This window comes from Episyrphus balteatus, chromosome 2 (genome assembly GCF_945859705.1).
Source record: "Episyrphus balteatus chromosome 2, idEpiBalt1.1, whole genome shotgun sequence".
NCBI lineage: Eukaryota > Metazoa > Arthropoda > Insecta > Diptera > Syrphidae > Episyrphus > Episyrphus balteatus.
In genome coordinates, this window is record NC_079135.1 from 123,047,421 (window position 1) to 123,119,509 (window position 72,089).

At 29.1% G+C, this 72,089-nt stretch overlaps 5 protein-coding genes across 13 annotated transcripts in view; 2 read left to right on the plus strand and 3 right to left on the minus strand.

Annotated features, from left to right (window-relative positions):
* Nucleotides 1–7,858: 7,858 nt before the first annotated feature.
* On the plus strand, nucleotides 7,859–40,154 carry LOC129911876 (uncharacterized). Its single transcript, XM_055989858.1, has 8 exons — nucleotides 7,859–8,151; nucleotides 8,941–9,184; nucleotides 30,250–30,348; nucleotides 34,435–34,752; nucleotides 36,567–36,832; nucleotides 36,899–36,989; nucleotides 38,445–38,654; nucleotides 38,724–40,154. The coding sequence occupies exons 2-8, from the start codon at nucleotides 9,062–9,064 to the stop codon at nucleotides 38,787–38,789; spliced, it is 1,173 nt and encodes a 390-aa protein (XP_055845833.1). The 5' UTR covers nucleotides 7,859–8,151; nucleotides 8,941–9,061; the 3' UTR covers nucleotides 38,790–40,154.
* Nucleotides 40,155–45,092: 4,938 nt separating this feature from the next.
* Nucleotides 45,093–51,223, minus strand: LOC129911877 (mitochondrial amidoxime reducing component 2-like). The gene is made up of 5 exons (XM_055989860.1): nucleotides 50,966–51,223; nucleotides 46,156–46,405; nucleotides 45,743–46,094; nucleotides 45,474–45,679; nucleotides 45,093–45,406 (listed from the first exon to the last, which is right to left on the minus strand). The coding sequence occupies exons 1-5, from the start codon at nucleotides 50,970–50,972 to the stop codon at nucleotides 45,223–45,225; spliced, it is 999 nt and encodes a 332-aa protein (XP_055845835.1). The 5' UTR covers nucleotides 50,973–51,223; the 3' UTR covers nucleotides 45,093–45,222.
* An 8,782-nt stretch (nucleotides 51,224–60,005) lies between these two features.
* LOC129911878 (mitochondrial amidoxime reducing component 2-like) lies at nucleotides 60,006–61,445 on the minus strand. The gene is made up of 3 exons (XM_055989861.1): nucleotides 60,855–61,445; nucleotides 60,493–60,767; nucleotides 60,006–60,360 (listed from the first exon to the last, which is right to left on the minus strand). Exons 1-3 carry the CDS (start codon nucleotides 61,410–61,412, stop codon nucleotides 60,255–60,257), a joined length of 939 nt encoding a protein of 312 aa, XP_055845836.1. The 5' UTR covers nucleotides 61,413–61,445; the 3' UTR covers nucleotides 60,006–60,254.
* A 1,438-nt stretch (nucleotides 61,446–62,883) lies between these two features.
* LOC129911879 (mitochondrial amidoxime reducing component 2-like) lies at nucleotides 62,884–68,428 on the plus strand. Of its 6 annotated transcripts, none has more exons than XM_055989864.1 (5): nucleotides 62,884–62,957; nucleotides 67,118–67,204; nucleotides 67,264–67,856; nucleotides 67,929–68,212; nucleotides 68,275–68,428. In XM_055989864.1, exons 2-5 carry the CDS (start codon nucleotides 67,198–67,200, stop codon nucleotides 68,393–68,395), a joined length of 1,005 nt encoding a protein of 334 aa, XP_055845839.1. In that variant the 5' UTR covers nucleotides 62,884–62,957; nucleotides 67,118–67,197; the 3' UTR covers nucleotides 68,396–68,428. The 6 variants fall into 6 exon arrangements, with proteins under 6 accessions (XP_055845839.1, XP_055845840.1, XP_055845842.1 ...); XM_055989865.1 differs by having other exon boundaries at nucleotides 62,902–62,957; nucleotides 67,135–67,204; XM_055989867.1 differs by having other exon boundaries at nucleotides 62,908–62,957; nucleotides 67,156–67,204.
* A 2,424-nt stretch (nucleotides 68,429–70,852) lies between these two features.
* LOC129911881 (mitochondrial amidoxime-reducing component 1-like) overlaps nucleotides 70,853–72,089 on the minus strand; it is a 3,026-nt gene continuing 1,789 nt past the window's right edge. For 3 of the 4 annotated variants that reach the window (XM_055989870.1, XM_055989872.1, XM_055989871.1), the window contains exons 3-5: nucleotides 71,454–71,755; nucleotides 71,115–71,398; nucleotides 70,853–71,046 (exon numbers count right to left, since the gene is read on the minus strand). In XM_055989870.1, coding sequence (XP_055845845.1) covers nucleotides 70,929–71,046; nucleotides 71,115–71,398; nucleotides 71,454–71,755 — 704 coding nt within the window. In that variant the 3' untranslated portion in view covers nucleotides 70,853–70,928. The remainder of the gene's footprint in view (nucleotides 71,047–71,114; nucleotides 71,399–71,453; nucleotides 71,756–72,089) is intronic. The other variant, XM_055989868.1, reaches the window with a different exon arrangement.

Sequence of the window (72,089 nt, forward strand, 5' to 3'; positions counted from 1 at the left end):
TCTTAAAGGGACACAAAATAATGAAGAAATTGGTTTTGTTTTTCTGTGAATTCTTTTTATATTACAGAAAGAATTTGCAGGCAAAGTCAAAATAGAAACTTATAGGCCTCACTGAAAAAACACCCTGGCAGCTTTAATGTAGTACATTATAAAATTCCTGTTAAGAAGTTCGAGTTTATTTGTTTTATTTCACCAAATACAAAATACAAATATTTTTTCAAGTGTAAAAATCATACTTTTTTTTTCTAATTAACCCTGATAATTCCAAAAACATTACATCCCTTTTTTTCGTTAGACTTACAATTTTTATACAGAAAAAAAAAACAAATTTTGATTTTTAAAAGGTTGGTTATTCGAAAAAAAGTGTTTTTGTCATAATTTTTTAACTAAAGGTGGCCGAACGAAAATATGTGATGGAATTTGTTGGAATAACTATGGTTTGTTAGCTTAGAAGGTTTAAAAAGTACTATTCGTGTATTGAAAAAGAAATCATCTCACACACAATTTTTTTTGTGAATTTTGAAAAAAGTTTGGATCAGGGCTACCTTTGTGCCTCAAAAGAGGCGTTTTTCCTCTTTTTTCACCCAATTCACTTTCCCTCCACTTTTTAAAATTTGTCAAAAAATCCCTCTTTCTGATATTTTGGTTCCTCTTTTTCCTATTTTTTAAATTTATGTACGTTTGATTAAAAAATTGACATTTTTTTTTAAATCAAAGAAAATGTGACTGATATCACTTTTAATAATAACGACTCAATTGTAAAAAAAAATATACGCGCTGATTTGATTTTTATAAGGTTATTTTTGATAAATTTTGTGTTGTTTCTTGAAGAAATTATACACAGGTAATGTTTTAATATTATTCTTATTACATTCATACAATTTTAATTTTAAGAAATTGTGTTAAAAGGTTTGTGGTGCGGTTCGGGAAAGGCGCAAATGAAGTATTTCGTGTGACTGTAGTACTTAACTTATTCTATTTTCAAATTTTTTTATTGGTGCCTCTTTTTTTATCAAAATCCTCTTTTTTGGACTTTTTTTGAAAATCTACTAAGGTAGCTCTGGTTTGGATAGATTATAATAATATGACTATATGGCTAATATGACAAACCAAACAAAATAAATGATTTTTACACTTGAAAAAATATTTGTACCTATTTTGTGGTTTTTAAGTTGAAATAAAACAAATCAACTTAAGCTTCTTAACAGGAATATTATATTGAGAACATTCAATCAAGTAAGAATTCTAAGTCATATATGTAAGTAACATTTGAGGCGCAGTGTCCCCACCAATGGATTTACTTTTTCTAAATTACAATGGTCTCTGTGGTGTATGCGTACTATTTTTTCCAGGCGAATAAAAAATAATATTTACCTGTATAATTTTTAAACAAAAGGGTAGGATAGCGGATAAAATTGGGCTATCCTGGGCTTATGTTGGGCAAATAAATCACCGTTTTCGGTTTCTGATATGAAAAAAAAAGTTTTTTATTGTATCTTTTGAAAAAAATGGAAGAATAAAGAAAAAAAAAATTGGGATATCCTGGACTAAATTTGGGCAACCAGGCAGGCTTGAAAAAAATTAACATTTGGGATTGCAAACTTCACATAACCACCTTTTTATCGATTGCAAAGAGGACTTAGGTGACGAAATTGTATTTTCCGGGGATGTCTCAACTAAATGCAATGGGAGCGTATAGAAATCCCGAAAAAAAAGATTCAAAATCCCGTCTTCTAAAATACCGATTTTTTAAATCCCGTCTTCTGAAATCCCGCTTCTTTAAAATCCCGATCAATTATAATCCTGCATTTCAAAATCCCGTCAAATCCCGAAAATCCAGTTTTTTTTTTTACAAAATACATGCTTAATTCATAAATTTAAAAAAATCATGAGAAATAAAACAACTTGTTTTGATTGCAAAAAAGGGATTATAAAAATCGGGATAGTAAGAAACGGGACTAAAAAAACCGGGATTTTAAAATGCGGGATTATAAAAAGTGGGATTATGAAAAACGGGATTTTAGAAGCGGGATTTTAAAAAACGGGAATATAAAAGGCGGGATATCGAACCCAACCCAAATGCAACCTATAGCTAAATAAAATATGTTTGGAAATGGGTTTTCTAGAATTTATGCCATGACGTTTTATAAAAATTACTGTGCCAACTTATTCAACGAATTAAGGTTTCATGCACATAGTATAACCGCTATCGCTGCACGAGTTACACTCTCATGCCTATACGCATTAAGACCTTTCCAGTGATATAGGTCACTATGTGATACAACGGGACGAAATTCATTTCATTCAATTCTCCTTTGTCAAAGGAATCCAAAGCTCATCGATTATAATGATGAATTTCAAGCTTAGCTCTATGGGTAAGTTTTGTAATTCGATAAAAATATTGACAACATTAATCTCCCAATCGACATTATTTCTATAGTCTTAATCTTAGTTAATTACACTGGTCAACAAAATTAAACTTTTTTTTTGTTACAGAAACCAAGGTATACTTTTCTATAGGATTTTGGTGTGCTGAGCTCAAATCCGAAGTCAAAAAAATTCTATCACATCACGTTTTTGAGATAATCCCGTTAAAAAATCGAAAATGCCGCTTTTTACCAGTTTTCGAGATTATTTCTTAGCTTTTGGTTATTTGTTTTAAATAAATTTGTTACGGTTTCTAATAGAACTAAATGTTGTCTTTCTAAATCCGTTTAAATCTTTTAAAAATCTCTTATCTTTTTTGAGAAATCTGAAATTGAAATCAACGTGTTTGGTATATCTCATGTTTATTTACATTTAATAGCGAATCTCGAAAAGTTCTTTGCCAATCGCTTTCAAATTTTGACACAACGTTCCATTTAGAATCTTGCAAGTTTTTATATTTGCGAAGGTGGTGAATCGCAGTGAGATACATCAAAGCGTGACCGTGTCAGATACTTATACTAAATAATTACTAGTGAGAAAAATATAATTTTTTTTCTTGTTAAAAACAAGATAAGAACTTACTGGAATGTAAATGAAACGTTGTGTCAAAATTTGAAAGCGATTGGCAAAGAACATTTCGAGATTTACTATTAAAAGCAAATAAATATGAGATATACCAAACACGTTGATTTCAATTTCAGATTTCTCAAAGAAGATAAGAGATTTTTAAAAGATTTAAACGGATTTAGAAAGACAACATTTAGTTCTATTAGAAACCGTAACAAATTTATTTAAAACAAATAACCAAAAGCTAAGAAATAATCTCGAAAACTGGTAAAAAAGCGGCAGTTTCGATTTTCTAACGGGATTATCTCAAAAACGTGATGTGGTAGAATTGTTCTGACTTCGGATTCGAGCTCAGCACCCAAAAAACCTATAGAAAAGTATATCTTGGTGTCTGTAACAAAAACCTTGTTGACCAGTGTTATTAATTGACAGTCATTAAAAGAGACAACAAACGCCTTTAGCTAATTGTGTTTCAAGTTTGTAAACAAGCGTATAGACATATCATAATATGTTATTAAATTATTTAATTCACGGTTGCGATGATTTTTCATGTCACATTCCATCAAAATAAGTCATGGTGCTGTAAATATACTCTACTCATATATATAAGCCGACTTGCTACATTGTATACCATAAAACACATCACAACAAACTAGTATTTAATCCAAACGCAATCTAATTATGCAATATATAAAATATTTTATTGCGGTAAAAGATTGAATAATCTTTAACATCATAAGTACCTTTCACTTTTCTTCTTCAACATTAAGCATTTTGTTAATTATTACACTATTTTCGTCTTCTAGAATGACAAACAATATTAAATATGAGAAAGAACATAAAAATATAATATTTGAAAGTGTTAAAAAAATATGAATTCATGTTCAGATAAAACTCAATCCTTGACAACTTTTCATAAATATAAACTAGAACGGATGGCGGACGCGATGGCAGGTTACAGCCTTGATGTCTCACTATCATAGTGGATTTGTTTAACCTTTTGATTGTGTACCAGGCCATAATAATTACAATTGTGGAATTAGGTATTAAAAACAAAAAACCGGCGCCAACAAATTCATAAAAATTTGCCTGCTCTTAAACATAATTAAGGGTAATCAACGTTTGTCTACAATTAACAGGAATTATTGTGTGTGTCTTAATAACGAAAAAAAATCTGCAACAGGTTCTATTGGTGTAAAGTTATTTTCCTCAATTATTGTTTTTGTTGTTCATTTTCTATCAATAAAAGTATGCACACAAATTAAACCGGATAACTTAAATTTTTTTTTTTTATTTTAGAAGGGTAGTTGATATTCAGGTTGGTAATTTCGAAAATTTTTATCGAGTGTTATTTTTTAGGAATAACGTTTATTTTATTAACAATAATTGAAAACAAAATATTTATGAAAAAATTTTATTGGAGCACTGAAAGAATAAGCTTAAACTTTTTTATTTTTATTCAAATAAGAAATAACATAAAACACAGAAAGAACTATTTTATTTATCTGTAAGCTTCTTGCGTAAATAGCAATGAAAACAAAATTGGTATATTTTATTTTTAATTTTTGGAAGAATTCTGAATTTTATAAAGCAGAATTTTGAAAGTAAAATTTTTAATATTGAAGTAAAATTTTTAACTCGACAGAATTTTTACATCGACCCAAGAATTAATTTGAACGCTTTATTTTTCAGCTTTCCCATTCCCGTTAAAGTTTTTTCTTTTTAATAACTTTTAACGTCCACGCGTTGTTTTGGAATCAATTTTATCTATTTGCAATTTGACAAATGACAGCAGTTGTTGACATTATCTAAATAATCATTAACATTATCGACATTGTTGACATAATTTACACTGGTGACCAATTATTAACGTTAAAATATATAGACAATAAAAGCCGACACATAGAGAAACAACACTGGTGCTAGCTATTCGTAGAGCTTCGTTTAAACAAAAGAGTTCAACAGCGAACTTTTTTTTAAGACTTCCTTTATGTGTGTGATTTGTCTAAACTCCTATATTAGTCCAGTCAATGGGGAACATAATTACCTAACCAAAAAAGGAACTAGCATCAAATATTTTTATTTTTAAAATTTGTCATTAGCAAGTTTTATCTGAAAATAAGTGCCATGAAAAAGACCAAGTGAAATCAGAGCAACTTTTAATAATTGGCCCAATTTTTTTTTTTCTTTTTTTTTTTCAAAATAAAACAAAAACTAGTTTTCAACAATTGGCTTTAATTCACTTTCAGGAAGTGAAATAATCTATTTATTTTGAAAAAAAGCCTAACTGGGCCTTATTTCTCTTTATTAAAGCGAAATAAGACCAATACAAGATGTTTATATCCTTCAATATTTATAAAGAATAAACTGCATTAAAGAAAGAATTTTTGAGATGAGAAATAAAAATTCAGTCAAATTATTACTCTTAAACTTTAAGATCCAATTTATTAAAGTACGAAAACCCTGCGCATATCTTTTTTGGTTATAAGCTTTTGCTAAGAAAAATGGAGCATTTTTGTATTTTTAAGGACTAGCTATGTCCTTGAAAGTTATTGCCTAAGAAAGGTCGTTATATTTCCAATTATTCTTTTTACTTTTAAATAATATAAGGCTATGAGATATGTATGTTATTATACTTTTTATGTTGACTTTTTATTTCAGTGAAGGACATGTCTGTACCAAGTTGTGAATTTTGTTAACACTAAAAAAAAAAGAAAAACTGTATGTAGTGATATTTGAGAGGCTGTATATAACATATAAGTACAAAATACTATTTGGAATTCAAAATTATAACTTGTTATCTCTCATATTCGAGTTATCTTACCTTTCTAAGAAATTGCTTGAAACCGAAAATTTATAAATATTTAAATGTTTTTTTTTTATCTTGTTTTTGAAAAATGTTTGAAAATTTTTGTGTATAAAAAATTAGTTAAAAAAAAACGACTCTAACGTTTTTTTTTCCAAAATTTGTTTGGTAAATAAGAAATCAAATGGCGTATTTTATATGCAAATTTATGTTTTTGTTTTATATTATTTTACAGACTAAATTTAAAAATTGTTCCCATTTTTTATTTTCATTTTTATTTTTCATCATATTAAAACTATAGAGTGTGAGGACTTAACCATCAGGCTTTCGTACTTTTGAAAACAAGAAGTATAACTAATTGCAACTAAATCTGAAGTCTGATAAAAATTTAACATTTTGTTTTAGTTGTTTCAATTACCTAACATCAAGAAAATCTTTTAATATTAAGAAGTATGCACATAGAATTAAGATAGAATCATTTAATTCTTAGATTTGAAGGTGAACATTCTTAACAAAATGAAATTAAGTGCACTTAAAATTGCTTTAAGAAGAAAATCTTATTATTTTAAGAAGATGAGATTTAAAGTGGGCATCTTTTTATTTTAAGGTGCCTTTTTTCCTTCTGATCCTGCAAATTTCGAACACTCAATTTTTCAAACAAATCAACTTAATTTTCGCGAATAATGTTGAAATTTGTTTTAAGTATTTTATTAAAGTTAAATTCTATGATTGGCCAGTTCACGATTTTCCATAATCTGAGATAATAAATAAACGATTCCACTATAAAATTTAAATTTTTGACTAAGGACAGTACATTTTAGATATACATATGTACTGAACAAATGTACATTGATATAGTATACATTTCTCGATGGAATCAAACGTCCATTGTTCAAAGTAAAAAGCTATAATATGTGATAAAGCTAATTATTTTACGTTACCAAGCATTTAATTTAATAAAAATACATTGTTTTCACTCAAATAACTTAAATTTGATAAAATAGTACGCATACACCACAGTGCACCAGGAAATATATTTTGTCTTCGTCAATAAATTAACTTCTTAAGGATTATGCCCAAAATATACATAATTTGTGGTTAAAATTGCATGACTTCTGGCCAATAAAATATAGCATTACAGTCAAAGCCAAGGGACGGACATTTGAATCGCGGTTTCAGTAAACTATGACCCCAAACAAATTTTCTAAAAATACTAAACGCCCCAAAATATGCATTTGGCACTTAATATGTTTTCCGTTAAAAATCTTTGAATATGACAAAAAAAAAACCCACAAAATATTATATAAATCATTTTAATATTTATTCAATTCAAATTTGCTACCATTAACCCTAATGAACTTCTCTTCAAAACACATTTGCTTGTTTGCATGTCACAAAATTATGCATTTTTTTTTTTTCATTTTGTATTTTATATTACTCTCAAATGATCGTCGCATAATAACGTAACACAATTATACAGTCAGTCAAACTAAACCAGTTTGCAATGTGTGCAACAATATCATACACACAAATCTAGCACGGAAAATTAACAGTAGTACACAGCCTTTTGGCTTACTTTTGCTCAAGAGTCCTCTATATTTTTTTTGTTGGATTTGTATTGAATTCGATCCGATTTCAGATCGCACATTGATCCTATGCCTCAATTATAAACCCTCTCTTTCTCTTTGCTAAAACCTGATCAAAGCCCAACTTAATACTGGTGTGATTAACTAACACAATCCAAAGCTAAGCTTTCGGTCTCACTCTCAGACTTACTTTCGATTTCATTTGTGTGAGGTTTTTGTTGCATTCAAAAGATCGAGAAAAAAGCTTTCAATTTCAATGAGCACAACTCACAACCATCAGCTGCTTCCGTTCTCTCTTGAACCAAAAAGATCAAGAAAAAAAAACTCAGCTCAACTACAACTTTTTTCTCAAGCCATACAACAATACCTACACCGAACACCTCGATTACACCACCCATTTAAGCCAAGGCGTAAAGCAAAGCCAGAGAACACAGGTAAAGTTTCCAACGAACCTCTGCCGTCTGGTGTGAACATTCCCAGTTGAAGTGTCGAACAAGGTAGACAAAACGTTCAAACACACAATCAAACTTAAAACCCAAGTCTTGGCGCCGTATTTTCAAAAAAAAAAAAAACAAAAGTTCCAACTCTCAAAACCTTACACCAACCATAATTTTGTTTTCTTCTATTTTTGTGAACGTTGTGTGATAAAATATCACTAGTAATCAGTAGTTGGCCGAAGCGTACGGATTATAGCTGTTGTTCCCTCCACATCTCTCGATACCTGTAACACCTTTTCATCGAAGCCAATAGTTGACGACAGATATTGTACGTTTATTCTTTTGTTTGTTTTGTCATCTTCAAGTGTCAAATTTATGATTGCACTTGAATTACGATATAACTCTTCTCGTTATTTATCGATTGTTTTTGTTTGTTTTTTTCGATTTATTATACTAATTTTACTATCGGAGTAGTTACTAGCAAAGCAAGTGTGATTTTTTGTTTACATTTCACTTACGAAAGTCTTTCACTCAAACGAATCGGTGAATTAATAATTTTATTGAAGATTTTTCTAAAGTAAATTTTTTGTTTTATATTTATTTGGACAAATAAATCTAAAGTCCAAGTAAATAGGGTTGCTTGATAGTATACGATTTCTTATAAAACTTAGTGCGGGAAAAACCGTGAAATCATTCGATTCGAAGAGAGAAGTGATGTGCCAATGTTTGCATAATTCAATACCTCACTCGATTGCTAATCAAGTAATCACCCAAAAAGATACCCAAATTTGACTGAAGACGATTTTTTTTTTGTAAATTTTTTATAGTGTGCAGTAAAAATTCGATATCAATTTAACTTTTATATAATTCAATTTTTTATTGTAAAGAGTGAAAAGAGTTTATAATTTCTTGACCAAGGCCATTTTTTTTTTTTTTGGTTAATCAAGGTCGTAGAACATTTTAGGCTATAAAAGCCGGTATTTAAGAATTCCTTTTACCAAGTTTGTGCATTATTTTTCTGGAATTTTTTTAATTGAATTCAACTTTTTTTTTTAATAAACAAAACTTGTCACGAATATTTTTTTAATTAATAGAATATTTTTTTTTTTCTTTATAGAGTGGCAATTAGTTTTCTAAGAGAAGAAAATTATTTAAGTACCAAACGGATATTTAAAAAAACATAAAAATATTTTTTTGAACTATCAAAAAACAACAAAACACACAAAATATCAAACAAAATGAGACATCACACAGTTTTACTTGCCTGCCTATGCAGTACTATTGCCATAGTATCAGCCGTTCCTCTACCTGCCAATAATCAAGAATTGGATGTGCTGCAGATTCCACTACAAAATGGAAAGGTAAGTGCTTATTTTCACTTAAAATAAATATAAGAACTAAAGAGTGAAAACACAGTCAAAAGCTACAAAATTCAGAAGTGGAAACAAATCATGTTAAATCAAACAGTTTTTCATATTGCATAGTTTTAGGCTTTAACTTGTATCAGTTTAATATTTGTACACTTTGATTTTTGATATTATTTTGTGTAGTTCAAGGACAAAACTAACCGAAACGGAAAATTTAATGTAGACCACAAAAGCAGATATCAATTTTTACCTTGCTTTATTCTTTTATCCATAGCAACTTTTTTAGTGTACAACTTTTGGAATTTTAATTTGACTTCTTCAGCCAACAATTGAAAGAAGCTAAAAACCTCAAAACCTTGAAATCAATATAACTTGTATAACGGAAGCTATTCTTGTACCAGATAAACAAGATTTTGAACTATTGGATTATTGTAAAAAGACTTGTTATATTAGCCCGGTTTATTAAATTCAAAATTTTAATATAATCAAACGCTTACTCATGTTGTCAACGATAAATTTTGTTCGTTTAATTTCGATTTTTTTTTATTTTAACATAATTTATTCGTACTTTTGAAAATTGAGTCACCAGCAGCGGTTAATATATTAACATTAACAACTTTTCCTTTCCTGACAGCATTTCAGTTAATTTCTTCAGAAAAACAGTTCTAGTAGAAAAGAACTATTAGATAATTCAAATTATACCAACTTATTGAAAGGCGTTGAATAATATTAGTGCAAAATAGCTGAAACAACTTGACTGTTCGGTAAATGTAGAGCTTACAAGTCACACAAAAAAAAGTATAATTTCGTTAAACAATTCTTCTTAATTCATTCTTTATTAAGTCTTTAATTGGTATAAAATTTATAGTCTTTATATCTTCTGTATAAGGTATTCTTTCTTTATTTCACTTCATTCTTAATTTCATGTATCGGACCTGTCCTTTTATGTATTTAATATAAACTCAAATTGTGGATTCATGCACCAAGATACGTTTTTTTCTCAGTATGAACTTGATCTCAAAAATACTTTTTTTCTCTATTCCTCAAAGGTCATGTCTGATTTGTGCAAATTTATCAAATGTTGGAATGTGCAGATTCTTCCCAAACTTTATATGTGTTTTTATCTATGAAGTCTTGACCAAATTTTAATTTCTTCAAGTTTGTCAAAAATAACACAGCCACACAAAAAAAATAAAAGTCCTGACCTGGGGTTGCGACTATGTTTTTCATATAGTTTTTGGGTCGTTGAAACCGAATCCGAAGTCCGTTTTCCCCCATCACGTCAGGTTTTCGAGATAACCTCAAAAAATGTCACGAAAAAAAATTTGTTTTTGTCTGATCTGGATGTGCGAATATGTTAATCATATAGTTTTTCGATCGCTGAATCCAGATATTCGAAGTCAATTTTGTCCTATCACGTCAGGTTTCTGAGATATTCTCAAAAAAATGTCAAAACCAAAAAAACAAAAGTTCTTATCTGGAGTTGCGACTAGGTTTTTATCTGGAGTTGCGACTAGGTTTTTGGGTTGCTAAAACCGAATCTGAAGTCTATTTTGCCGTTTCACCTCAGGTTTTTAAGATATCCTCAAAAAATGTCAGATAAGAACTTTTTTTTTGAGTTTAGACATTTTCTGAGGATATTTCAAAAACCTGACTTGATAAGGCAAAATAAACTTTGGATTCGGTTTTAGCAACCCAAAAACTATATGAAAAACTTAGTCGCAACTCCAGATAAGAACTTTTGTCTTTTTGGTTTTGACATTTTTTTGAGGATATCTCAGAAACCTGACGTGATAGGGCAAAATTGACTCCGAATCTGGATTCAGAGATCCAAAAACTATATTATTAACATATTTGCACATCCAGATCAGAGAAAAAATTTTGTTGTTTTCGTGACATTTTTTGGGGTTTTGGATTCGGTTTCAGCGACCCAAAAACTATATGAAAAACCTAGTCGCAACCCCAGGTCAGAACTTTTATATTTTTTTGTGTGGCTGTGTAATTGATCTCGGTTTAAATATAGAAATGGCTTTCTATTAAAACCTTATTGTTTATTTCATTGGAGAACTTGAAAATGTTAACGCCGAAATAAGAAGAATTTGTTTTAAAAATGTCCTTTTTCAACTTTATACATTTCTTTTTCTAGACAATTGAACACTTTTCTTAATGTTTGAATGCTTTTGAATGAGGTAACAAACTTAAAAACAAAAATACAAACAAATTGAGAACCGCCGCTTATTTCAATTTTATTAAGTGCTTTAGTGCAAAACAAAAATAAGAGAAAAAAAATTTGGACACTTTAGTACATCTTTTTTAATCTTTTTAAACCCCCGATGTCTTCAAAAAATAACCATTACTATCCGATATACATAATATGCTCACTTAAGTCCAGTTTCTTCATACCCCTATAAATTTATAGGTAGTCCCAATTTAAAAAGGGAAATTTTAAAATTTGTATGCTATTGCGGAGAGTGTTTCTTTGATTTTCTTCAAAATATTTTAAGACAAAAGACAAAACACAATACATATTTTTTTTTGACATGACAACGTCTTATAAATATCAAAGTGTTTTTTTTTTTCATATTCTTCAAAAAACCAGAAAATTTAATTTTAAAACCTATGCTAACCAACCAACAAACCAATTTAACAAATTTATCTAACATTTATTGACATTGTAAATCAGTTTTTTTTTTAATCCCACCCACCCAGAAACAATTATCTAATACAAAACATCTCTTTTTTCAATAAATCTAATTAAACTTTTAATTTATTTCCATGCAATTTCTATCTAAATAAAAATTTTCAAAGTTCAAATGTGTATATCTTTTGCACTAAGCCACCAATCTAACCCTCTTTTGATATTATATGTATATCTTCAACCACAAAATGCAATACAAACGATTATAACTTATTTTATTTAAACTCATCATCAACACGCAACATAAATACATAGATACAAATAGATATACTATAAACTTATTGAATTTGTCTACCACACACACGGGTGTGAAGGAATGTTTGGCGGCGCAATCGATTTGATTTTTAATTAGATACAACTCGTCTACGAGTTTATAGATATTTCGTAAAATTAAAAACAAAACCTTCACCTGTTTTAATTGTTATAATTGCTAACGTTAGAGAATTGTAAAGGTATTCAAATTTAATGAAAAACAAAAAATGCACGTCCTTACTTTAGATCAGTTTTGATAAAAAAAATAAAACTTTTCACAAAAACTTGTATTTTTTTTTTCAAATCAAAACAACCTTAACCCTAATTTTATCTTAATATTGAAAATAAAGTGGGTTAATCAGATCAATTGCAATTTAAAGGACTTTTTCCTCACCTTTGATTGGCATTTTTTGTTGTTATTCTCCATAAAGCTTCCTAAAAAGGCTCTCTAATGTGCTAGTAGTGTCTTGTTATTTAAACCAGAAAAATGTAAAAACCTGACCGAAAAATGTGATTTAGATAGATAAAAACTTGTTTGGAAATAGTTGGCATAAACTGGAAGCAAATAAATAAAAAAATTTGACTTGAAATTTATCTCTTCATACGAAATTTGTAATGAAATTTACACGCACATTGCCGTTAACTCAAATACGAACGATATGGTAGACATACGCCATATACGTTAGTTTGAATTTATTGCGTATTCAGTGACGGATCTATCAAATAAAAGAGTCTGGCCAAAGTGCTTGGGCTAAAGAAATGTTAATTTTCAAATTAACCTTTCAATAGTTAACAGTTCCATATGGAAAAAGAAGTAAAAAAGAAATAAATGGTGTCCCTCAAGGTTCCACTTTCAGCCCTTTACTTTTTATTTTTATCAGAAAATGATTTTTCTCCTGAAATATGAATCCTTTTCAACTTATTACTTGCAAACTTTCAAGTTCGGGTATTTTTTTGTTTGAACAAAATTACCAAACCCCGTCAAACAGCGCCCTCTACACAGATATTTGGTATAAACCATAGTCACTTACACCGCTCGTTGCTTCGTATTTTAATTTTCGATATTTTTATGTCAGACTTTCACTTGTGGCCGGCGTGTTGCTATGTTTATAAAACAGCAGCAGCAAAAAAAGATGGAAAAAAAAAACACTCAGTTGTGCAATTTCGTAACGTGTGCCGTCACTCCACCTGGTGGGGTGGTATGGTGAATAAAAAAAAAATGCAGCAGAATGGGAGGCAGTTTTTTCAGGGGTATGTCCACAAACTAAAAAAAAAAAACATGGCGCAGGGATGTATGTCTTTCCGTTCATTTATATTTGCTGTAGGTAACCATATCCGGTTTGTATTATAACTTGTCTTTTTGAAATCACTTAAACTAGTAAACCTATAAAAGTGACACAAACACAAACAGAAAAAGTGGTAAGTTTTTCGACATTTTTTTTGTTTTTGTTTTAAATTTGAAACCAGTTAGTACAAATCGGATATTGGTCTAAATACACACCAAACTACTAAAAAAGCCTCGCCAAAATTAACAAAAAAAAAAAAAAAAACATTGCAGCTGACCGTTATGTAATCGACGACTAGACCTGATGGTTACAGTGAGTGTGAATCATACAAACATGTATAGAGAGAGGAGGGTTTTTTTGTGTAATGAGTTTTTTTTTTTTCTTCAACTTGTTTGTTGTTGTTTTTTTGTGGTTTTTTCCGTTTATTGGTTTATTGTTTTTAGGTAAAAGGTGTTATGGTCCAGGTGACCTAGAAGATGTGATTATAACACAGTTTTTTTTGTGAGAAAAGAGTTTAATGCCCGAGTTAAGACCTGTTAAGATGATGAGTTGTAAGAGACATCATCCAATTTACCATAATCCATTGAAGACAGGTTAACATGATAATTTTGTATGGTGATGGTGAAGATGATGTAAAAGGAAGATAGACTTTTGAAATCAAAACCATGTTAAATAAAATTATAACAGGATTATAGCTTATCCATATACTTTTGATTTTAGTCTAAAAAATGTAAAAAAAATAGACACTCTTTTAAGTATGAAAGTGAGTCAGTTGAAATAAAATATAAAGCCTTGAACTTAATCTCAGAGACTTAACAGAAAGGTAGCAAATCCATTCTCCTTTTTTAAAACAAAGAATATATACATATTATTCATGCTTCCATTTTATTTGCTAATTAAATTTTATTTATTTTTTATTTACAAGTGGATTTTACTTTTCAATAAAAATAAAAAAAAAAAAACTGACTTGTTTGTAACCTTGGATAATGGAAGAGTTGTAAAATGCTCATTTTTATGAATAATATACCTGCACACGCATTCACTCTTTTAAAAATCCTTGATGGGTCAAAATCACGTCAGAATTAAGGTTGTTGACTGTCCAAGTCCATTCAGATTTTTAAGTGCAGATACGTGGTTTATTTTTTATTTGTGACTTTGAAGTCAAAAGTGAGTTGTTAATGCAGTTTTATATCAAAAATACTTAAAACGAATTAATTGCACGGATAAAGTCACATCTCATATTAATTGTTAACCTGTTTATGGTTATTACTTTTCTGTTAAAATGTCAAAATTTTGACAAATTTTGATGAACTGTGTTGTTCGATGGATTATCACGTACTGAGTGCTGGTATCAATTGCAATCCATGGCACAAGTGCAATAACTTATTATCTCATCTCAATGTACCCTTTCGAGCACGGCACAAAATTGTACGCGGCTAACAAACTTAAAAGGGTTCAGATAGCAAGGCCAGTTATTTGCGCAACTTTTGTTTTTTTTTAGAAAACTGGACACTTTAATTTTTATTTCAAGTTTTTTTTTATTTTGTTAAAGTTTATCAAAAGAATTTAAAATGAAATACATAAATAGATAAAATTTTCAAAAAAAAAAAAAAATAAATAAATCGAAATAGTTTTTCTATTCATAGATCTGAACAAAGTCAACAAAATATACAATGACTATTATAGCTTTGTTTTCTACAATAGCAGTTAAGTTTTTTTCACTATATCTCAGTAAAAGATTCACCCAAAAAATTCTGTTTTAAAATTTTTAAAACTCTTGGAAAAAAATTGTTTTAATAAAAAAATTGAATAGGAACCGTTTTTACTTTAAACAAAACGTTTTGTTAATGATATACTTGCTCTTATGGTAAATGTTACTCTAACGTTAAAGTTTTTCATTGAACAAAATAAGGGAAAATTTGATATTTTCACGGAATTTCGTTAGTGGTACAAAAAAAAAATAAAATCTGTTTTTATAAATAATTAAATACCGTTTTAAATGATCTTTTACAAAAAACTAAGTATGCCATTTTTTTTCTAGTATAAAAAGGAATTTTTAGAAAAAAATTTTCGAAAATCGTTAGAGCCGTTTTTTAAAAAAATTATTTTTTATATATAAAAATTTTCTATTTTTTATATATTTGATATGCAATTTTGAATAAATAATTAATTTACACATAAAAACAAAATTTCAAAATTTTTCACCAACTCGTTTCCAAAAAATTGATTTTTCAAAAAAAAATTTTGAAATATTTTTTAGAAATCCAGAAATTTGTTTTTTGAAAAATTTTAAATTTTTTTAAATAATGATTGTTTAAACATTTCTGTATTAAAAATTTAGTCGAAATTTGTTTTGTCGTTTATGAGAAATTCATAAATCCAAAAAACCGTTCTATGACAGGTACCGTTTATAACGGTACAAAAAATATTTTTTTATTATCAAAGGAGGCTCTTATCTGTAACAGTAAGCAGAAAAATTTTAATCAAAATCGTTAGAGACGTTTTTGAAATAAATCAACTTTTCTGTTTCCGTTATATGACAGGTACCGTTAGTTTCAAAATCTTCAATTTGTCCTCTAGGGAATCACCCAAAACTGTTAACTACAAAGTTTGAAGAAAATCGCTTCAGTAGTTTAGGCTGTAGCTCGAGGTTCTTACAGACAGACAGAATTGCCGGACCCACTTTTTTGGCATTCTCCATCATCGTAATGTCACGTAAAATTGATATCTCGAGTTCGATTTTTTTTACGAATCCTATAAACTTGCCCTATAGTACCTATATCGCAAGTAAAAACCAACAAAATTAGTTTTCTGCATTTTTCTTAAACTTAAAATTTTTGAGGTTATGCATGAACAAAAAAAATGATTCAAATGAAAGTTGTAGATCTTCAAATAATGACAATTTTATCTATCTGAAAACTTCCTATCTATGAAAGTGGTATAGTTCTTTAAATAATCTACAAAGTTCAAAACTTTTTCGATAGGAGGGGTACTTTTTCAGAAATCATTAAAAATACCAAATTTTCACCCCTTCTCTTTTTTTCCCGAACCCACTTTCTCCGATCTATACTGCGATCCAATCGGTTACACTGGTCAACAAAATTTAACTTTTCTTGCCACAAGAACCAAAGTATACTTTTCTAGTAGTTTTTGGGGTGCTGAATCCGAATCTGAAGTCAGAAAAATTCTATTAGCATCTGTTCTTGAAATATAACCGTTTTAAAAAAAAAACCTTTTTTCTGCATTTTATAACGGTAATATTTACAGAACAAAGGCTAATAGAATTTTTCTGACTGCGGATTCGAATTCAGCAACCAAAAAAACTTTAGAAAAGTATATTTTGGTTTTTGTGACAAAAAAAAGTTTAGTTTGGTTGGCTAGTGCTGTTTCTGAGTCAAAGACCGCAATTTAAATTTTAAATATCTCGGGCAGCAAAAGAGATATCGGAAAGATTTAAACATTTTTTGAAAGAATAAGATCAGTTCTTATAGGCACCGTTACAAATTTATTCATAATGAATTACTCCACATAAAAACATAACCTCGAAAACAGACAAAATGACGTTTTTTGGCATTTTCTAACGGTAATATTTCAAAAACGGCGGAAACTACTAGAAAAGTATATTTTGGTTCTTGTGGGAAAAACCTTGTTCACCAGAGTTATCAATGCAATCACTCCTAAATTTCCTCATCGCTCATTTTCTGCTTCTATTTTTTTTTTTTTTAGCTTTTGGCCTCCGAAAACCTATTATATCTGCACCTATTGACCGTTATTGTAACGTTTTTTTTCTTCACTTTTTCTATTTTAATATTAAAATGAATAGTCTTTCAATTTTACTAAACGGATATCCCACTGACGTCATTTCATTTTAAAGAGTTGAATGACTTTATTGCAAAAAAAAACTCCCTCTTTGATCTTTTTATATATAAGAATAAATCACAAAAATTGAATTGTCACTTCTGACCACCTAGTATAACAATTTTTTACTTTAAATTCATTAAGGCATTCCACTAGCTTGTATATACGCACTATTCTACTTGTCTACACTCGTACAAAGGAACCTATTCGGGTATAATGATAATTATAGTTGAAGCGCCAATTACGCTTGACTTCTTAGACATTACGTAATTGAATTTAATTTAGACGTGAAATCCAGTATGCTCAGTTCAATAGGACAGACAAATGAAAACCAATTTGATATTGTATAACTTGCGTAGATTTTGTCTCTCTCTCTCTCTCTTGTTTCTTGTTAAAGTTAAACCAGCCATCAGTAATCAGTTAATAAACATTCAATACAACAAACACTGAAAAAAAAGGCCACAATTTGGCCACAGTCGCAGTTCGCAGAAGGTGACTTATGTTTTATTACTTATAGACGTGCCTTTTGCTTTTAAACCTTAAAGATACTATGCATCTTGGGAAAATAAAAATTTGAAACACTTTGACAAGACTAAGCAATAAATTAAGAAAAAAGGGGTTTCTTTTGACAAACATGGCCGAAACAATGAGACTAATGATTGATTTATCACTAAAAATTGTTTGTAAGTCGATAGTGACAATTTTTTGTAACTTGTTGAGGGCACCTCAAATATTAACCTTATACTGAATTAGCCTTTCCAGTTCTCTGTAATTATCAAGGAATGTTAAATCCGCCCTCAACAATATTGAAAAAAATCATTATTGTCATCAGTTTTTATTGTCATAACTTTTTCAGCTGTTACAAATAAACATTATATTCACACTGCATTACTTTGTCTGTCGAAACATATTTCTTGAACTTCACAAAAGAAAAGTTGAAAATAAACATTTAACATATACGAATGCCTTTTTACTACCGCAAAAAAAATGTTTGCAAAAATAATTAACATCAATTCGCTTACGTTTGCAGATTAAATATTAAAGTACATTTTATCGCTAAAAAAACCAAGTAAAATTATATAAAAAAAAAAGAAAACAATTAAAAAAAAAAAACTACCATGTTACGTCACGAAACAAGCTATCAATTAAATATCACTTGTTTAAGCTTTGTTAAATTAACCCATTTAATAGTTATATTTAGTAACTAAGGAAGGGAAAAATCATAAATGACATCACAAAAGTTGTTGACAGTAATTATATTGCACGAATAATCTTATTTAATTGTAATGTAGAGTTACATTGTACCTACATACAAAGAAGAAAATTACATTTATTAGAGAATGTTTAATGGTTGTTCAAACTTCAAGACTACTACAATACAACTACACTACACAAGGGATTATTTAAATAGATACAACAAGATAAAAACAACATAATTTCGAAATTACAAAATGCTAAATTATCTAGAAATAATTTTAGGTCAATATACTTACTTTTACGGTTAAGTTGCTCAAAATGTTGCCTTAAGATTTATATGTAAAATACATAAAGATAAAACTCCCTACGAAATAAAACCTCTAAGCCCCTTATTTTTAGTTATAATAGATAGATAACAGGCCCTCACGACCACTTAGGACTTTATAGCAATCTCAGGTAAGGAATAAGACCCGCCCTGGTTGTTTGTTTTAACTCAGAAGCTCTTCTTTTTTAACTTCGCTTTCACCCCAAATCCAATAACACTGGTCTACAAGGAAATCTTCCTTTAAATAAAACTATACTTTTCTAAAGGATTTTTGTATGCTGATTCCGAATCCGAAGTCAGAATTGACCTAGCACGTCACGTTTATATTCCTGTTAGAAAATCTCAAAAACCCATTTTTTTGCTGTTTTCGAAGAAATATTTTGGCATAATGTAATCTTTTTCAATTGAAATTGATACAGTTTATGAAAGAACTTATTTTTTTTTCTTTCAAATTCAATTTCAATTTTCTCAATATCTCTTTTCTTCTCCGATATATCTTAATTTAAGTATAAGTTTAGAAGGTTTGACATATCTTACCATAAAGAAACTGATCTCTAAAAATTAATATATCTTTCTCACTAGAACAAAAGTATACTTTTCTAATGGAATTTAGTGATTTAGCTGATTTTGAATCCGACCTCAAAAAATTTCGGCCAGCTCTGGTTTTTGAGATATAGTTGTTTTTTTGAGATTTTCTAAAAAAAAACTTGATTTTGTGATACTTTAATGCGAATATCTTAAAATCCTGACGTGATAGAATTTTATTGACTTCGGATTCTAACTCAGCATATCAAAAACTATAAGAAAAGTGTACTATTGTTTCTAGGAGAAACAAATCTGAAGCTTTACAAGGCAGTTTATCGAATAGTTTATTAAAAATAAGATATTTCTAAATAGAAAAATGGTATATAAAATTACAAAACACGTAAAAATTTTTTCAATGTTCTTTATTTTGGTTTTCTTTACATATTTGACTTTTTAAATATAATGGGCATTGATATTTTACATTTTCCTTAATTAAAGTGCTTTTGTTCATGTAGGATTTACTAAAAAGTGAAAAATTTCGAAATGTCTGCGTTTATTGTCAATCAGTATTTTAAAAAATGAGTAAATATGAATGTAAAAGAACATAATTTGGTGTATATACAATTCAAATGAATCTAAAAGAGGGATTTTTTTAGAAACTACTCACATTTTTCAAAAATCATTTTTACAAAAATGGTACCTGATAGAATTTTTCTGATACCAGATTTAGATTCAGGAAAGTCTAATCTTTCATAATATCAAAAAATTATTTGAAGGAGAAAAAAAAAGTTAAATTTTGCAGACCAGTGTAATCAGCCCAAGAATGGGATTACAGAGGGTACAGAGGAAAGCATCCCTGAGTCACCTTTTATGAGAAGATGATTAATTTTTAGTACAGGCAATAGAGAAAAATCTGAAATAGTTGAGACGGCACAGCCAAATTAGGATGCAAGGTCGCCATTTTGAAAAATGCTTAAATGTCAATATTTAAAGAACAAGTTGTCGCACAGAAAATTAAAAAAAAGTCTCTGAGGAAAAACACAAGCTATCTATCATTTCTTGGAGAAGTTCTAGTTTCAGAGTTAGATGGCCCTAAAGTATATAATTTTCATTTTTTCCCACATAAATATTACAGCTGCCTAACAGTTTTAAACACATATGGGACGAAATTATGGAAGTGGTATTTTTTGTATACATTAATAAAAGTTGTGCCAAGAAATATGACGCTTTGTACAAAAATTTCTTAAATTGTCAACATTTTAACCATCTAACGTACAAATGATACCTACTGCAAGCTGTTTTTAAAGTTGAAATTCCAGTTAGTTTTAGTTTCATTTATAAGTGTGTCGTACATCAATTAACCGTCATTTCGGGAACCGTCATAAAAAAAAAAATATTTCTTTATACTTTGTGACATAAAAAACAAAAAATCAATTATAACCAAAACGTCATTTCCGGGAACGTATTTTCCAGGCACGGTTTTAGAATCTCAATTAATAATGTATTAGAAACCTATGGCTTAATATACCTAAACTTTTCTCAAAAAAAGCTGCCAAAAAAATTTCTTATGGTTTAGGTATTTCGGCTTCTTTGGCTTCTTTTTTTTTATAGAGTTTGGTCTCTAAACAAAAAAATAAAGTAATAAATTGATTTATTTAAGATCTCCTATATTATAACAATAAGACCTCCTTAATAAGAACGCATCATTTACATTGATACTTTTTCTAGACCCCTACAGCCGTTTTGAAGCTATCACCACAATTTCGGGGAACGTTTTTTAGTAGGTACTAATTTTGTGGTTTGGTGGATAAATTGAGGAATACACAATTTTGTGCTCTGCCCCTTTATGAAGCTACAAATTATAGCTATAGCGAACATTTGAGCATGAAATTTTTTATCATAAAAATAAGTTGATTTTTTAAAAATTCGGTCCTCGAAATTTCTCACCTCCATACCTCTTATAGGGGAAAGTGGCCTAAAATGGCACCCCAAGGTAAAATGGCCCCCTGGCTAGAAATTGTAGAATCGAAAATAATTAGAAAGTTTTATGAACGCGATTCTTTAGTTTATCTTACAAAACCAACATATACGAAATTTCAGCAACTTCAAGCCATTATTTGAAATTTGACAGGTCAAACTGTCTCTATCCACCTCAAAAAGTACACTCGTTATAATTTTGTGAAATTTTTTTTGCAAAAAAAAAGTATAAAAAATATTGTATTTTGGAAAAAGAAGTTAATGTATGTACGCATGAAGTATTTCTTATTATTTTACTGAAATAAGTTGGTTTAAAACGATTTTAAATTTTTTGGTGTAAAAATTAAATTGAAAAAACTCAAAATGGGCAAAATGGCCTACTTAGTGCTCGGGTAAAATGGCATACCTATTTCACATGCCATTTTAAATTTTTTTCACATTTTCATTTTTTAAAGTGAAAATAGTTGCTATTTATGAAGGATGTACAGAGAGGAAGTCCTGGACTGAGGAAAGCCCTTGATTCCGTCAAAAAACCTGGAAAAAAGCATCCAAAACATTCAAAGTTGCAAAAACTACAAAAACGAGACGAGCAACCAACATGAACTGGGTTTTAAATGACTGGATGAAAGATCTGGGGGGATTAAGCACCACTTGTTCCAAGAAAATGGAAAAGGAGCCCATTGACTCAATTTCGCATTTAAAATAACGTATGTTTGGACAGTGTGCCATTTTACCCTGGTAAATTTGATCAGTGAAATTTGTAGACGTCTTGAAAATTAAAAAAATTAAATACTTTTTGGAACTTTTTTAACTCGCTAATGAAAAAAATGTGAGAGTAATATATTAAACTTTGAAAAGTATATAGCATTTAAGTTTGAATGCTACTGTTTTTCGAGATACAGGACATTTTCCTTAGGGGGGGCATTTTAGGCCACCTTCCCCTACGTCTAACTAAGTTTTCGTTCAGAAAATAACGTTGACTAAATATCGGGTCCCTCAACGTGCCTATTTTTATAAGGAAAGAGCTACGAGGTGACGACTCTCATTCCGTAAAGCATGAAATTTACCGAACTATTAATGAGATAAGATATGATTAAAAAACAAATTTCAAATTTTTCCTTACTTCAAACAAATTCAAATGGTAATAATTTTATATGAAAAATAGTGACAATCAAATCATACTGCATTAACCTTAAAACCAATTCTAAGAAATTCCAAATTTTATAAAATAAAAATATTCAAAATTTTGACAGAATCCAGTTTAAAATTATAAATATTCAAAATTTATAACGTAATCTGGTTTGGTTATATTATATCTATCAACAATGATCAATCAACAAAGAATTATTTATTAATATAAAACAGTCATTCAACTTGAGTTTGCGTATATGTAGGTATTTCAGTTTCAGGGCCTCTGTCATAAAAATAACAAGACACATCAAGAGTTTTGTCACTGATCTTGTACCACTTTTCTAAAGTTATTTCCCCATTCCGGCTACAAAAACACCTTTTATACACTCACACTTCCATTCAATTCCATTCAGATTCACGGCCATGGTAAAGTGGCTTTTGATGGTTCCTCAAGAGGCAATTCAGACCCCGGAAGAATTGCACTATAGCGTGTCTTCAATCACGTTGTCTAAGTAAAACGCGTACCCACACTCTCTCAGTCATGCAACTGAAAAAGTGAAGGCAAAATTTCTCCTCATTACCACCATCATCAGACAAGTCGTTTTGTTTGATAAATTTTACTGCACATTATCAATAGGAAAAAATTCATACAACATGTGGCATCAATTTTTGCAGCAGGTTTTTTTTTAACATCGATAACTTAATGATCTAACAATTATTGATTGTTATATTCATCGATATTTATTTTTTTGAATGAATTTTAAACTAAACCTGCGGTTAAACTTCTTTTTTCTTATTGGCTTAGGTATGTAGGTTTTGTGTTTTAAATTTTATAAATAGCTGTCCAATAGTTGTCCACAAAAAAGAAAAAAACTAATTTTTTCATAAGATTATGAAACTTAAGTCGGTTAAGGTCGAACATTTTAATAAACTCGATGCCGCGATGATAGACCGCTTAATTTATTTTATCGATGTGTTTTTTTTTATTTATTTTTTATTTGTGATTTCATTCACAGCAACAAAAGTGATTGTGATGTGATTTTAGAGTGTGAATTAATTTTCTATCCAAATTATTCGTCAAATATTTTAACTTAGTAGTTGTTGTTGGTTTAAGTGGAATGTGATGTTCACGATACTCTTGCACATCATACTTGTTAGCATTATTGATCGTTTGAGTTGGTTTGAAGCTTTTTGAAAGTTGTTAAGCTTGTCTGATCTATGTATTTGATTATTACACTTCAGTAATTATTACAGATAAATATTTTTGATCATTATGATTAACATATATTTTGATGAAAATGAATATGAATTGACAAATAAGGACATTTAATAATGACCCATCAATTAGATACTTTTTGGAGGGCACCTTTAAGTAAGAAGATATCCAGCTTTAATCCCACCCTCTTAAAACAATACGATTTCCGCTTAAAATAAGTGGAATCCGCTTAAATTCTGTTAAAATTAAGTCGAACTTAATTTCATTTCATTTTATTTTATGAATTTTATCTTAAAAAACAGACAAAAAATACAAATTTAAAAATTATCGTCAGATTTCAACTTTAGTTAAAATGTTTCCATGTAAAAATATGATGATTTTTCAGTTTAATTAAGTAGATTTTTTTTTATTTAACGGACGGAAGTCATCTTGGCAAAAAACCATACAGAAATCCACTTGTTTTTAGGTGATCTTTTTTATCCATGAACTGACGTTGACGTGTAAATGTACCATTGTTCCATGAATAATTTTATAGAAGTCACATGGCTGTCTATTTAATTTTGAAGAGCTTTTTTGACATCAAAGAATGAGGACATTAAATAAAATAGAGTATGGTTGGATGAAAATCCGAAAAAAGTAACATTAACTTATGTAGGTGCGCGACTCATTCCCTTAGATGTTTTCATACCTACTCAGCGTAGAAGTCGATTTTCCTCCTATTTATCATTTTGTTCCTTTTTCTCCTTTTCCTCATTTTCCTCTTCCTTTTTCTTCTTTTCCTCATTTGCCTCCTTTTTATCCTTTTGTTAATTTTCCTCCTCTTCTTCTTTTTTCTTTTCCTCCTGTTCCATCTTTTCATCCTTTTCCTAATTTTCCTCCTTTTCTTTCTTTTCATTCTTTTTTCCTCTTTTTCCTCAATTTTCTCATTTTCCTTTTTCTCCTCATTTTGATCTTATCCTCTTCTTTCTTTTCCTTCTTTTCCTCTTTTTCCTCCTTTTCCTTCTCTTTCCTAATTTTCCTCCTTTTCCTCATTTTCCTCCTCTTCTTCTTCTTTTCCTCATTTTCCTCCTTTTTATCCTTTTGTTCCTTTTCCTCCTATTTTTCCTTTTCCTACTGTTCCTCCCTTTTCTCCATTTTCTATTTTTCCTCATTTTCCGCCTCTTCCTCATTTGCCTCCATTTCATCTTCTTCTTCCTATCTCATTTCTTCCACTTCTTTTTCTTCTCGCCCCTCTTCTATTTCTTCTTCATTTTCATCAATTTTCAAAAGTCGAACATATTCAAATAAATTTAACTGAAAATAGTTCTGTTAAAATCGAACCTTGTGATGACTTTTCACATGATGAGTTGTCCATAATGAGTTGTCCTGCACATTTGAATATTAGAAAGTTCTCTATAATTTTTAGAATGTTTTACACGTAGTAAGTCATTTTTGTAGATACTTGAAGGAAAAACCAGGAATCAGCAATTTAGTCTAAATAGTTCAATTCATGTCTTTACTATTTAAATACTTATTTTTAAGTTCCCAACAAACACTTATCTCACTTCACGTCGGTTAAAAGATCAATTTCGTGCCTTTAAAATATGCGAAGCTGAAATGCTCATTATTAAATTTTGTATGAATTTTAGCATAAATTCACATGAAGCTTACTTCGTATAATTACATTATTCTGTTGTTTAACATAAAACAAAATCTAGTAATAAAAATATTTAATTAGATGTGATTAATTTATTGCGTGTGTAACATTTTCAATTACCATTCACATATTTTGTTATTTTTACCACAAACGCTCATCAAATGGTTACAAAGTTGCATGAATACACAAATCAGTTAATATCTTTATTAAACATTTAGGCTTAAGAGGCTGGAAGGTATTTCCTATAGCAACTTTTTGAACATATTATTAACTCCGTTACTTATTTTCTGAGTTGTTCTAGAATCTAGATAGCTATTCAATTTTTGGAAGATTCCTATAAAACTAAAAAAAAACAGTCTCTACAGAGATTGGTTTTCTTTCAATTCAGCAATAAAAAAAAACCACAAACCTTTTGTTTGCCTTTTTGCCAATATAAGGTCAGTGAGCCTTTCAATGAATATTTCAGCCCCAGCTCATTCCGGTTTCCTTTCTCCAAAATGTAAATAAGCTGCACTTTATTCAACTAAAATTGTAGACATACCTTGCTGACATAACCGCCTACCTTTTGACCGACTAAAAAATAAGATAAACTGATGTAATACCCATACCTTACCAGCTCCAGAGCAGAACCAACTATAACTCAAATGACTTACAATTACTTAACTTTTCAGCACACAGTAACAGTAACAGTAACAACAACATAATAATAATAATCAACAAAACAGTAAAGAAACGAAAAAAAAAAAGAAAAAGTGTAACAGAGCCCAAAATACAAATGAAGCAACAAAACTAGACTCGTTCCGTCAACACACAACTTATACTTAGTGTTTCTCTTCTTTCATTTCCCATTTGAATGTTTTTTTTCTGTTGCTGTTGCTGCGCTATCTTTAGGACAGATGACTGATCACGCATCCAAGCTGCAAGTGTGGCAAAGTTGCATATACCACCACCATCGTCTAGCTCAGCTAGACCGAAGTCAAAAGATCTCTAACGAAGCCATAAAACTGTGAGCCAGTGACAGCAGATCACCATCAGCAGCAGGCACTATCTTCTCTATGTAAACTTAAGGCTTCCGAAGGCTTGAGTGAAGCTCTAAAACTTTAACAGCTTAACCATGATTACACAATTATTAAGTACGCTCCATCTGAGCTCTGATGGTAATAATGATAATGAATGCGATAATGCAGACAATATGATGTGATGATGATGATGATTCGCAGAGATACTCGCACAGACAAAGTAAATGAATGAATCATTTTGAGTGTAGTTAGCCACGTGCCTTATGGTTTAATGATGGATGGAAAAGACTGGACAGACTAAAAGACTTTCACTCTGTTTTGGTTTGTTTTTTTAGCCTTTTATGACTTTAAGTAAAAAAGTCTTAGTAAAGGGAAAACTAAGCTGATGATCTTTATGAACTTTGAAGCTTAAAGAGCTCGAAAAAAGATAATCACTGATCTAAGGTATATTATAAAACATTTCTTATCCTCGTACAATAGTTGTATTTATTTACAAACGTTTTCGAAAAGTTAACTTTTCATCTTCAGGTGATAGCAAAAATATAATTTTTAAAACATTTTTTGATAAGTTTACAAATTAATCAAAAATATTTTTATATAAATTGAAATTTTAATAATTTTGTTAAGTAATTGAAATTTAAAGTTATTTTAATAATGTCTAATACTGATAATTTTATAATAACAAGAAGAAAAGGGAAGTGAATAAATGCGTTTAAAATTTTTTCTCAAATATGTCCTTAGATGATAATGGTTTTAAAAATGTATGCAAAGAAGACCGTTCAAAAGTTTTGTTTTTATTCATGTTTTTTGTACGATTTATGAACATTTCTTCAGGTATCGTCAACATATCTGACCCATAATAATGGAAAGTCAGGGTAGTTTTCTTTAGCTTTTGTTTCGAATTCAGCCATAAAACAATTTGCTGCTTTTGAACGATCTTCTTTGCATAAATTTTTAAAACCATTATCATCTAAGGACATATTTGAGAAAAAATTTTAAACGCATTTATTCACTTCCCTTTTCTTCTTGTTATTATAAAATTATCAGTATTAGACATTATTAAAATAACTTTAAATTTCAATTACTTAACAAAATTATTAAAATTTCAATTTATATAAAAATATTTTTGATTAATTTGTAAACTTATCAAAAATTTTTTTAAAAAGTTAACTTTTCGAAAACGTTTGTAAATAAATACAACTATTGTGCGAGGATAAGAAGTGTTTTATTATATAGGTACCTAATTATAAAACTCGTGCAGAAATTCCAAATATAATTCAATACGAATTAATAGATAATAGAATTGATACTAAAAGCTAACAAATAAGTTCAATTTGACATGGAGAACTAATGCACCTGGATGCCAGAGCCTTTGATAGAGATAAATATTAAGCCTTCGGAATAAATTTTAAAGTTTTAATACAAAAGGGTCCGCTTCCGCTGCCGCCAAGTTCTGCCATATAACGCTGATAATGAAGGACTGTATAAACTGATTCGCTAAGTACCGCACCCTCTGAATTTTACATTTTTGTTTCTGGATTCACATCATGTATGTACATTACATATGTTCTTGGAGGTGTGGAAGTTTAATGACAGAATGATAAGCTCATTGAATTCTGATGCTTTTAGAATTCCATGTATTACAAGTTTTTTTTTTTTTGTTTAACAATCATATATTTGACGTCAGAAAACTATCAGCATGTTATGCAAGAAATATGTTTCTTTAACTTATTTAACTTTGAGACAACCCGTTCCAATAGTCTATGGTCCCTAAAGGGCCGGTTATAGCCATCAGGAAAACGGATCAGGAAAATTTTTTGAATCGATTAATTAACGGTATTTTATGATTTAAAGGACAAATGCCACAATTATCGATAGAAGATCACTAAAAGAATATGTTTTACTAAAATATTTTCAATTGAACAACTATTCTTTGTTAAAAATTCATTTCTTTATTTTCCTAACATTTTCCTAAACATTTTCCTGATCCGATTTCCTGATCGGTATAACTCTTTCATTCATTATAGATTTATTTATTTGAGTGAAAGTGGTCTCGAATCTGGGGCTTGGAGTTCTTGATTCTATTAGCTTTACCCTGATTTATCATTTGATTGATGCGCTTTAAAGCTGACCAATTCATTTGACGTATTTTAGCTTTTGAACTAAGTTTTTGTACAGCTAATAAAGTTCACTGTAGTTTCTTCTAATCATTTGCTTTTTGTATTCTTCACTGGTGGGCCCAATACACTTTTAAGAATACTTTTTTTAAAAAAGCAGGGTCCGACTTGGGTGGATTATAAGTCCTCAAAGTAATTTTGGACCCCACACTCATATGGTTTAAAATATTACACAAAATTCCTGTTGGCATTTCAACCAAGACCTACTTAGAAGAGCCAAAATTTACAATGCTACTGAAATACAAATCGAAGTTTATAAAAATCGAGTGAATTTTCGAAAATCATTTAGTTTTCAAAAATGAAATTCGCATTAATTTTCGAAGATTCTTCATTTAATGTTCAAAAGCTATTTTAACAAAATATATAACTTTAAAAAGCAAATTTTAAGAATTAAAATTTGGATTCTGAAAATTAGATGAAAAAACTTTACAAAATTGACGTGTGTTTCAGTTTTGAAAAAATAATAATGTTACTTTTTCAAATTCACGCTTATTTTTGAATATTACTTTATTGTGATATCAAAATTTTCAATCTCAAAGAAATAAATAAATTTACTTAATTAATTTACAAAAATTTACGCGAACTTAAGTAAATAAATTAACCAAGTTTTTAAAACTGAAATACCGTCAATTTTAGAATTAATTCTTCATTAAATGTTCAACCAACAATTTTGTAACGCAAATTACAAAAGCATTTCTGATAAATCAAAATTTGGGATTTGAAAATTAAATGTAGAATAGTAAAGTTATTTTGAAATTTGGGTGCAATTTTTTGTCGAAAATTATTTCATTGAGTTTTAAAAACGAGGCTCGTATAAGTTTTCGAAAAATTCTTCATAAAAATTTTCAAAAACTAAATTTATAAAATAATTTTGAAAATGTAGTTACAAATATTCTTTAATTTAAAATATTCAATCAATTTTTATACAAATATTCTTTAATAAAATGTGCGTTTCATCATGGTTTACAAATAAATACTTCTTAAACACCTTTAACTTTTAAATAAGGGAGTTCTGGCTCACTTTTTTTTTGATATTTGAAACAATTGAGTAAGGACTTTTGGCCTGATGGCATTGCAGCAATGAATGAAATTCAGAGAGTGAGTCTTCATGGAATAACTCTTACTATCGTTCAATATTAATGACTTCCAAGTCGATCTTAATAAGCGTTATGCAGATTGACGTTCAAATATTATTTTTTGTGTCTTGTTGGAACCAGCATGGCATACCCCTGTCACAAGACATAAAATTTCATAATCGTATGAAAAGCCAATAACGTGGCTCTTTTTAAAAAACCTTCCAAACATGTCTTGATAGCTTGGATTTTCAATTTTGCTTATGGTACATATATTCACCAAAACTTTGTAAGATTTTTTATTAATATGCATAAATAAGACAGTTTTTCACTGCTAAAAAATGCTGCATTTAATTTACTTAAATGATTGTTTAATCAAATTTTTTATTAACTTAACTTAACTATCGTTCCCCTCAATATTTGCCAACCTAAAAGCCACGTTTCGTAGCTTTGTTGTTCATAACTCTGATTTTTCATATCTTGGGTTTTTCGTAACTTCGGTTTTTCATAACTTCAGTTTTTCATAACTTTGGTTTTTCATAACTTCGGTTTTGCGTAACTTTGACGCACGTAACTCTGTACCATTTCATCCAGAGTGAAGTTAGAAACCGAAGTTTTAAACTTTATTATTTTATAATTTGTTTTAAATGATTTTTTCTAACTTTTGTATTTTTTTTATTTACTTTCAGGAATTAGATGTGCTCACATTAGGAACAGAAGCAGAATTAGCCGAAAGAAATAAGAGAACGGTTGGTCTATTGAGAGATCTCTTCCCAGACATCACAAAGGTAATGAATTTTTTCAAAAAAAAAAAAAGAGTAGGTAACACATATTGCATATTTAAGTAGCAATTGTTACTGAAAAATTTTTTATTAAGAATCTCTCTTTGAATACTTAATTAGATTTATGAACTATGTAGGTAATTTCGCAAATCACCTTTAAAGGTATTTTTAAATACATACTTTTTATTAATTCTCAATGAGTAGACAAAAATAATTTAAATTAAAAAAAAAAAGTTAACAACAAAAATGTATTATTATTATTCGCCACTGCTATTTTGTTGAATAGTTTAATTGATTTAATGCCTGGTTTATGCATTCAAGTTTATATTGTTTTCACAACTTTTGCGATATTAGCTGCGTTCCTTTGGAAATATTTATCTACTTTTTAGTACTTAAAACTACTTTGAATTACTTTTGCTATACTGAAAAAGTAGTTCAAAGCAGCTTTAAGTACTAAAAAGTAGATAAATATTTCCAAAGGAACGCAGCTATTTTATCAATTTTGAAAAAATCGTTTAATTTGAATTGACTAAAAATCATTTAACAACATAACAAAAGACTAAAATATTACAGTTTTTATGCCATTTTTTTGATAAAGTATTTTTTTTTTTTAATTTTTTTTTCACTTGACAAACCAGGCATTATTAAGCATAATGACATTCTCATGCACATCATCGCAAAAGTTGCATTTTTATTCATATCACTATCACCCATATAGATGCCAATAATGCAATTATTGTCTGTAACTGATAGTTTTCATTAGTTACGCACGGTTCAGAACAAAGGTTCTACATAATTTCCATTTTCATTCCAAAGTACATGTTAGTTGCCAACTTTTAAAAAATTATCGATGCAAAGTGCAACTTTAAAAGGCTGTCTATCATTTTTAGCCACCCCTTTTTTAAAATCGCACATACCTATGCTCTATTTCATCTACAAAACATTCCAACGATCTTCATTCTTGGGATCAGTTTTCAATTTTGGTTTCGGATTAATTTAATTAAATTTTTTTTTTATTCTGTTAAAAAAAAGTAAAAGGTTGCTCGCCTTGCGCAGTATAATTCCGTGCTACTACGTTACGGTGGTAATTTATTGCACGCAACATCTTAGATTACCTCTACCGGTGTGTGGCGTATATCTTTGTGTGGTATTGGTCATCAAGAGAGTATGTATATCATGGCATAACAATTATTACGTTGTCTTGTCCATTCATTCGATCTGTCATGTGTGTGCAGATGTCAGATCCAAAAAAAAAGCTGCAAGGTAACAATCAACAATCCAAGAAGTCAACTCAAACGAAAGTGTGTCGACTCTTTGGACCATTCAAGACAGAATCAAAAAAAAATTAAATTAAAAGTCTGACACTTTTATGACACCTGAGAGAATTGGAACGACATAGAGTACCTAATTGTTATGATACCTTACCTATTACCTATGCGTGTGCCAAGCATTTATTTAAGAGCATAGGGTATTAAATTTAACAATCTTAGGTTTTAGTTTGTGCAACAATTAGTTTCTATATAAGTTTCTTGTAATGTTTATATGGTATGGTATGGTATGGTATAAAGAAAACCCTGCATTTAACTGTCATATTGGTCTGTTTTGCATGTGACATACCTATTATTTAACATGTGGTCATGGATCATGGTATATTTAAATGAGCAATACAAAAATGCATTCTAGTTTAAGAATAAAGAAGGTCAAGACTGTGAAGACTCTTTATGTTCAATCAGCATAGAATGATTTGACATTTGGACGCATTAATGATTTAGAGATAATTTGACAGCTTTTAAAATGTCAGAAGTTTTGTAAGATTTACAAACCCATAATTTGCAAATTATGTGTATTTAAACAGATAGATGTCAAGACTTTTATCTAATCCCTTTTTGGAATACTTATCAGAAAAGTATCATTGATCTGTGCCTAACCTATAAAAATTTCTAATGACTAGAATATGACATTCGAATCATAAATTTTGATTGAAATCGAAATCATTTAAATGTGATAAGTGAAATCCAAATTTTTGGCAGTTTTGCCTTGTCTTTAAAAAAGGTGAATGTTTCTCCCCTTCCAATTATCCTACAATTGCACTATTCTCTCTAAGGTCTTTGAAATATTGATAACATTGATCAATCGTCAACTTTCCAAGGTCATTGAAACATTGGTCAATTCTCAATTTATGAAATATCTCGAAGAAAGAAATAACGGCAGTACGACTTTCGTATTTGAAACTTTTTTATACTTTTTTCACTTTGTGTTTCTATGTAGTTCAGGCTTTAAAGTGTTAATTCTTTGCCGCCGGGTACAAAGGGGTTAAGTCACAAAATTGCACTTTTCGGGTTTCGATGAAATAAGAATAACCTCTTTTTTCTCTTTTATTTGGTATCAAAAACATAAATTTAGAACAACTCTTTTCTATAAAAATAAAAGGATCAATGCTCAAAAATTCATCGATTAGCTCAACTTCACATTTTCTGGCAAACTATCATTTATGACTTAACCCCTTTGTACCCGGCGGCGGCAAAGAATTGTACTACCTACTAAAACTCAGGTAATACTGGTTTATTGCCTCAAACTTTCGTCCGAATACCATTCTCGAAGTCTCTTGAAACATCTGTGGATAGGTTGTTGGAATTTTGTCCGAATTTTGGAGAGAAAAATTGGAAAAGATTCATCAATTCAAATGACCGAGAGGCTTCAGTCCTTAAGAAAATTTCAACTTGTAAATGAGTACTGCAAAATCATTCAAAATTTGACTTAGTAAATACTTTAGTGAATATACGTTCCAATTGTAATGGGATTTTTTTTTTTTTTTTGTGAAGAAAACAAAGATATACCTTTGCATTAAATTTCTATTCAAAATCTCTACATTTTCCTTGTGCGAAAAAACACCCTTTCATCCAAAATAATTGTTTGGCCTCCATTGTTAGATATCAATCGGTAACTGATTTTTGGTAAATGCTGCACTAATATGAAAGCACTTTAACGTTTCTACCTAAATTCTTGGTTTTACTGTAGGTACGAATCATTTGCATTCTCGGACATATTACAGAAATACTCTTTCATTCAAAACTATTTCATGAAGTCTCTTTATTGTTTTTCTATCCCAAATATAATGTTTGTAGGTACCGAATTTCATTACGGTGGCAATCAATTCTATTTTTAAATCAAAAAAGCACTCTTTTAACCATTGACCATGATATTTATATTAGACGATTAAAGGTTCTTCCACTTAAAAAAATACACCCTTTAACATGAAAAAAATTTATAGAACTATTGTAATCTTAATGCAAAGACAACATTTTAAATAAAGTTCGTAAGGGTTTTATTTTTTATACCATTAATTTTATCAGACTTATTTTTCATTATTTCCCAAAAAAAAAAACACCCTTTTACCTAAAATATTTGTATAGGCTGTTTATATTTGTATATTTTCTGTTGTAAATGAAACATTCGTACAACAACAATAATTTTGGTCTTTGTCACATTTTTTTATGGTATGAAAGTTATCTTTCCTTTAAAAAAAAAAACACCCTTTTATTAAAGATAATCTTGTGGACTGTTTAAAATTCAGGTTTTGAATTGTTATAACAAAAGGTAATTTTTCATCAAGTTTAAAAAATAAACAAAATGTCAGCTGTTATGAAACCTTTCTCAAACAAAATTCAGGCCTTAAAAAAAACACCCTTTCACCAAAAATATTTTAAGAAATGTATGGATCCCTTGTCCCTCGTCCCGATAGTATTATTTATCAACAATGAATATTATATGACAACTAAAGCATGGAAGTGACACCTCAACAAAAATTTTATACAATTCTCATTTTTTTTTTCTCCACTTATGAGTATCATCTTCATAACTTTAAAATATAGCATGATTTGCAACCTTTTTTATTTTTATTTTTTTTTAATCAAAATGCCTGTATACGTTGACTAATTTGATTTCAAATCCTCATTATTGCATAACACACACACACTCTTTCATTTTTTTTTAACTCAAACAAATTTCAAATGAAACAAATAAAAAAAAAAATATAAGAAACAACCAAAACCAAAAACAAATTTGAAATACGCTGCTAACTTTTTCGTATAGCAAATCGACGATCAAGCAAATCGTATCATTTCGAAACTCCTACGCGTCCTTGGGCCAACAGTACTACGTACTGCTATTCAAGGCAACAGTGCCAATCGGGCACGTACTGATTTCGATGCCGACTTTGATGATGACGATGATGATAGTAGTTCCAGTTCCAGTAGTTCCTCTTCTTCTTCGTCGTCGGGTACAAAAGTTTCAATTGAATTACCGACATTTAGCCCTGAAGATAGCAATGAAGATACCGACAGTTCTTCAACTACAACAACAACAACACCATCAACGTCATTTGCTGCTGATGATGATGAGAATGCAAATGTGAGTTCACCATCGCCAAGGATTAATAATAATGACAATAATGTCACATTGTCTGCGATTGAATCATCAACACTTTCGACAAGCACATTGTTGCCGTCAGGTGTTAATGATACGCAGATCATCAATATAATCGAAAATATTAATCGTATATTAAATTCTACAAATTATTTCATTACAAGTAGAAATAACACCGTTACACCATCAATCATCTCCAACAACAACAACAACAACTACAACTCCGATCCATTATTTCCGAACACAGCCAACAACAACAACATTTACACAACAGACAATTCAGTGAATTGAATATGATGAGGATCAGCAATCATTACAAAAAAAAAAAGAAAGAACAAAATAACGCCGACTAAATTCATTGCCATTGTTTCACTTTTCTAAAAAAAAAAAACACCCTTTAGACTGTCACCTGTCAAAACATTGTTTTCAGTTAATGAGCCTCTCTTTCATATTTTTTCGTTTTTCTATCCTTTTCCTTTGTTTGAATTTTCATTTTGTTTTCAGTATACTGTCAATGCGTGAGTCTATTTGCATGAAATTGACAGTTCGCCATAACCTCATTTTATTTGACAGCTGTCATTTCGTTTGCATGTTGGTACTCCTGTCATTATAATTCGTTTTTTACATCTTTGCAGTTATCTTTGTTTTGTTTTCTTGGATCATTTGGGTGCATTCTGTCTCATATTTTACATGTCTCTTTCATCCAGTTTTCAGTATCAGTTCATCAGACTTTTTAGCATGAACGTTTTTTAAATAATATTTGTGTGCATTAGTTGCGTAACTAACTGACATTTTACGCATGCAAAACTATACAGATGTCAACACAAAAGTTTTCAGATTTTTTTAGTTTTCAGATAATGGCTTCCGATTGGTCAGCTGTCAGTTTTTAATTTGAGTTGACACTAAACCAATCAGGAACCTCTAATTGTTATTTAACTTAAGCTTTTTTTGTGTTGCTTTTAATACATTTTTGAAAAATTAATAAATTTTGATAAAAAATAAGTAGAAATCAATGTGAGGACACAATCATGACAATAATCAATTTTTTGTGTGGAAATGTCAAAAATAAAAATGACATTAGTTAACATTCAAAGTGTCAAATTCAATGTGACATAAATGACATTTCTCTTTTAAAAGCTGACCAGTGTCATCGTGACTTTGACACATGTCAAATTACTATGACAGATGACAAACTTACGATGACACTTGGGAATATAAGAAATTAAACCAATATTTTTGACATTTCCATCAATTAAGATTAAATAAAAAAAGAAATACTAAATTTAAGTTAAACAACAAATTATTACAATACAACAACAATTGGCAAAATTCATTAATCTCATGCTTTTTTTTATTTTTTTCTTTCTTTCTATTTCCACTGTTTACCACATAAACAAACAAACAAAAAAAATCGGACAAAAAAATACGTAAATCAAATTTTGAAAAAATCAAAAAATAAAATCAAAATTTTTTTCATTTGCACAAAAATCAAAAAAACAATCCTGACACACTTGTACTACTATCATGCATACTTTAATCTTTTTTTGTATGTCATATCCCATCCAATTATACACACTACCAAACAATAACTCACCTTTTCACCTTTTTTTAATCTAAATTCCCCACACACTTCTACTCTATTACACCTCTCTTTCTTTAATAATTCATAACTTTGTTAATATTCATATAAAAACACACAAACTCCTTTAAAATACAATAACAATAAAAAAAACGCATGATCGACCCTCACACCCTCTGCCGGAAAAAATTGTAAACATAAAATAAATAAAAAACAACAGCAATCGGGCGATGGAGCGTCATTTGATTTAGAATTGTTAAATAAACAATTAGAAGAGACAATTCGCGTTGCCCGACAAGCTAGCCAACAAGCAGCAGCTGAAGGTGCCGCCGCTGAAGCTGAACAAAAACTAACATCTACCAATGAAGTCCAAACTAGCAGTGTTAGCAATGATCAAAAAACTGCCGAATCTAAATCACCAGCTATTGATGATCTAAATTTGGACTCGAATGAAGATTCTGTTGATATTGATGATCGTAATAAGAGGTTGGTTTAAATATATCAACTTGTTAAATTTACAATATTTTCTAACTTTTATTTGAACTTTTTAAGATTCTTAGCTTTTGGAGGACAGGCAGCTGCTGGTGGAGCTGATGGTGGCAACAAAGGAAACTCTGGAAATTTCTTGTTTGATATTGTGAGAGTAAGTGTTTTTAATTCATTTATCCTTGTATTTTTAAATACACACCCTTTTAATTTACAAAAAAAAATTGACGAAATGCAGTTAAAAGACCTGTTAAAGGTCTACAATGATTTGCTTTCCTGAAACTCTATAACAGGCACAAGATTTATACACAAACTAATTATTAAGTGGCGCCCGTGAAGTTGCTAAAATCGTTCATTAAAAAAAAAAAAGTTAAGTTGTGCCCAGGAAGTTGCTTAAACGGTTTTTTTTTAATAAAATTGTTAAGTGGCGCCCGGGAACTTGCTTAACCTCCCGATGACAACAGGGGTTCTATACCACCCCAGACTTGATTTTTCTTTCTTTGTTTTGTTTGCCAATTATTATTTCTTGTTTTATGAATTGTCTATGAAGTGTTACAATTAATTAAATAATTTGTTTTTGTATTATACCTAAAAGTAGTGAAAGGTTAAACCATTTATTTGTAACCAAATTGTTAAGTGGCGCCCGGGAATTTACTTGTTCAAAAGTTACTTACACCAAAAATCGTTGTTTTTGCTTCAAAAAACTTCATCTTTTTGAGTTGTCACATGAACTAACACGTACTTTTTTCTAATTTTTCAAAATGAGGCCACCTAAAGATCACTCTAAAAATAATCTGATCCCCACTTTAAATCCAACCACGATATCCAAATAAGATAGTTTTCCGCTTAAAATAAGTGGATTTCTTTTAAATTACACATTCAAGGAATTAGGACGATCTGTCCGCTTAATTTAAGATGGAAGTCATCTTAGCAAAAAACAAAACCGAAATCCGCTTTATTTAATGTAGCATCCGTGTACTTCTTCTAAAAACTTAACGGAAATACAGCTAACCTCTTCCACAATTCCACTTAATTTAAGAAGAAAATTTTCTTATTATCATAAAAATAAGAAGATTTTAGATACCTCCTACACAGAGAAAAAGACCAATTAAAATTAAGCGGATTTCTGCATGTTTTTTGCCATGATGACTCCCGTCATAAATTAAGCGGAAATCCATTTAATTTAAGATGAAAATCTTCTTATTTTTATGAAAATATTTTTATGATAATAAGAAGATTTTCATCTGAAATTTTGTGGATTTCCGCTAATTTAAGACGGAAGTCATCTTGGGCAAAAATCATGCACAAATCCGCTTGTTTTAAGGTGATCGCAAAGTTTTGAAATCTCCAGTTTGTTTTGAATGGTTTATTTCTCCAGTCCGAAAAATTTGGTATTAGAAAACTATCTAGAAAATAAAAAAATAAATAGCGTGTAGAAGTTGTTGAAGCATTAAACACTTAATGAAACAGAGGGTCATGAAGATTTGAGGTCTTAAATAAGTATTTTAATAGAGCCTTTCAATTCCGCGACTCCACAAACCAATTTATTACTGGGTCAAAGATTTATCAGTCATGTTGTTTTAATGAGTTTGTTCAACTTTTCTTACCATAGCTTTTTGGAGGAAGTGTACAAACCCAAACTGGTGATGAGGCAGCCAATGCACCAAGCAGCAGTAGCAGCACAGATGATTCAACTGACAGCAACGACACCGATAGTTCTCGAACTGCCGATGGCTACACTGAAGGCATTCCCGGACCTGTAACCAGGCTGGTTGTTCTTGCCAACCGTGGTTTAGCCAATCTTATTCAAGATTTAATTCTCGTAAGTTTATTTTTGTATCAAAAATTCCCCAAAACACATATTCTAATTCTTCTATTCTTTTATTTATAGCGCATTGCTGCAACAAGTGAACGTTTGGTGAACTTCAAGGCACGACTTATCACAGCACTCATTTAAGTCAGTCTCATTGAAAAAAAGCTCATCTGGCTTTAAGAAAAACCAAAACTGATTTTAAATGGCATGCATCCTATCGTGCCAATTCTAATTTAAATGAAACAAAAATTATATCAACAACGAAACACTTTTTACATTACCATACTCGAAAACAAATTGAAAACAAAAACAAAACAAAAAAAAAAAAATTAATTTATTTATAACAAATTCGTTGTTTAGCTATATTATTTACCTTTCTATACTTTTCTTTTCTATTCTTCAAAAAAGTCTTCTTCTTCTCTTCTTTTTCATTAAATGATTACCAATCGCTTTTAAGGTTATGTTACTGCTCAATTAGTCTTAAATTCAAAAGCTTTAGACTATACCCAGCTTAATACTCATTTTATACATCTTTTTTCCTTCCTTTTTCTTTTCTACTTTTCCTTCTATTCTTCTACAGTATCTACAAAACAATTGTAAATATTTTTAATGACTGTGGTGTATTTCTTTTATTTTATATAATTTTTTTATAATTTTTTTTGTATATTTAAATTTATTGAGGCTGGATTGAAAACCCTATAATTCCCTTCTCAATAATATCTCTGATGGTAGTCAAAGTCACAAAAAAAATCTATAAATATGTATAAAAAAAACTGTTTTTTGTTGTTAAATAAAAATATTTGTTAAAAAAAAAAGAGAAAGAGAGCTGATCCTTGCTTATTTCGTCGGAGAGGTCTGTTACCTATATGTAAATGTTTATAAATATATTTTTTTTTTTTGTTTTTTATTATTTTTTTTTATTTTAATGGAGAATTAAGTTAAATGACAAACACAAACAAAAAAATTAAACAAAATAATTAACAAAAAATGGAAAAAATGTGAAATTATTATTTTATACATGTTTTATAAATAATATTTAAGTTTTAGTTTTTAACAAGAAAAAAAAATGGATTAAAATACAAAAATTGTATATTTTAATATTATACCAATTGTTTTTATTTTTTTTTTTGCATTTTTTACTATTCAATTAAAACTTTTGATTAATTTCTGATAATTGAATAATATGCATGAGTGCAGTATCCCCGGGCTTATTGTTTAAGTTGAATTTTTTATTTTTTATATGGTTTTGTTTGTATTTTGGTAAAAATGGAAAAATCAATATAAGATATTTTTGATAATAATAAATCGAAACGCACACAATTAATACATACAAATGCATAATCTACACGCAATCTTATGACTTATTCTAAGTGATACGAAAAACAGAAAAAAACTGAAACAAATGAAAGGGAGATTTTAGGAAAAAGAAATGAAAAACTACTATTTTTATCATATTTTCAATTGTTGTAAGATTTAAAAGATAAATTGTAAATAAATGATTAGATATTATTTGTTTTGTTTTCTCCTTTAGTTCTCATTAAAAGTCGTAAATCGGTAGGTATGTATATATATATAATAAAAATATTTGATTGGCAATACTGAAAATGCAACTTAAAAAAAAAAAACCAATTTCAAAAAATATTGAACAAAAAATTGATTCAACTCAACTTAATTACAATAAATTTTGAGATAATCAGCCTGTATGGGTAGCAAAATAATTGACTTTAGCTCAGAATTTCTCTTATTTGAAGCAGTATCACTGACGATTGTATAAAGATTGGATTAATGTATAATGTATTGAAAGTATTACAGTAAAACCCGCTTAAGAGAAACAGCACATGTAACAGTTAATCTTTCACCTAAGCGGGATTTTCATTTAAAGAAATATTAAATATTAATTAACAGTATTTCATATATCGTCCCGTTTAATTTTCTGTTAAACATTGCTCTAAAACTTACAGAAAGAATAGATACAAAGGTTAAAGTGTAGAAACAACTCATTCAATATATCATAAACATAACTTGATTTCCCTTTGTTCAATTCATATTTTTAACTTTGAGAAAAATGTATATTTATTTTAAGAACTGAACAAAATTTGCTGTGTAGATACGTGGTTCAGGCAGAAACGGGACGATATGCTGGTTTTCACTTAAGCGGTTTTTTCTTAAGCGGGTTTTACTGTATCTGAAAGTTTCATGTGAATCGAATAGACACTTTCTGCAATCATAGAGCGCCATTTTGTTTATTTGTATATAATTTTATTTTTATCAAAGGAGAATGCCCAAAAAACCAGCAACGATACGAATGAGACATAGGTACATATATGACTTGAAAGGGCATCAATAGGGGATAACAAATATACATTTTGTTGTGTTTTTTTTTCAACAAAAACTTTTTTCAGGCAAGTCCATTTGTCTTGGTTTTAATTCCATGAGATGCAGTTTAGAAAAGTACCCTCAGATTCGAGAACGTTCTGAAGAGTAAATAATTATGAAAAAATAAAGATCTTACAATTATTAAACATAGCGATACACTTGTAGGTATGTAATATAGGTACGGTGACCATCCGTCCCGGTTTACCCGGGACTGTCCCGTATTTCTATAGCTTGTCCCGGGTTTTTATTTAAGAAACCCGGGACGTATAAGTGTCCCGTATTTTGTAATTTGTCTCGTGATTGTCCAGTATTTGCACATTCTCTGATTTTTGTATTCAATATTTCAAAATACTTTTTACCGTAAACAAGAAAACAGTGGTTGTAAATTAAAATTTTTCTAATTTTTCGGATAAAGCATTAAGACTAGTACGCTGCTGAAGCAAAACGAAAAATTTTCTAAGTCTCCAAAGTGAAAAAAAAATTTGCTACAGGAAAAATTGCCTGGACACATGAATATCTCCATATATTCTATAGCACAGGTAAGAATTTCGTTACCTAAGCTGCGTATTGTGCAACGAAAAGCACAATTTTCGTTTACGATTTCGTTGTGCTGGTTTTGTAAGAAAATTTTCGTTTCCCCTCCAGACTAGGCTTTAGTTTTTCTTTAAATGTTCGTCAATTACTTATTTCCAGCTTCTGTTTCTCAGGTTGCTACACCAGGAAAAATTAAAGAACCCAGATAACTTTCAAAACTTTTAAGGACATGTTAAAAGTTGTGTTAAAGATCATACAATTTCAAAATCATTTAAATTAAAACTAAAATGTTAAAAAACAGCTCTCCTGATTTTGATTAAAAAATATGTTTATAGAAGTTATTAACAGACATTATTATAAAACCATTTTCTTGATTTCTGATTTCGTAAACGACTTAAATGATTTCAACAAAACCGCTCCCATAAAATCGTTTTGGAAATCTTTATATCAACATAAGCAAAAATTATGAAAACTCATTTAAAAAATTTCAATTTTTTTTTTTTTTTTTTGAAAAATCAATGTTTTCAAAACGATCCAACGAATTTTTTATCCGTCCCGGGTTTCGCTTCCAGAAATATGGTCACCGTAAATATAGGGCAAGTTTTGGATTCAAAACAAATATCGAACTCGAGACAACAATCAAACATAATATTACTTACTATTGCTGTAACGATTTGGTTACATTGGCAAATAAAATGATACCTTCAAAGTAAAAAAATATATTTTGACCTGTTATTAACGGTAGGTACGTGTTCTGAATTACTACTTTTAAACGATTTAATTGTTTTCGACAAAAAGATTTATGCAAAAGCTTTACTACGTAAAATAAAATTTTTGAATTTATTTAAAATTACAATTGGAACAATCAATTTTTACTTGCGATATAGGTACTATATATCAAGTTATGCATTCGTACAAAAAAAAAAGTTGAGATAACATTTTTCCATGACATTACGATGGTAGACAATGCCAAAAAAGTGGGTCCCGGAAGTCCGTCTGTCTGTCTGTCTGTCAGTCTGTCTGTCTGTCTGTCTGTATAAGGACCTACAGCCTAAACGGATGGACCGATTAATGTCAAACTTGGTATGTAGCGTTATTTGGCGACTCTCCAGAGGGGTTTTTGGAATTAATTTTTTTGGACCAAAAATAACGGTACTTGTCATATACCGATTTTAGTAAAATTGAAATATCTCGAAAACGGCTCCAACGATTTTGTTTAAAAAATTCAAATGTTAGTTTCAAGCTAAGGTCTATATTTCAATGAAAAAAATTTTTTTTGAAAATCATTATTAACGGTACCTGCCATAGAACCGTTTTTTTCAAATTCGAATATCTCTGAAACTTCTTATTCGATTTCAACGAAACTTTTTGTGAAGAAGCATTTATATAATTTAAATATAAACCAAAAATTAAATTTCAAAAAAAAGAATTTTTGGATTTTTAAAAAAATTTTGAAATTTTTTTTTGAAAAATCAAATTTTCGAAAACGGGACATTGAATTTTTTTGAAATTTTGTTTTTAGATGTTGATTACTGATTTCTACAAAATGGCATACCAATATTATTTTCAAACTTTTTTTCCAAAAAATTATTTATAAAAAATTGTTTTTTTAAAAAACGGCTCTAACGATTTTGAAAATTTTTTTTCTAAAAATACACGTTAATATATCAATCAAAACTGCATACTTGTTTTGGAGGGCAATTCAATTTCAGATTTTATTTTATTTTTTTTTTTAAACGATTTTTTTTTTTTTCAAATTTCTATATAAAAAGTCTTAAAAATTTAAGCAACTTTAACTCCAAGAGCAAGTTCGTGCGACCCAGTCGTGCATTTTATTTTAAGTGATTTGCAAACCAATTTTTTTTTTTTTTTTTTTTTATTTAGAATTTTTTGTAAAAAAGTACCTATGTGTTTGTTTTAAACGGCTCTTAATATTTTCAAAATTTTTGTTTCCAAAAATTCATTTTTATTCTCCGTTCTATGGTCAAAATTATTTGAAACGGTGTTTAAGTAATTAAAAAAAAATTAAATTTGTAAAAAAGGGAAATGGAAGATGCACGAAAAAATGTGGTAACTTAAACATAAAATCTAAGAAATACCATTAAAAAGATCTAAAAAGGCGTTTTACTACTTTAGTACTTTTTGGTCTTTGGGAAGATCTTTTTGACATCAATTTAGCTAGATTTTTAGCTTATTCATAGGTATACAGATTTGAAAAACAAAATTCTATAAACGTTTATTCTTTCCGCCATTTTGGAAGCACCATTTTGGATGTTTTTGAAATTTGGAAGATTTTCCGTATTTCTCATACTAATATGTTATACATTTCGTGACTTTTCGTCCGTGGCCGTGCAAATAATTTTCGACGCCATAAAGCACGAAATGCACTACTGTTATTATAAATAGTCATATCTGGCCGAAAGATTTTTAAATGCGAGTTCATGACATTCACTGATTGTGTCAACTTCATTTTTACTTCTTATTTATTAACCCTTTCGGTACCAGCGTTACTCTCATGTAACATATCTTTAAAAACTCGTAAAAAATATTCCATTAAATAATTTTTTAGGTTTCGATGGCTTAATTGAAAGATAATAATGCCTTGTTACTGGATTAGTACAAAAAGTTAGTCAAATATCATATTTTTAATTTTTTTTTATCGAAAAAGGGACTGAAATCCACATTATACCTTCTTTTTTTTGGAAAAAAACAATTTTTTTTATAGGTCATAATTTTGAAAAAAAAAAATATAAAAAATGTTAATCCAGAAAGTGTTTTGTGTTTTGGCTAAGAAGAAGTAGCATACATTATTGTTCTATAAAAAGTTATTTTCTCATGTTGTCCGACTTTTTTTGATGGTCATAGGCAGTGTATGTTACTTACATGTAACATGAGAATAACACATTAGTTTTGCTATTTATTATCTTGGAACATAACTTTTTGCTTTTCATGTTTCTTAGTTTTGATGTTTTTGAAACGATAATACTGAAAAAACATTTTTTAATATTGATTTTCATAGCTTGGGTTCGAAAGGGTTAAAAATAATAATATACCAAATAGTTTATGAAAGTGAAAAAATATCGTAAAAATTGAAATTTTGCAATATTTCGACAAATTTCAAAACACATACGCGACCGGAAGTCAATTTGAAAACTTCAACAAATTAAAGACTAAGGGCTTATACCTACTAGCTAAATTTTAGCTCCCATACAAAATTATCTGGAAAATGTAGCTAAGCTTAAATTTATTTAAGAATTTAGCGGATATTTGCGCAGATTCAGCGGATTCACCCATTCGTTTCCAATTATACACTTTTTATCTTTCACAGTTAAGAAGACGAAAAATAATTCAAGAAAAATTGAAAAAAAAATGTCACTATAAATTTATGGTGATCTGCGTACTAGGCTTAATATCTGAAATTTCCTTTTAACTGCTAGTTTTTCATTCTGAAGCTTTGGATGAATTTTTACGAAGAAGGTATTATAACTTTGGCTTGATCTATGATTTTTGGAATTATCAGATAAAAACAAGTATCAATACTTAAAGTGTTATTTTTTATTGCGTACAAAAATGTATAAATGTTAGTTTTTGATGCATAAGCCCTGATTATATTATTACTCCCATATTCTATTCTTAAGCGCACTCGATAATAATATTATTATAATGTCTAAACACCAATATAAACCAAATCGCCAAGACTCAATGTTCCTGATTTGCGTAATCCTAAATGCACACCCATAACTGGGTCCTTTCCAATCTTGGCAAATTGTCTATATCCTTTAAGTGTTTTTAAAGGATTACCATCAGGGCTTCTTTGAGCTGTTTCTGGATCGACATTAGTAAAAATACATCTAAAAAATCAAAGTAAAATATTATGTTACAGTTAAGTGGTTTGAATTCTCTGTTCAAAAGACTTACCTCGTGCAAGGTTTGTTACATCTAAATATGACATCTTCGCCAATCTTAATCCATTTCCAATTATCTTCTTCGAATGCCGCTGGACCCTTTACAAGGAAATTTGGTCTAAAATTATAAACTGATACAGGAGTTTGTAAACGAGTATTCAAATCAGCTATTGAGCTTTCATTTAATAGCATAAAGCTTGTAGCATCATGAAGAGCCCCCTTAAAATTGAAAAATATTATATCAGTCAGTTTTAAAAGCTGTGTGTTGTTTTTTGTTCTTACTGTATCTTCTTTTAGCATTGTACTGAACTTTTTTAATGAACCTTTAACTTCTCGTGTAGAATAATCTAACGGATAGTACATTAACCGCAGACCAAAATCTTCAGCTAGAATGTAACGTGAGAACCAACGAGCAACTTCTTCTCCACAATCAACTGTTTTTACAGGTTGACCCCAAACTCGAGTCGTTATAGGAGATAGTTTTTTAAGTCTATCAATATCAATTTTTACATCAATCATTCCAGGTGCTGACAATTTCATAAAATTGTCATGAAAACTTGGTTGAACAAGAACTAGTTTTGGGTATTGTCTTGCAGTGACAAAGTCACCATTTGTCCCTACTAACATAAATATTCTGAAATAAAAAAAATAACGGTTATGTTCGTACAAAAGTCGGACAATTAAGATCTAAATACCTGTCACGCATTAGGTTGTTTTCTAGTCCAAGTTTTGAGCAATATATTGAACTCACCCGAACTGGGCCACAAGATTTCACTGGATAACAAATAAGATCGGTTAGTTCGCCAATTTTTTTCCATTCTTTCGGAGGAATGTAATTGTCTCTGTAGCGTTTGTAGATACATATTAAGCCAGAAGCTGTTATAAATCCTATTCCTGCGGCAATGTAAATTGAGAGGCGAGTTTTATCGGTTACCTGAAATAAAGCTGTAAATAAATTTTAGAGTTTTTTTCATTATAATTTTTTGAAATTCAGTATTTATAATGGGCACGTTCAGGAAATATTAGGGACTAGAAATTTTGCTTAACTTTCCGGTCAGCTTTCCAATAAAATTACCTTAATTGGAAGTATTCTTTTTGACAGTTGACCAATCAGAGACCGATAAATTATCTTAATATTCAGCCCCTAACGTTTCTGAACCTGCCCAATAACATTTTTATTTGAATCATTCACACATACAATTAGCAATTTTTGTAGTACATTTTTGTTTCTGTCCCGAAAGTTTTGAAAAATTAATTAATTCTCCTATAACACGAACAAAGTCTCCGAAAGTCACTTATTTACAATCTATGGATGGCAAAGATTTATTGAAGACATTTTCTTTTTGACTAGATACAAAACTCATAGTGTACCTACCTAAATATCAAAATTATGGTTGATATACAAGTAAATTTGTACCGTGGTATAATTTCCAGATTAAAACTATAAAACCATACTCAGTGGAAATAATTTTTTTAATGATAAAATACTAAATATTAACACTAACACATTCACACTCCATTCATTTAAAATCGCCAGTTTTCTAATTTTTAATGGAGGTTTTAAATATATATAAACTGGGCCTAAAAATTTAAACAAACAGTTAATTTACCTTCTTTTTTTTTAAACATTTTGCAAAATAATGAAAATAGTTTTGGGCCTAAGGAATAAATTTTATTTTGTGACTCTTTTAGAAAATGGAAATCGATACTTATTAGGGTGGGTCAAAAAAATCAAAATTTTTTTGATTTGGTACTCCAAAAAATCGATTGCTAGACCCCTCTAGAATATACACACCAAATATGAGCTCTTTATATTAATTCGAAGGTCCTCCGCTTTGCAATTTTCCATTTTTACATCAAGCTTCTACTAAAAAAAATAATTTTTTTATTAATTGACTTTTTAGCAAATTTCTTTTCATATTCTTGTAGGAAATTGAACGTTCTACAAAAAAGGCCTTATACACTTTTTTCGTTTATCTAACCGTTGAATAGAATATAAATTGAAAATAATGAAGTTTCAGTGAATTAGAATTTTTTAAAAATATAAAATGTTTTTATATTTTTTTTTTAACTTTGACCTTGAATATCTTTAGAATGGTTAGATTAATGAAAAAAGTTAACAAGACCTTTTTTGTAGAGCAATCAATTTCCAGCAAGAATATGTCTTGCGCGTTTGATCATTATAATTTTTCAATTTGTTACAAAATTAAGAACAAAAAACGAATTTTTAAAGATTTTCTCAATTTTTGGACCTCAAATATCTATTCAACGGTTAGATAAACGAAAAAAGAGTATAAGGCCTTTTTTGTAGAGCGTTCAATTTCCTACAAGAATATGAAAAGAGATTTGCTAAAAAGTCAATTAATAAAAAAATTATTTTTTTTTAGTAGAAGCTTGATGTAAAAATGGAAAATTGCAAAGCGGAGGACCTTCCCATTAATATAAAGAGCTCATATTTGGTGTGTATATTCTAGAGGGGTCTAGCAATCGATTTTTCGGAGTACCAATTCAAAAAAAAAGAATTTCGATTTTTTTGACCCATCCTAATACTTATATAGATACAAAATTTATAACTACATAAACTACTCGTAAAAAGAAGGCAAAAGTGAATTTAGAGACGTTTTTGAGCTGGAAGACAAAATTGGAAATTATGCACTTCTCCAGAATACGTTGTCAAAATAAGGCTTGAGAGTGATGCTAATCGAAGCCTATTATGTCATACCTATTATAAAGTTCCATATAAATGTATGCAAAAAAATTTATTTTGAATGAGAAGAATATACCTAATGCGGTCATATTTACCCAACATTGATAAAACTGTTTTTACTTGCTCTATAAAGTAAGTATTGGTTTCGTGTCAAAAAAAAAAAAAATTCGAGGTTTTAATCATAACTAACATTACGATGATGGAGAAGTCCGAAAAAGTGGTTTTCGTCAGGACTTTCGTCGCGTCGGTCTGTGCGTTGGTGCGTCTGTGCGTCGTCACAAAAAGCTGTGCATGAAGCTGCAGTCTAAACGGGTGGACGGATTTTCTTGAAATTTGGTACAGATGAATTTTCCGTAATTTCCAAGATTGTTTTTTTTTTTTTTTTTGTTTTTGTTTTTTTAATATCTCGTTTAGAACATGTACCTCCCATACAAAGTGTTCGAGGTATTGCAATTTTCAAAACAAACATATGTAACTGCATTTTTAGTTTTCTCAAAAAATACGGATAATGGAAATATGATATTAAATTTTTTTTACATCGCTGATGTCGGCTCTTCCCGTACATCGTTAATGAGTTATTGCAGTTTTCGCGAAAACGATTTTGATTAAATTTGGCACACATAATGCTGTATAAGTGATTTAAATATAAATGCGTTTTTCTCGTTTTTGTTTGTTTTTCAAAAAGTACGGGTAACGGAAATATGGCGTAAGAAATTATAATATAAAATTTACATATTTTTGCATTTCTTACGAAATTCCTTAAGAATCAAATTATAACTAATTCAAAATATTTTTCCTAAAAAGTTTTGACATAAAAGCTTCGTTTATCATAAGAGGAAGTACGTGCGACCATAGTCGTGCATTTTATTTGATTTTTATTACTGAAAATCCTAAAGGATTATTATATTTTTTATAAATTTTTTTTTTTATATATTTTAAGCCTTGTTTATTAACTATTAATAATAAAATTTATTTCATTCAATTTATCTATTACAAATGTGAAAGTTATCTACCAATTTATAAATGCTGAGCCGTTTATGTGGTGGTCCCACTTAGTCTTAATGCAAACATTTTGCATTGACTTTGACAACTTTTTTTTTCAGTTGCAATAAATATTTTTTGGGATCGGGTCAAAATTCTGGCTTCAAAATTCTGCTTTTCAAAATTCTGCTTTTTAAAATTCTGCCAACATTATAATTGAACAAAAAAATTCTGCCAATTCTGTTTTTTTTTTTTTTTTATAGCATATGCGCTGACTAAAGAAAAATACACCTCATTAATGTAATTCAACATTGGTACTTTCCTAAATTTTTTTGTTTAAGTGTCGCAAACATTTTTTAAAATGCATAGACTGACTTTCTTTCAAATAAAATCTATGTTTAACTTATTGGAACCGATGTTGTTTGATACAAAATATTCCTTTTCTTATTCAAATTTTTGAATATTCATCTTTATTTGATAAAATAAAAAAATTTTAATTATTTTCGGAAATGTATTAAAAACCTTTTCTTAATATTTTCAAATTTATTTATTTATAAAACAAAAATTAGTTTGCTTTCAAAGAATGACAAATTATGAAGGTAAGTAATCAAATAAGCAGAAAATTTGAAAAACAGAATTTTGAAAGCAGAATTTTGTAAAGCAGAATTTTGAAAGCAGAATTTTGACAAAAGAATTTTGACCCCGGCAGAATTTTGACCCCAACCCATATTTTTTTTCCAATAAATTTTTTTTTAAATTTGAAATGGAAAACAAATGCATTAAAAATATGATTTCTTACAACCCTAACTGTATGACAGGAATATCTCTATGATTCCATGGTTTTGACATCATTATTTTGTCTATGTCAATTCAAAAGTTCCTAAAGGGTCAAGGGTGCCATTTAGACCTTATTCTTTTTAATATATTTTTTTAAATTATCTCAGCTCTATTTTCAAGTAGGTAGGTACTATAGCTCCCTAATGCAAGTTAAAGTGATTAACTCATTTAAAACTTTTACTAAATAATAGTTCATGCAACAACTTTTCAATATCAAGAAATAATTTGTAATAATTTTTGTTAGTTTATTATTATATTACGTATTCATATCAACATAATGATGTCGAACTGATTTCAAAACACAAGTTCTTATTTTTGGCGCCATTTATTCATTTATTTAATGTGTAAAGTGTAGCACGCACAAAATTATTGACCAATTAAATAACCCACCTCATTCATAATAATGAAACATTGAAAAAGAGAACGTAATAGAGTATTTTCTCTTAAACTTTATTTTCTTTAAATGTTAAGAGATTTACTTGACAGTTAAAAATTCTAGATTAAAAAAAAAACTGGAAACAAATAAATTCTTCATATAAATCAACACATGTTTGATCTTAAACATGGATTTTAGTCTCTAACTAAATAACACAAATTCAATGAATGTCACTCAAGCCACAATCATTTTTTGTTTACATTTGTTATCAAAAAGAGATTAACACGTCTAGAGGCAGCTTTATAATTTCTACTCGTTTAATAAAAATATTAAATGTTATCAATTTATAACAACATTGTTTCTAATTAAAAATAAATACTAATTTAACTCATCAATAGAATAATTCTTTCTATAGTTTACTGCGCAAGTCAATTTCATTGTGTCAAAATCCTATGGAGAACCCTTTAAAGCTCACATCACAATTGTCTAGCTATTAGTTGTTTTTCTAAATTTATATGAGACAGGCACACACCCAAATAAAAGAATAAATCTAATCAATTTCCATATCAAGAATAGCAGATATGGAAAGACTTGTCACACTCACATGTCATTACGAAACGATGCGAAGACGATAGAAATATTTCAAAGAATTTATCCAAATAATATCAATTGGTTTCTTCGGAAAGGACAAAATTTACATAGAATTTTCTGTTAAAAATTTGTTTAAACCACACCTCACTAGTCGGTTTTATTAACTTTAAAACTTCGTTTACAAGAAGTTTGTAAATTTTAGGGTAAAGTGCCAACAAAACTGCACTTAGTTCCGGCAACCGACACGCTCTTTTATGAACTAAAATGTGAACCTGAACCTGAAGTAAATTGAAGTGATGTTCTTCCTTCATATTTGTAGTTTTGGTTTGCTTGCACCCAAACAAACAACAAGGTTACCACTTTGTAAAAATTGAGTTCTATAAAAAAAAAATATATATTTTTATCTGGTGTTAGTCAGCAGCAATTTTAAAAAAGGGAGTAGCTGAAACAAATCTGAAGAAGTTTCAGCGGGAAATTAAAATGCTTAATTCTTACAAATGAGTTCTATAAAAAGTACGTCAAATTGTACAAAAAATCTTTCTTTCTTTAAACAACAGGTTTTTTTCTTTAAAGATTTGTTAAATATGTACTCACAAAGTCATGCCACAAAGATTTCTTTTTCGATAAATTGATTTTATTAACGACTGCACTTTTGTGCATCTTTGATTAAAAATTAATTTAAAAATCTCCATATATCTTATAGTGAAGGTTTCACAATCCAATTTGTTTGAAATTTAAGGAACATTTGAGGCGCTCAACGCCAAAACGGCCTAACCCACAAAAATTTCGTTTTGAGAAAAACGAGTTTAAAGAAAATCATATTTTCCGGGTTTCTTTTTAGTTGGCTTGTAAAAGTTATAAAAAAATATTATTTAATTCTTAGTTTGTATTTTTTTTTAGTAAGGAGTGTTGGCTATACTTTTGGGCTAAGGTCTGATATTTTTTTTATTCCGAAACTAAATTTTTACTTGCGATATAGGTACTATAGCTAGCTAGAGCCTAAACGGATGGACCGATTGCCTTCAAACTTGCTATGTAGCAGTTTTTGGTGACTCTCCAGAGGTGTTTTTGGAATTAATTTTTTTGGACCAAAAATAACGGTACCTGCCATATAAAAATTTCGGAAAAGTTTAATTTCTCGAAAACGGCTCCAACGATTTTGTTAAAAAAATTCAAATGTTAGTTTTTTCATTATAAGGTCTATCTTTTGATGAAGAAAAATTTTTTGGAAAATCATTATTAACGGTACCTGCCATAGGACCGCTTTTTTCAAATCTGATTTTCTGCCAAACTGCTTATTGTATTTCAACGAAATTTTTTATACAAAAGCATTTATTTAATTTAAATATAAGCCAAAATAAAATTTTGAAAAAAATAATTTTTGGATTTTTAAAAAAATTTTGAAAATTTTGTTTTAAAAAATCAAATTTTCGAAAACGGGACATTGAATGTTTTTGAAATTTTGTTTTTATATGTTGATTATATTTATTAAAATTATTTCTAAAAAATGGCATACCAATTTTATTTTTAAACTTTTTTTTCAAAAAATTATTTATAAAAAATTAGTTTTTTAAAAAACGGCTCTAACGATTTTGAAAATTTTTTTCTAAAAATGCACCTTAATATATCACATAAAATTGCATACCTGTTTTGTGGGGCGATTTGATTTCAGATATTGTTTTATTTTTTTGAAAAATGAATTTTTTTTTTGTTTTTTTTTTTATATAGGTACCTACATTTCCCAAGTTTCTATATAAAAAGTCTTAAAAATTTAAGCAACTTGAACTCTTAGAGCAAGTTCGTGCGACCCAATCGTGCATTTTATTATGATTTAGGCAATTTTGTCGCCGAAGCCAAAATGGCGTCCACTAGTGTGACAAAAGTTTTTTTCTCTAATTTTAACTCTATTTAATATAATTTAATGGGAATGTATTTTTATATTATAAATTGTTTTATTGCGGTTTGATCTGAGGTTTTAGTTCTGAGCACCTCATTTATGAAGTGATGCATCGTTTTTGAAGAAAAATAATTTTTTACACTAAAATTACCGATTTAATATAGCTTTTTATGGCCTTTAGTCCAAACAAAAATTTTGCGTTTAGTCCCGGTGGACTCATCATCAGTTGACTTATCGTGAGACACCTTGTCAATACACAAATTTTGTTTATATTCAGCTCAACTTACATATAGATTTAAAAAAAAAAACCTAATGTGAACTATATCCAGCAAGATTAAGATTTTTATCATTAAAACTGGAAAAAGGTTTTGCCCGTGGCCTGGATAGTGAACGCCAAATTTTTGTTTGGACTAAAGGCCATAAAAAGCTATATTAAATCAATAATTTAACAAGTCCAATTAAATATAGTGCTTATTCTTCTACTTTACTGATTTCAGTAGTAGGGGAAAGGTACGAACAGTGAGACAGTGCAAACAGTGAGACAATCCATTTTTCTCTTTTCTGAAAATAAGCACAGTAACGCTAGTTTGGGTCAAAACGTTTATTTCCCCGTCTGCGTCTTTTAATTTTGTCCTGACTAAATTAAAGCTATCCATTTTCCTACACCGTAAAATATCACACAAAATCAGGTGAAAGTAGTTTTTGGAGTGTTATAAAAAGAGTGTATAACACAAAAAAATCTGGTTAGTGGACAGAACTTTTTTTACATATGTATTTTATTAATATGTTCTTTCATAAAAAAATATTATGTAATTAGAATTCCTTCTCGTTTTTTGTAATTTTATATTTTTCCGAAAAATTTTTTTTTTTTTTTTTTGTCCGTGGGTAGGTGTTGAAATCTTCAAAAGATTCTATGAGGACCGGAAAACGCGTGCTCATAGATATGTGGGACTCTTTACCACTAAAACCACCTCCTCCTCCCGACTGCAACTAAGTTTAGATGGAACTTATCTAGCAATTTATCTTTCTCGAAGTTAAGTTACGTGTTGTAGGTAACTTTCCGATGAAGGTTCCTACTGATGATATTTAAAAATAAATAAATAACATTTGTTTTAAATTAAATCATTTAAGTAATGGTTTAAATGTTGGTATCAAAAAAAACATTTTATAGGAAGTTAAACAAATAAAATCTTTAAAACATTTAAATATATATTAATCAATGCCGATATTTTGAGATAAAGGAATTAAATTAAAAAATTTCACTGTACCAAATCGGAAGGTTTAGTCCTTCGCAAACGTCGTACTAAGTTTGTCTCGTCGAGAATTTCTAGTATTGTTCTATTAGTATGTTCGACTAACCGTTTTCGATGTTTTTGGGCAAACGTTTTTATTTCTTCGCGAACCGTGGGGATTCCAAGATCCCTGTGAAGATCTTCGTTTCTTATATACCACGGCGCATTTACAAATGATCTTAATAATTTATTCTCAAAAGTTTGTAATCTATTTAAATTTGTATCGCGGGTACAACCCCAGAGTTGAATACCATATGTCCAGACAGGCTTAAGTACCTGCTTGTAAACTAATAATTTGTTTTCGATACTAAGTCTAGAATGTTGTCCTAGCAACCAGTACATTTCTCTCAATTTCATATTTAATTGATCACATTTATTTTTAACATGCGGTTTCCATTTTAATTTCGCGTCGAGAGTCATCCCGAGATATTTTGCCTCATTTGCAAATGGGACTTGAGTAGTATTAATAAAAACAGGTAGTCTATTTATTTTCTTATATGTAAAGTCCACGTGGACTGACTTAAATTCGTTAAGCGCTATTCGCCACGTTTTTGTCCATTCATTGACATTATTAAGGGCATTTTGCAATTGCGGTATCATCAGCAAAAGTAGCTACAATTGTGTTTTCTGTTTGAGGTATATCGCGTGTGAATAGTAGGTACAAAATGGGACCTAAAACACTACCTTGTGGTACCCCAGCCACTATTTCCCTAAAGTCTGAGTATTCATTTCCGTGTCTAACGCGGAAAATTCTGTTCTCTAGATATTCTCTAAGAATGGTAAAGAGCCCTTCAGGTAGGACTTGTCTTAACTTGAATGTGAGGCCCTCGTGCCATACTTTGTCAAAAGCTTGAGACACATCTAAAAAGACCGCTGAACAAATTTTCTTTTCTTCGAGAGCTCTCTCAATGACATCGGTGATTCTATGCACTTGATCTATCGTCGAGTGCTTGTTTCTAAAACCGAACTGGTGTTCAGGTATTAGCCTTTTTTCTTCTATTATTGGCTGAAGTCGCTGCAAAAATATTCTCTCAAAAACCTTCGATACTACAGGAAGCAGTGAAATGGGTCGGTATGATTTCTTTTCGTGTGATGGTTTGCCAGGTTTCAAGACCATTATTACTTCTGCGACTTTCCATTGATTTGGAATATATTCTAACCTTAAAGTGGCATTCATTATATAGAGGAGGTTTATTAAACCTTTCCGTGGGAGCATTTTAAGAATTTCCGCAGTAATTAAGTCGTATCCGGGTGCTTTTTTTGAATTTAGCTTCTTGATTTCTCTGTTTAATTCGGCGAGTGTAACATTTCTTGTGATTAAGCTTTCACTTGACGTTAAATTCATATTTATACTATCATTCAATGCTTGCCCATTGAATGGTTTGAATGTGTCCTCTAGGTAATCAGCGAAAACGTTTGCTTTCTCTTTGTCGCTTCTTGCCCATTCATTTTGGTCTTTCATAATCGGAGGTGCTGGAATCTTAGGTTTCTTCGTGGCTTTTATAGCTTTCCATAGAGAGTAGTTAGATTCTTTACCTGCCGTCAAATTTTCAAGGTAATTTTTAGCTTCGCGGTTCTTGAAATCTGATACCATCTTTTTAAGTAAATTACTTAAGTGATTTAAATTAGATTTGTGTTGAGGAGCACGAGTTTGTTGCCATTTTTTGCGCGCTTTTCGCTTTTCTTTAAGAACGTCTTTTATCTCTTGGGGATATTTAGCATCTTTGTACCCTGAAATTTCTCTTTGGCAAGGGGTATTGTTCCATGCGGCTTTTTGGATAATATTCACAAAATTATCTACCGCTGCTTCAAGCTCAAGAGATGTTTGTAGTGATACTCTTAATTCAACATTATCCTCAATATCTTTCTTAAAGCCTTCCCAGTTAGTTTTACCGTTTGTTAGCCTAGGTGGTATTTCAACTTTAACAAGACTTTCGCTCATAGTGAGAATAACGGGAGAGTGGTCAGAGAAAAGATCAAAGCATTCCATTATTTTGATTCGATTTGACGGTATTCCCCTGACTATAAAGAAATCAATCAGGTCAGGTATTTTCGAGGTATCTGCCGGCCAATAAGTTGGTTTTCCAGTAGAATGGAAGTCGCAATTATTCTCCATACCGGCTTCGTATAACGCTCGGCCTTTTTGAGATATGCATCTAGAACCCCAAAACGTATGCTTTGCATTTAAGTCGCCGCCGATAATAAAAGTTGGTCTTAGTGCCGGTTTGTTCACAGTCGATTAACTTTTAATCAAGGATTATTCCATACAAAAATCCTTGATTTAAAGATAATCGAGCGTCAACAAACCGGCCCTTAGTAGTTTTAGCAAGTTTGAAAATTCATTTTTATCAATTTTGTACCGCGGAGGGCAGTATGTATATGAGATATTAAGTACATCATGCTTAGTTTCAACTTGCACACTTATAAGTTGCATCGATTCAAGCTCAAGCTTAAGACCTATCGAGTTTCCGAAAAATGACAAAAAGTAAACAGTGAGACATTATTAAAAAGGCAAACAGTGAGACATAGATTTTTAAAAAATGTATTATTTAAGCATGACTTTAATATGATTTCGTAGTGTTTTTTCTTTCGTTTTTTTTTTTGGCTTTTTGTTATTTTTTTTTTTTTTTTAATGGGTTAAAGTAACATAAATTAATTAATTATATACTATTGTCAATTACTTAATTATTTGACGTTTTCGTTAATTTTTGTTCACCTAAGAATGTCTCTCTGATCGCACCCCTTGCAAACAGTGAGACGTTTTGACTTTTTCTACATTTTAGCCCAATGTGATGCTCTCTTTCATTCTTTAAATACAAGTTTTTTTTGCAACATTAAGATAAAATATGTCTTAAACTGACTTCAAAATTTCGTTAAGCTATCTTGAAAACATTCTAAGATATACCAATTTAAAAAAAAAAAAGGTGTCTCACTATCCGCACCTCTACCGTATATAGAATTTTTTGTATTATAAAACCAATCTTCTTCTTCTTTATTTACTAAAAATTACCATAAACTAAAAAATTCTGGTATTTTCTTTTTTTAATTTATTGCAACTGGACAATGTTGAATGTTGCATATGACACAGAATTCTAAAACCATATCATGTGTCATAATAACAAAAAAAAACCTTTTTAAATGCTTTTAATCTGTAAACTAAGAATTTCATTTAATTTCTTGTTTATTGAAGAATTTTTAGAATTTTCTTTTTTTAGTTGCAGGATTAATTTTTTATCAAAAATATTTCTTTTTTAAATAAAATTTTTGAAAATTAAAAAAAAATAGTAGGTATGATTTTATTAAGAAATTATTATTCCACAAATGGTTTGGGCTGTAGCTGGAGATGGACAAACTCACAGACAGACAGAATTGCGAGACCCACGTCTTTCGCATTCTCCAATATCGAATTCTGCCCGTGGAGGTATAAGCAAAAGACGTTTTTTTGCAACTGATTCCTTCGCCACAATTTTGTATAAAAACTGCAATAATAAATTGTTTACCTAAAATGTGTGAACCTTAAAAAAAAATAATAAACCTTAAAAAAAAAAAACTCTTCTTGAAGAGCGAAAAGTTATCAAGTGCAAGTCCTTGACACCAACAACTAGATTTTTTTTTAATTTCAGTTTTATTCAAGTTATAAAATCAAATTTTGCACTTCTTTTCATCTTAGATGTATTTAAATAAAAATCTTTTGGTTCTTGGTTATCATACTAACTGTTGTTTCGATTCCGTTGTTGTTTCCAATTCCTTGCATTTTCAAATGAACGTAACAATGAACTTTCTTGATTCTTTATATGTAGACAAATATTACCACAGTGCCAAATGCTATTGTATTAAATTTATTTTTAACAGTTTTTCGCTTTTATAAATATTTTGCAACTACTATCGAATAATTCGATAGTACCCATGAATAAGTTTTATAGACCAGTGCCAATAATTTTTGAAAATAAAAAAATTATTAGCAGCATATGGGTGACGGGAAAATTTAGGATAAATGGTATATGAAAGGGGAAAAATAAATTGCCCACAAAAAAATTGGGGGAAAGGGGGTGGGTGGGCGAAAAAGTGGGGTGGGTGCCAAAAATCATGGTTTTTTACGATTTCTGTCAAAACTAGACGTCCCATCGAAAAAAGTCAAATGCAAAAGTTGTAGGTATTATAAATGTCTACAACTTTTACTCAAACAATTTTTTTCTATAACCTCAAAAATATTGGAAAAAATGCAAAAATACGATTTTTTGATTTTTTATTTTTATCTTTTACAAAAATGGTTGGATTTTAACAAAACTTGGTTAAAAACTATTTTGTTATGTTTTCTATCTATCAAAAATGTTTTTTGAGGAAAAAGTGAATTTTTGGATTTTTGACGAATTTAATTTGAAAAAATAGCCTATTTTTCAATCAAAAAAGTTACCGAAAAAATTTTTGATTTTTGAAAAGTTTGAAATGAAATTATTTACATTGAAACCTATTATTTAGGATTGTGTGAAAAAACTATACTTTTGTTTTAGAAAATATTGAGAAAAATTGAAAAAAACAAAAAAACGATTTTTTAGATCGATTTTTCCGTAAATGACAGTAATATTGGCGAAAAATAATTTTCCATAGAAACTAAATTATACTTTTCTAATGGCCTTTGACCTTCTTAATTTGAATCTAGCATTAGAATAGCTCTAACGTGAAAAGTTTTTGAGATATTGAATTTTGAACGTCCAAAACACTATTTTTGTGATGTTTTGCATGGTAATATCTCAAAAACGTGATGTGATAGAATTTTTCTGACTTCGGATTCGAGCTCAGCACACAAAAAACCATTAGAAAAATATACTTTTATTTCTATAAAAAAAACTTTTTGACTAGTGAATTCGAACAAGGCATTCGATTTTTTCTTCCCTGTTCGAATTCACTAGTCAAAAAGTTTTTTTTTATAGAAATCAAAGTATATTTTTCTAATGGTTTTTTGTGTGCTGAGCTCGAATCCGAAGTCAGAAAAATTCTATCACATCACGTTTTTGAGATATTACCATGCAAAACATCACAAAAATAGTGTTTTGGACGTTCAAAATTCAATATCTCAAAAACTTTTCACGTTAGAGCTATTCTAATGCTAGATTCAAATTAAGAAGGTCAAAGGACATTAGAAAAATATAATTTAGTTTCTATGGAAAATTATTTCTCGCCAATATTACTGTCATTTATGGAAAAATCGATCTAAAAAATCGTTTTTTTGTTTTTTTTCAATTTTTCTCAATATTTTCTAAAACAAAAGTATAGTTTTTCCACACAATCCTAAATAATAGGTTTTAATGTAAATAATTTCATTTCAAACTTTTCAAAAATCAAAAATTTTTTCGGTAACTTTTTTGATTGAAAAATAGGCTATTTTTTCAAATTAAATTCGTCAAAAATCCAAAAATTCACTTTTTCCTCAAAAAACATTTTTAATAGATAGAAAACATAACAAAGTAGTTTTTAACCAAGTTTTGTTAAAATCCAACCATTTTTGTAAAAGATAAAAATAAAAAATAAAAAAATCGTATTTTTGCATTTTTTCCAATATTTTTGAGGTTATAGAAAAAAATTGTTTGAGTAAAAGTTGTAGACATTTATACTACCTACAACTTTTGCATTTGACTTTTTTCGATGGGACGTCTATTTTTGACAGAAATCGTAAAAAACCATGATTTTTGGCACCCACCCCACTTTTTCGCCCACCCACCCCCCTTCCCCTAATTTTTTTGTGGGCAATTTATTTTTCCGCTTTCATATACCATTTATCCTAAATTTTCCCACCACCCTTATGCTGCTAATAATTTGTTCAACTTTTGCCCTCTGAAAACCGGATTGGCACTGGTCATTAACTTTTACTTTTTATTCCATTTATTTGGAAAAAAATATAATAAAAAATGACTTGGCAACCATGATTATAAAAATACACAATGTTGAAGTGGACTTCTTTTGTGGTTTTTAAAGTATTTTTAACCTTCTTCTCTTCTTCAAACAAATTTAAGTAGTAAGAGAATTTAAAATAAAAACTGGAATTTTATTTTAAAGAGAAAAAAAAAAAACAAAAACAATAAAATCTAAGATTTATATCTAACTCTACCACCAGCTCATATAATCACATAGACTTCATCACCCAACTTTATTACACCTTCCTTATGTATATTAAAATAAATTCCCATCTCTGGTTCAATCTGTCCTGGTTTCATTCGATATCTAGAGAAGAGATAAATAATAATAATTGTTTAGTTGAGATAAAATTATGTGCACGCATGTGAACTTTTATTATTTATGAAAATATATTATTTTATTGTTGTTTTTTTTTTTATTATTTTTTATTTGACTTACTTTTTAAGAGTTTTCAAAGGTTCAAACTCTGGACTACGTTCACATGTGAATGGATTAACATTGGGAAGAATACAACGGTAGCATGGTGCTTTATAACGAAATATAGTTTCATTTCCAATTCGCATCCATTTCCAGTTGTCTTCAGAAAATGCCGGTAGATTAGTATTCTTTATCAAAAAGTTACCACGAAATTGCCAATGATGGACTTTATTTGGCAGGCGATTATTTAAATCTTTGATTGATTCATCAACCATGACCATGTAAGGATTAAGATCCTGGAAAAAAGTATTGGGTTACTGAGTTTCACAATTCTTTACATTTCTGTCTAAAAGCATTTCGGCTAAAAGCCGTTTCAAACCTACCAAATTTTTTCGAAAAGGAATTTTCCCCAAAAAAGGACAAACGAACAGAGTCAATCCTGACTCCTTTTGTAGTAAAAATTTAGAAAACCAATTTCCATACTCCGAATCACATTCGATCACTGAAATTGATGAACCTCCATAGCATTTAATAACTTCCTTTCGTCCATAAGTAATTTTATGAATATTCAATACCAACGGTTCCATATTTGGTGCAGTCACTTCTATCTCATCGATATCGATAAGTTTGGATTTGATTTGCCACATCTTTGGATGGGATCCAGCAAATAAAGGTGTATTTTGATCGTCAACAAGGAACAATTGTCTATCTTTCAAGTCTCCACATTGGATTCCATTCTTCTTGCATGAAGCTTCATTAAGTTCAATACCATAACACGATCTAATTGGATACAAAATTATTTCTTCCAATGTCCCAGCATATTGCCAATCTTTATCTGAAGGTTTACTGAAATTGTCTTTGCGACGTTTATAGATGTAAAGTAGGACACCAGCCCCAAAAACTGTAGCTCCAAGAGCGACTACAATTTGAACACTTTTCATCACAATACAAAAATTTACTGATCAAAATTCTAATTTTTTTTTAAATAAAAACCAAAATAAAACATTAATTCTTTTGTTTAATTATTTTTGTAGCTTGTAGAATCAAACAAAAGGTGTAACTATGTTTATATTATGTCCTTTCCAAGCATGTTTGATAAGAAATAAATGAAAGAAAGATTGTCTTTAATTCCAGAACAAAGTTCACAAGGAGTGTTTTAACCGGCTACAATCTTGTGTATGACTTTAGACGTGTTTATCCAACTGATTTGTAGGTATTTATTGATACCGATTGGGTCATCTGTGAGGCACGATAACGTTTATGGAACTTCATTTGCTATAAATCCAAGTATTTGTTTTATGGAAAATTATTTCGATTTATTAAATTACCCAAGAAAAAAAATTTTTTTTTCAAAAACCCTGTTCAGTCAGAAAATAAATAAGCCGCCGATAAAACGATGCATCTTTGATACAAATTTTTGAACCACTAAAAACTTTGACCTCTTCTATCTGTTTAGATAAGCAGTGGGTGTGTACCACGCCCCCTTATTATTTAGAATTTTGTATAACTATGTTTTTTTTTTGGGTTTACTTTTTTTTTTTTTTTTTTTACTTTTAGTCGAGTAAAATTAAGAATAAAATTGGTAAAATCTTGGAATCCAGAGAAAGTCCATGAATCTGTAAAACTAGCATAGGGCTGCATTATTAAAAGGTCAAATAAGAAAGTAGGGATGTTCGTGATTTTCATGTTACTATAGTTTTCCATCTATTGAAAATATCGAGTTGATTTAAGATTTATTTTATTGAAAAATATCTATATTTAATATTTGGTAAGTATAAGCATCCTACATATAATAGCCAAGGTTCTAGAGCCAGGCAAAAACCATGAAAAATCAGCAAAATCTTCAATAGACGCAAAACTATACTAACATGAAAATGACGTTTTGCAAAAGTTCAAGTGCGGGTAGCGGGGAAACCACGCAACTTAAAATTAAATCATCATGGATTTGCTTCCTTACAGTTCTAGAGAACATCCCTACAAAGTTTGAGCAAAATTAAAAATGAGACAGCAATTCAAATTGAACGCTTTCATACGGAATGACAGTAAACGGCCCTTAAAAATTGTTGTAATCGAGAGCGGTGAAATTTTTTTTTTTTAACTTTCCTATTTGACCTTTTAATAATGCAGCCCTATACTCATTTTACAGATTCATCGACTTTTCCTGGATTCCGAGGTATAAATCTAATTTGACTCCAATATTTTTGTGTTTTTATGTGCTTAAGTGTGAGCACATTTGTACGACACGTTGTGCGGGCGTTTGTTTTTACTAGGTTTTGATCATTTACTTGCGATAAGAGTGTGCCATTTTTAAATGCTTTTTTTTAAGTATATTTTTTATTTTATTTTTTGTTGCTCTTCATAATTATAAAATATAAAAAGCTGATAATTTGCTTGAAGTGAGTCTAATAAGTACAATAATTATTGTTTTTATATCCAGTCAAGGTTTTCGATTGTTATAAACAAGTTCAAGGAAAATATAAATTGAAGTAAGTTTTGTAGTTTAGTCTATAGGTAGAATTTTAAAACAATACCTTCAAATATATCAATGAAATTTTGATTGCTTTAAAGTCTAAAGATAAAAAATTCCATCTAAACTGATAGCTTAATATCCTTTCTTTCGAAAGGAAGAACCAATCTTTCGGTACTGAATTTCATTGAACGATAGCAAATTCGGAGATTTTATTTGATATTAAATAAAGATTTTACACACTTTTTGCATAATAGACAATGAACCTCAAAAGTAATGAAATAAATGGAAAATGTTAAAAGACCAACTAAATTGCTATCTGAATTTGGTATCTTTTTAATTTCAACCGTTTTTGATCAAATTTCTTCTAAAATTTCAACAAAAAAATCCCTCTTTGAACTAGATAGAATCTTGCTTTCCCCTCATATGATTTATTTTTGTTTTTTTTATTTACATAAACATCGGTCATTAGTTGGCAATATTAATTAAGTAATTTCAATTCAATTTATGTCATATGTATATGGCGTACCGCGTACATGTAATAAATACAAATTGAATTGACACTAGTTTATTATTTTTAAAACTTTTCCTCAAAGTTAAAATAAAAATGAAAAATATTGCAATTTAAATTAAACAAAACCGAATTCTGCAGAGAAAAAAAAATAAATAAAATGCACGACTGCGTCGCACGTCTTGTTGTCTGGAAACAAATTGCTCAGAAAGTTTTTAAGTCAAAATGAAATTCAACAAAACCTTAGAAAATATTAAAAAATTTGTCCTTAAATTACAAAAACACCTTTTCAAATGTTTTGAACTTCAAACGAAGTATAATGTAATTTAGTTTCTTGTATAGCAATGAATTTTTAGAAATTTTAAATCGAAAAATGTTATTTTTCAAAATTTGTCTTAATTTTAACATTAAGGCTACAAAAAATATCTTTGAAATCGTTTTTTAAATATTTAACAAGTAGCATCTTATTAGCCACAGTAAACACATTTTCACTTGCGATATAGGTACTATATATCAAGTTATGCATTCGTACAAAAAAAAAAGTTGAGATAACATTTTTCCATGACATTACGATGGTAGAGAATGCCAAAAAAGTGGGTCCCGGAAGTCCGTCTGCCTGTCAGTGTCTCTCTGTCTGTCTGTCTGTCTGTATAAGTAGCTACAGCCTAAACGGATGGACCGATTGACTTCAAACTTGGTATGAAGAATTTTTTGGAGACTCTCCAACTCCATAGGAGTTTTTGGAATTAATTTTTTTGAACCAAAAATAACGGTACTTGTCATATACCGATTTTAGTAAAGTTGAAATGGCTCAAAAACGGCTAAAACGATTTTGTTTAAAAAATTTAAATGTAAGTTTTAAAACAAGGTCTATCTTTTAATGAAAAACAATTTTGTTGAAAATCATTGTTAACAGTACCTGCCATAGAACCGTTTATTTTTTAAATCCGATTATCTCTGAAACTTCTTATTCGATTTCAACGAAACTTTTTGTGAAGAAGCATTTATAAAATTTTAATAAAGCCAAAACTAAAATTTCGAAATAAATAATTTTTGGATTTAAAAAAAAAATTGAAAAATTTTGTTTGAAAAATCAAGTTTTCTAAAACGGGACATTGAATTTTTTAAAATTTTGGTTTTAGATGTTGATTAGTTATTTCTACAAAATGGCATACCAATTTTATTTTAAAACTTTTTTTCCAAAAAATTATTTATAAAAAATTAGTTTTTTAAAAAACGGCTCAAACGATTTTGAAAATTTTTTTTTTCTAAAAATGCATCTTAGTATATCAATCAAAACTGCATACTTATTTTGGAGGGCAATTTGATTTCAGACTTTATTTTATTTTTTTAAAAAACGAATTTTATTTTATTTTTTTTTGTACCTATACCTACTATGTATCTACATTTTTTAAATTTAAAAATTTAAGCAACTTTAACTCTAAGAGCAAGTTCGTGCGACCCAGTCGTGCATTTTATTTAATTTACCCTCTGGGAATCACCCATAACCCTTAACAACGAAGCGAAGCTTTGAAGTAAATCGTTTCAGCAGTTTGGACTGCTGTTGGAGACAGAGTAAGTGTCGTCTTTGATTGTTATCTCGAGTAACATATTATTACAAATCCTAAACTTGCCCTTTAGTAGTATATTGCATGTAATAACATAAAATCCGTTCCTCAAAGGAGAAAGACAAAATCTTAATAAAATGCAAGACTGGGTCGCACGAACTTGCTCTTAGGGTTAAAGTTGCTTAAATTTTTAAGACTTTTTATATAGAAATTTGGAAAAAAAATAAAATTAGTTTTAAAAAAAAAATAAAATAAAATCTGAAATCAAATTGCCCTCCAAACAAGTATGCAGTTTTGATTGATATACTAAGATGCATTTTTAGAAAAAAAAATTTCAAAATCGTTAGAGCCGTTTTTTAAAAAACTAATTTTTTATAAATAATTTTTTGGAAAAAAAGTTTTAAAATAAAATTGGTATGCCATTTTGTAGAAATCAGTAATCGACATCTAAAAACAAAATTTCAAAAAATTCAATGTCCCGTTTTCGAAAATTTTAAATTTTTTTTAAAAACTCAAAAATTATCTTGTTGGAAATTTTATTTTTGGCTTATATTTAAATTATATAAATGCTTCTTCACAAACAGTTTCGTTGAAATCGAATAAGCAGTTTCGGAGATAATCGGATTTGAAAAAACGGTTCAATGGCAGGTACCGTTAATAATGATTTTCAAAAAAAAATTGTTTCATTAAACAGGGAGACCCTGTTTTGTTGCTTTTAAATTGTAATATCTTTAGTTCTAAATTTAACTTTGGAAACTTTTATACATTTTTGAAAACTGCAATAACACGGCAAGTTTTCAAAATAATAAACCAGGGTCACACCATAAAAATTTTGTTCAGGGTGTTGCCTTGAAATAAAAGAAGTGAGAAATTCTATTAATTCATTTGCAGCAAAATGGCGAATGAAATAAAAAATATATTGATTAATTAATTATTTCTTATTATTAGGCAATGTTCAAGTGAAAGAATTGTAAAAAACAAAAATCAATTATGAGCGGAGGAAGGAATACTGTTGCAAAGTCGTGATTTATCGAAATTTCATAAAAACTGCATTAAATCGAAAACCGTAAAGATTTGGGATGAACAAGTTACCAAATTCTGAGAGCCCTAAAGTTGGCCTATCAGCATATTTTGTTTGATCCATTACTTTATTTACAATATTTTTCAAAAATTAAAAAAATTATTATTATATTATTTATATTATGAATTTTTTAATGTAAATCAATTGATCCACTTTGGAGAAAATTAAATATTTTCAAATTTTTTTATGTTATTTTGTTCCTGAAAAAATAATTCCAAAAAACCCTGCCAATTTGAATGTTAATCGAAATCTTATGGCATACTTCGTTTAGAGATAAGAAATGTGTATGCAATTTTAAAAACAATTTTTTTTTTATTACTCTCGAGTTTATTAAATTTCTTAAAAAATTAAAATAAAAGTATTCTGTAAGATTTTTCAAAAGCTTATTTTAAGTAAATTTAAAAAATTTTGTTTACACTGTTTTTTACAGAAACTTTAACTTCTTCTGAGAAAATATTAAAAATGACTTGAATTTGAAATATAATTACATTACTATGTATTAAAAAAAGGAACGGTTATCATCTCTTGATTTCTAAAAAAAAATCATTTATACCGAATTAGACATAATCTCTTCCTTCAACTTTAACTACATGAACAAGAACATACAACCTTTATTCATGAATTTAATATGTATTCAATTATTAGAAAATTTGCATCTTCTAGAATTAATAAATGAATTAATAAATGAAAGAGAATTGAAAAAAGAGTCAGGCATCACGTCTTTGCACTTTTTCAGTCAACAACTTACTCAGACTGACGCAATTGTAATATGCATTTAAGTTTTTGAATGTTAAATTGCATATATTACCGAATGATCTCTCAAAAGGAAATTTTATTAAAAATCTTAACCTGGTTGTGAAAAGTTTGGCTTGTTAACATGACTTAATCTTAAGGTAAATAAATCAGAAATAATGACACAAACACAGCTGAACTATATTTAACTTTTTTATCTCTGTACTTTGATTTGCATAATTTAACATAATTTATAATCTTAAACATATTGCTTGCTTTTTTTTTAGTTAACATCTTTTGTCAGCACATGGCTTTTTGATTTCAGTCACTTAAAAGCAACGCCAACGATCAACAACAAACAAAAACAATGGGAAGTAAGTCTTACAAAAAAAAGTAACCTTTAACCATTTTGCCTAATTATACCTTTTGTCAGCTTATTATCAGGGCAGATTTATAGGAGCTGTAGGACTTGGAGTTGGTGTTTCATTTCTGACCTATTTATACTACAAGTTCTTAAAAAAAGAAGAAATAATAGAAGTTATACCAATTAAATGGAAACAAGTTGGCACACTGGAAGAAATACATTTCTTTCCGATTAAATCATGCGCTCCTGTTGAGCTTGATCAAGCTCTCTGTGAAAATCTTGGAATTCAAGAGGGAGACATTAAAGATAGAGCTTTGATGATTGTTGATAAAAATGGAGATTTGGTAACTGCTCGAGTTTATCCAAAGATGCTTCTTATAGTTTCAAAAGTTGTTAGTCGTACGGAAATTATTATATCTGCACCAGGAATGACAGAATTGAAATTTGATTATTCCAAACTTACTGATGCCAAAAATACTAAAGGAGTTATCTTCGGTCATACAGCCAAAGTTAAAGATTGTGGAGACGAATTCAATACTTGGTTTTCCACATTTATTTTAGGACTACCTGAAGGTCTTAAATTGGTCTATTATCCGTATGATAACCCAACAAGGCCAATTGCTGATGAATTTCAAAATGGAATTTTTTCTAAAAGAGACACGGTAACAGAGTTTTCATTTACATATAATTAATTGATTTTAAAACTTTTTTCTTGTTTTTTTTTTTTTTTACAGGGAAGTTTCCAAGATGTTTCCAGCTACCATCTTATCAACAAAACATCTGTAGAAGATTTAAATTCACGTCTTGACAACAAGAAGGTTTTCTGTAGACAATTTAGATCTAATTTTTATATAAATACGGAATTAGCCTACGGTGAAGATAACTGGCAATGGTTTCGAATTGGCAATGAAGCAGTGTTTCGAAATATTGCTCCTTGTTTTAGATGTATTTTACCAAATATTAATCCATTTACCGCTGAAAGAGATCCTGACGGTCAACCATTGAAAACTTTAAAAAAGTACTGGGATTTGTTGTGTTAATTTTGAGATTTATATTCAAATAAATTATTTGTATTTAAAGGTATCGCATGGATTCAAGTGCAGCAATTAAATCCCCAAGAATGGGAATTCAAATGGGTCTTAGATCTGTAGGGACTGTTAAAAAAGGAGACGCTGTTTTTGTTGAAGATCTCATTGAGTAGCATCAAAATAAATGCATTAATATAAATTACACATCGAAAGACTTTTAAAATTTTTTTACATGAAAAAAATCTTTGTTCTATACAATTTTATATTGATTTTAATAAGATAAAAATAGTTACTCTTAGGAATTATCAAAACGGCAACAAAAATTATTTTTCTCTAGTTCAAAAGTTTAATTTTAATTTAAAAAAAAAATGCATTCCATTTTTTAGTTCGTAATAAACATCTTTACAAAAAAAAAAATCAAAAACATTTACTGGTTACGGTGTAAAATTGTATTTGAGAATGAGTTAAGTTAGTTTGGATTTTATTAACTTTTAAATTTTGTCGTGCTTGATTTAAATTTAAGATTTTTTTAGAATATCTGACATTTTTAAGAAAACAGTTGAAAATGCTTTTTTTCACTTGCATACTTTTAAAGTTATAAATTTATTATATAAAACTATAATTTTTTGTCTATTTTGTGTCACGAAATTAAGTTGATAAAACTTATAGATTCGAACCCAAAAAAATTAGTAAATGATAAAAAATTTAATCTAGCCCAAAACTTTCTGGCTAGTTAAAGTTTTAAACGTTTTTGAAGCTGTTTATTTTTGTTAACAAGATTATTTATTTATGTAAAACAAAATTTTTAAGAGAAGAATTTTGTAATCTGTTCTTTAGTAAAATTCCGGCTATATTGTATTGAAGTGTTATTTTAAATTGAAATATCTAAATTAAAAATTTTTTTTAGTTATTGCCAGTTTTGAAATCTGAGATACAATTATTATAATTTGATTTTTTTGAAGTGAAAACTTCTTTAGTATCGTAGTCATTTGAAACAAGATGAAACGAAAATGCGACAGGAAAAATGAATCGATTATAACTTTTTTGTTTTGATAGATAATAAATGAAATTTATACTGTAGGTAAGTAATAGAATAAACTATTATTGTTCAAAATGTCAATTAATTTCATATTCAAAATCCTGAGATAACGATGAAAAGATGTTCTTTTTCTATACTTATTATATCTTTTAATCTAGAGAACATAACAATTTGAATTAACTTTAATACGCATGCTGATAATATTACCTTTTATTTGATATATCCCACACATAACGGTACGTAATCCACAAGTTACACAATCTTAAATTGAAAAACTTGAAAAATACCTCAAAACACCTGTGGAGATCTGTTGCCGATGACCAGCCCCAAGTGTAGGAAGTACCGTAATCTCAGATTGAAATTTCGACATGGTTGGCTTTAAAAAATTCTTACTTTTTTTGTAGGCATGGTAGAAATATGATTGAAGCGTCATATAAAAGGTGAAATAAAAAGCTTTCAGATGATATAGAATTTATTATAGACTGTCTTTTTAAAAAATTGTGTTAGAAGAGAAAAAAGTTTTATTTTTTGCTTTTTTCATGAAAAATGATTGTTTTGAATAAATTATTTTTATACTTTTTGCGCATTGTAAAAATTTAAGTAGGTATGGCCCTTATTCTTCAGGAAAATTTGTTAGCTATTTAATGGTGCAGTATTTTTCCAAGAAAAATGATTTTTTAAGGTCTCACTTCAAAATGAATTTTTTTGTCTTCTTAATCTTTTGTTTTTTAATACATGAATAAAACCTACATATGTACAAAATACATGTTGTGTAAACTGTAATTTACTAAAGTTAATGTAAAAATGTAAAATATAGGTACAAAATTATAGCCTTAATACATATATAACCTATGCTAAAAACAGTTTCCCAGAAACCTTGCAAAAATGTCAGAATACCCCTACTTTGACCTTGTGTTTTGCTTCTAGGTATTCGAATAGGTAGTTAATTTTGGTTTTGTTTTTTTAATTCATTCTTTTACTTAAAAAATTGTTAAGAGTTGAGAAAAGATAATTAAATAAAATATTTTTGGAAATCGCTAAAGGAGTTTTTTTTTTACAAATTTGTTAAAAAAAAAAATTTTAAAACAAAAACCTTTTATATAAAAAATAAAATATTGATCGGCATATTTTATTATTATTTTTTTTTTTTTTTAAGTTTTCTTAATTTTAAAGTTACATAAATTTTTTTATTGAAATCGATCCTGGCGTTTACGAGAAAGTCAGTCATCATTGGTTCTATGAAAAACACTTCAACTTTTAGTCACTCAACAGTTTGGTTGAAAAAATGAAATACAAGGTCTTGTATGGGACCCCCACCCCGCGCACATGCAGAATTTATTTGGTTGTCTGTCGAACCAATTTTTGTTTCTTGCAGCAGCAACTGATCTTTCATTTGACACCAAATTTAATCCCAATTTTTTTTCAGGAGCTTTAGAATCGGATCTTATCTAAAATGTCTAAAATTCTAAACTAAATATCTACAAAAATTTTCTGTAGGACTTATACCTAAAAGAATCAATATAAATATTTATTAATTATTAAATTTATTATTTAATTTCAATTTACTATTAAATTACATTATCGTAATTAAAAAATAATTTTTATACAGCTAAACAACATAACATTATAGAAAACTTAAAAACTAATTAAACAAAAAGATTATTTTATTATGGAAGATCTTCAACATAGATACAGTCGCCTTTCTTTACAACTCCTTCCGCTCTAAGTCCCAGTTGAATACCCAATCCAGGAGCTTTAGATCTAGTACCTTTAACATCACGATATCTTAAAAGAAAAAAATAACTTTTAGAAAATACAAAAAAAAAAAAAAACAGTAAAAATTGATATCTTACTTTCTCAAAGTTTTCAATGGTTCTGCTTCAGTATGACGCTCTGCTGTATATGGATTAATATTTGGCAATATACATCTATAACATGGTCCCAAATTTCGAAAAATTGCTTGATCACCAATTCGTATCCAATCCCAATAATCTTCTTCATAAGGTTCTCCAATAGTTCTAATGTTGAAATTTCCACGAAATTGTGATATTGGAACTTTATCTTTTAAACGTGCATTTAATTCTTGAACAGTTGTCTCATTCATTAAATGATAACTAGATTGGTCATGAAAAGTACCCTGAAATTTTGAAAGTAAGTAAAAGGTTAGAAAAAAAAATGAAAATGGTTCATACAGTATCTTGTTTTTTGAAAATTCCTTCCACATAATCTCTATCAATCGGTCTTGTTGCAATAGAATATGGATAATAAACTAATTTCAAACCATCTGGTTTATCTAAAATAAATTGTGAAAACCATTTATGGTAGATCTCACCACAGTCTAATACTGTAGCAGTGAATCCATAGATAAGTGCCTCGATATCACCATTGGAGTCATCACCTAGAGCAGCAAAATCAAAGTGTAAATCTTTCATTCCAGGTGCGGAAAAAATTAACTTTGATCGTCCGACAACTTTTGGTGAAATTTTAAACATATGTGGGTATTAGGGTGGGTCAAAAAAATCGAAATTCTTTTTTTTGGATTGGTACTCCGAAAAATCGATTGCTAGACCCCTCTAGAATATACACGCCAAATATGAGCTCTTTATATTAATGGGAAGGTCCTCCGCTTTGCAATTTTCCATTTTTACATCAAGCTTCTACTAAAAAAAAATATTTTTTTTATTAATTGACTTTTTAGCAAATTTCTTTTCATATTCTTGTAGGAAATTGAACGCTCTACAAAAAAGGCCTTATACACTTTTTTCGTTTATCTAACCGTTGAATAGATATTTGAGGTCCAAAAATCGAGAAAATCTTTAAAAATTCGT

What these genes read in the sequence shown, in the direction of transcription:
- LOC129911876 (XM_055989858.1), top strand. Translation starts at nt 9,062, where the DNA reads ATGAGACATCACACAGTTTTACTTGCCTGCCTATGCAGTACTATTGCC. An exon ending in ATGATGATGAGAATGCAAAT is followed by an intron (nt 34,753 to 36,566) that starts GTGAGTTCACCA and finishes AAAAAACAACAG; the next exon opens with CAATCGGGCGATGGAGCGTC. An exon ending in TCTTGTTTGATATTGTGAGA is followed by an intron (nt 36,990 to 38,444) that starts GTAAGTGTTTTT and finishes TTCTTACCATAG; the next exon opens with CTTTTTGGAGGAAGTGTACA.
- LOC129911878 (XM_055989861.1), bottom strand. Translation starts at nt 61,412, where the DNA reads ATGAAAAGTGTTCAAATTGTAGTCGCTCTTGGAGCTACAGTTTTTGGG. An exon ending in TTCCTTTTCGAAAAAATTTG is followed by an intron (nt 60,768 to 60,854) that starts GTAGGTTTGAAA and finishes ACTTTTTTCCAG; the next exon opens with GATCTTAATCCTTACATGGT. An exon ending in CCTTTGAAAACTCTTAAAAA is followed by an intron (nt 60,361 to 60,492) that starts GTAAGTCAAATA and finishes TCTCTTCTCTAG; the next exon opens with ATATCGAATGAAACCAGGAC.
- LOC129911879 (XM_055989864.1), top strand. An exon ending in TTTTTTCTAAAAGAGACACG is followed by an intron (nt 67,857 to 67,928) that starts GTAACAGAGTTT and finishes TTTTTTTTACAG; the next exon opens with GGAAGTTTCCAAGATGTTTC. An exon ending in CCATTGAAAACTTTAAAAAA is followed by an intron (nt 68,213 to 68,274) that starts GTACTGGGATTT and finishes TTGTATTTAAAG; the next exon opens with GTATCGCATGGATTCAAGTG.
- LOC129911877 (XM_055989860.1), bottom strand. An exon ending in AACAACCTAATGCGTGACAG is followed by an intron (nt 46,095 to 46,155) that starts GTATTTAGATCT and finishes TTTTTATTTCAG; the next exon opens with AATATTTATGTTAGTAGGGA. An exon ending in TGTAACAAACCTTGCACGAG is followed by an intron (nt 45,407 to 45,473) that starts GTAAGTCTTTTG and finishes TTGATTTTTTAG; the next exon opens with ATGTATTTTTACTAATGTCG.